The sequence below is a fragment of the Lepisosteus oculatus genome, chromosome 2, assembly GCF_040954835.1.
Source record: "Lepisosteus oculatus isolate fLepOcu1 chromosome 2, fLepOcu1.hap2, whole genome shotgun sequence".
In the NCBI taxonomy this organism is placed as follows: domain Eukaryota; kingdom Metazoa; phylum Chordata; class Actinopteri; order Semionotiformes; family Lepisosteidae; genus Lepisosteus; species Lepisosteus oculatus.
In genome coordinates this window covers 60,069,451-60,141,539 of record NC_090697.1, presented here as the reverse complement: position 1 = coordinate 60,141,539, position 72,089 = coordinate 60,069,451, and the positions used below count along the sequence as shown (strand labels likewise).

At 36.3% G+C, this 72,089-nt stretch overlaps 2 protein-coding genes across 2 annotated transcripts; one reads left to right on the top strand and one right to left on the bottom strand.

Moving 5' to 3' along the window:
• The first annotated feature begins 29,407 nt into the window (after nt 1-29,407).
• LOC102685496 (prepronociceptin) lies at nt 29,408-49,130 on the top strand. The gene is made up of 3 exons (XM_006625696.3): nt 29,408-29,492; nt 43,937-44,073; nt 48,409-49,130. The coding sequence occupies exons 2-3, from the start codon at nt 43,951-43,953 to the stop codon at nt 48,991-48,993; spliced, it is 708 nt and encodes a 235-aa protein (XP_006625759.1). The 5' UTR covers nt 29,408-29,492; nt 43,937-43,950; the 3' UTR covers nt 48,994-49,130.
• Nucleotides 49,131-53,698: 4,568 nt separating this feature from the next.
• On the bottom strand, nt 53,699-70,212 carry LOC102685297 (zinc finger protein 395). The gene is made up of 10 exons (XM_069179931.1): nt 69,983-70,212; nt 66,274-66,563; nt 63,468-63,664; nt 62,790-62,902; nt 61,464-61,678; nt 60,785-60,885; nt 59,617-59,872; nt 59,244-59,333; nt 57,428-57,546; nt 53,699-56,883 (listed from the first exon to the last, which is right to left on the bottom strand). Exons 2-10 carry the CDS (start codon nt 66,523-66,525, stop codon nt 56,772-56,774), a joined length of 1,455 nt encoding a protein of 484 aa, XP_069036032.1. The 5' UTR covers nt 66,526-66,563; nt 69,983-70,212; the 3' UTR covers nt 53,699-56,771.
• Nucleotides 70,213-72,089: the final 1,877 nt, after the last annotated feature.

The window sequence follows — 72,089 nt, the reverse complement described above, 5'->3', positions numbered from 1 at the left end:
ATTGTCCATAATATTGCTATTCTTGAATATTGGATCGTTGTGATATTTTGAGCTCTGGTTTAGTGATAAGTGTCGCAGTATAAATTTTCATAGTTAGAAATTATGAAACGCTCTGTTAAAAGCAAGGGAGTTTTTATGTCCGTTGCAGTAAAAGAAAATGCCTGACAAAGTAGGGCTTGGACAGATTCCAAGTGCTTGTACAAATGTGCTAAAGAAATTAGCAAAAAAAGTCATTCCTTTATCATATTGGCTAGCTAATGTCCTGTCCTCGTTAGATCCACGAAATGCTGTGGTGTTTGTCAAAGAAAAAACTAAAAGTATTTTCGTTTAAAATGACGGTTAGAAAGAATGTGGACCAGCGTAATACTTTGAGTTTACAGCTTTTCCAAAGTCATTCATTATTAATACTATTAGTAATATCTCCGGTAAAGGCTTTGATGCATAAATAATTCTGATAAAGGTAGGTTGTGTACTTTTGTCCAACTGAGCAATCTTACTTTCATAAAATATACCAACTTTTTAATGACTGATGATTAACATGCTGTAATACACAGTTTAAATTTAAAAGCTCAAATGCTGTACAATAGAGGTTAAGCTTTATTCGCTCCTCCTGGCGGTTTTACAAGGTGATTCCTGATACTTTCCGGCATGACGTCAAATGACGCGATATTCCACGTGATACTGCATTTTGATGCGACAAGCCCACCGGGGTATACCGCGAAATACCCCACCCATTTTGAATGGCTGCAGCTGTATACAAATTATTTCTGGAAATGTCAGAGTATTTCCACAGAATACAAAATCTAAGCTATACTTTCAACATCCTCGTTTTTTTAGCTTTTGTTGCTAACCTTAAACCATGCAGTTCCAAACCGATTTCCTTCATTTCTTACATCTTGTAGTGCTTAGAAGGTACAGTATATTTATTCAACTATGAGGATGTTTCTCAATGTTTCAAGCCCAGTATGGAAGAAAATAAACTTTTGTTGTATCTCTCAGGCATACATTGCAACCAGGCACAAACAACCAGCTGTAAATGATTTAAATTGTATCTTATTTTTTGTTGTTTGCAGATTAACTCTAATGGCTGATGAAAATAAAACAAAATAAAGCACCATGCTGTCATCAAATTCTTGGCACTAAAGATCACCGAGCTACAGGTAATTTTACAATCGCACATTGGAAGAGTTCATTAGTGTCAAAATCTTATGGCAGTGTGACAAGATAATCTAGAGTGATGTACTGTAGTTGCTCTGCTCATACAGGATGTCTCAGTCCATTTGCAAACATTTCAAATTTATATAACCTCAAAAGTATGAAAGCTGGAATGACCACTGATCTAGAATTAAATTGAGTACCCTTCAAAGTGTTTTTTCCAGGCAATGATCAGTGAAATTTATAGCTCTGTGTGACTTCCGCTTGTATTAATGACATGTAGAAGGAACACAAGGCAAACCACTTTTTACTGACACATCAGCTATTTTTAACTGCTGGATGGCTTTTTGAGCATGGTTTACGTGACATGGCCTCATCAAAAGCAATAATTTGTGTGTTGCTGACTGTTTTCTTACCTGTAACATTTCCAGTTCCAATAGCTTGATTTATTAACTTTCAGCATGGTGCATAAGAATACTTGATTTCACTATGAAGATGTTAATATGCAGCAAATGCAGATTTGCCCTCAAAACACAGAAGCTTTCATCTCCAAACCTATTGCACTTCTTCTGTTCAACATGTTGTAATGTGATCAGTTGCAGTTGCGTGTCACGATTATAGTTCCCCCTCCTTAAGGGTGCTCCAGCCCTTTCACGTGAGGCTTTATTCTCTGCACCTGTTCCCTATTCCCAGCCCACCTTAAAAGCCAGGCGCTGACGCTCATCCGGGCTCTGCTCTGATTTCCATATCGTGCGAGTCCGGGACCTGGAAGCGCCTGGTCCCGTTAAGGTTTTAACCTCTGTTCCCGTTCCCGTTCCCGTTCCCATTCCCCGTCCGCCGGTTCTGACCCGGCCTTCGTGGTTTTTAATTCTCTGTTCTGATGGATCTCCTGGTTTTGGACTTACCCTTGCGTTTTGGATATTCCCTAAGGACTACTCTCTCGGATTGTTCGCCTCGGCCACACCTCCCCCGTGCACTAGCGCACCTTGGACACGCCCCCTTGTCTTCAGCCCCGTTTTCCTGCATGACGTTTCCCTAGTGTTTCCCCACTCCGTCGGACTGTGTCGTCCGCATAGGGTCCGGAAAGAACTGTTCGTTACATTGCGTGTATCAACTCAGTTAATTTTGAGCCCAAGCTAAGAATAACAGTTTTCTGTTGTTTAAAAATTCTGTTATTTTACCTTTTTGTGTTTAGGACTGTTGTCATGGTTGAAATTAATACTCTTTCATGATCATGGGTGCTATCAACACATTTGTATCTGGAACTACTTTTTTTTTTGCATTTATCTGCTCCTCAATATAACAAGCATTTTCAGATGCATCTTCAGATCTGTGTTGCCAAAAACATATCATATGATTATGGACCCACTTACTGTACATGTTTTGTGAATACTTTTTTCCTCACAAGAATCCGCTTTTGTTAGTATAATTTAATATGTGTCTAAAAGCTCTATCATCATCAAGGACTGTACATTAAAATTATTGTGGTGTGTTCTATTCTGTTAAATATATATGGTAGGGGTATCGTGTATATATATAGTGTAAAGACTATTTGCTGCCATTTAATGAAGAAAAGCAATTTACAGTATCTAACTACTTTATTGGTTCAACTCCATGATGGAGATTAAATCAAAGTATAGAATCTTTATAATATTACTCTCAGAACAACATAGTGATGCAAAGTACACAATTTTAGAAAATAGTAATTAACAGTAAGGAAGGTTTTGTTTTTTAATTTCTTGCTGACATTTTTTGCAGATTATAAATGATTTGATGGCTTTAAATGATTAAAAATAATTAATCAAAAGTATTGTCTGGTACTGCCACTTCCAAAGGGATTAGAGGAGATACTGTGCCTGCCTCTTTAATGGATGACTATGTTAACTGCTTTGTGCTTAAAAGAACCCCCAGAATGATGTTCAACTGTCCATATAATAGACGCAGTGAGTGGGAATGAAATCTTAATCATTAGGTCCCAGTTCTTGAGAAGTGTGTCTCTCGTCACTATAAATAAATGAGCCTTACAAAATACAAAATATTACCATATTCAAATTCTGGGACGTTCTTTCTCCTGAACAAAGGAACTGTGGAAATGACCAATAACATTTACAAGGGTGAGTAACTTGGCAAGGCACTGGTGTACATTAGTATGTTTCAGGAATTATTTCTAGTTAGGAATAAAATGAGAAAAAATCAATTCGAACTGGACAAGAAGTACATGGGCTATTGTTTTTTAAGCCGAAATATAAAGAAAGCAGAAAGAAAGGACACACAAATGTCCTTGTAATTTTGATTCTGCACTATTGTAGCAATTTATGATTGAATACTGAATGATAATGTTAAAAATAAACATTTATTATTAATAAAAATAAATAAAAACTCTAATAACATTTTTGTAAGAGGGCTTTGGTAGTATAACTTAAATCAATGTCACAGACAAGAGTCTAATTTTTTTGATTTTCAAGAAATATAGCTACTGATAAATTATGTTTTAACCAATCTACTCCAGTGATGAAATCTGCTTCCCTCTGTGCAGTCGATTGTGAAGGCTCTCTCCCCTCTGTTTGAGAGGTCTTCTCCAGAGGCTTTAATTTGCCACATTGTACAGTGAGGCAGATGCACAGTTTGAATGCCTTGCACTTCAGCAAGGAAGCGGATATACTCCCTGTGTCATTTTGGAATCCCTCCTGTGTTTTTTCCTTGAAAGCAAAGCTACATCTGATGGTAACATAGGATTTATTAGTACTCTATTGGTACTGTGAGACATTTAAAGCTTTTGAGTGCTTTTCAGACATCACAATGATGGGTATTTTATTAACTTTTTTAATTTAAGGATCCATGCAATTATATCACCCCCTGAAGTTCCTTCATATTACCAATTGGAGAAAGGAGAGGAACTTATGGTTTTTGCATAGAACGTCTGCCCAAAATGTCATACTGTATTTAACAACGGAATAAGAAAGCACCCAGTTTCTGTGTTTTTCAGTCCTAGTCACATTGTATGAGCTGATTTTAATTTTAGTTTGACTCTTGTTTATGTAGGTTAATTGGACATTTTAATTTAACAAAATATTTGACTGGATTTGTTATCTTGGACTATTCATTGGCTGAAGAAATGCCCCACATGAGGCATGAGGGCCTCCAGCAAATACAACCCTGAGCATTCTTATTTTAGTGAATTTAATAAACTGGTTATCCCATATTTTGGGAGGCCAGAGGATCCTCTGTTCAACAAGACACATTAAGATAGGATGGCACATAAAAAAAGGTGAAAATACATTAGCACAGATTACCCTAAAATAAGCTGTCATAGTTATGAATTGGCCCAATTGCCTACTATCTATCCATCTATTTTCTAATTGCATTATCCAATACAGGGTTGCAAGAAGCTGGAAACTACCCTGACAAGCTATGGACACACAACAGTATACACTCTGGACAAAACACCAGCACACACACAGAACACAAAAACACACACAAATTCATACACGTCCAGTTAACCTACCAGTATATCTTTGGACTGTGGGAGGAAACCCATGAGAACATGGGGAGAATATACTAACTCCACACCTACAGCCAGGGCCAAGAGGCAGAAATGCTAATCACTGCACCACCATGAAACCCTGCTTGAGGACTAAACATATCCTAACTGAAACTATGAAAAAAATATTCCTAAAAGAAGGTAGGCCTAAGAAGAATATCTTGGTAGAGTGCTTATCCATATAACTGATTTCTAATCCTACTGTCTGAGAATTCAGTATACAGATTGGAGTCACCAGAGTTAAGCTGGAAGGTACTAGTAGTTCGTATTCTGTCACTGGAACAAATGTATGTCTAAGACCCTTTCCTTTCCAGGAAATTAAATTTAAAGCAGAGTGTGTCAGGAGAGCAATACTTACAAGAAATTAGCTGAGTAAAGAGTCTGAACTTTGACATAAACAGAGCGAAAACTAACTTGACTTTCCCACAGGTAAAGCAAGGAAATATAATTATAGATTTTGTTATAGCCCAACACTAGTTTACCTGCTTTCTTAAATGTGTATGAAATAAAATGGAACATAATAGCTTCCAAAGCTTTTTTCTCCATTGCAAAGTTTATAAGACTTTTTAAATTCTTTCACAAAATAAGAATTGTTCTTTAGGTTTCTACCATTTACATTTGAAAAGAAGAAAAAATGTAAAAGGGAGTGAGAAAAATTTGAAACTTTAATCTTCTTCCAACAGAATACCATTTAAACTGAGACATGATGAGTGTTCCTTACCTGCAGCTGGAGTGGATGCAGCTGATGACAATCAATGAAAATTCTAATATCATGGTTTATCCCAAGGTTTTCCAGTATAAACATGAAATAGGCCTCTCCAATAGCCGTGAAAATGTCTAGGAATCAATGGCCTAGAGCACAGGAGAGGACAATGAACATGAGGCAAAAGCAAGAAAAGGTGCTGATGTAGGCATGGAAGTCCTTTACAGATGAGAAAAACAGACAAGTATGGAAAAATGTAGGCTTTAATTTGAGTCTGGCCATCTACATAGTTTGTACAGTTGATGCAAATTACTTATCAGAAACTAAAATGTAGTACTGTTTGTGTTTTCAACTTAGCCTGGAAATATTCAAAAATATTTTATAATATATGAACAAGTAAAAGGTTTATTCAATGCTGAAAAGAGAAGAAAATAAACTTTTTTACACAGCCTATTTGAACTATTTTATAATATAGTTGAAATTATTTGCACTGTTGCATTTAACTTATTAATTAATGCTTCAGTCAGTGTAGTATTTATTACATAAATTTTATTACTAAATTTACCTAATTTATTACTTTTTAATGTATTACCTAATTTATTTCTATTACTTGAACTTGAACTTGAACTTTATTGCCATATGTAACCGGTACTGGTACAATGGAATTCTTACTTACAGAAAGTCTCTCGATTGTAAAACAAGTGTAAAAAAACAAAACAAAGTGCAAACGGTTTGCACAGTTTGTAATTTAATAATACTAATTTATTAAATTACCTAAATCTATTACTAAGTGATTTCAGTCTAGTTGAAACACTCATTCTGAATAAATTTAACTATACCAGGAATCAGATGCATTCATCCTCATTGAAACAGGTTCTAATTGGATGTTTTTAATATAATTCACTTTGTAAATGGTATTTCTAAAGAGATACTACTCGATGAATATTGATTTTACATTTGAGATAATCATATCTTATGTTTTTCTGGTAACAGTGGCATTTTAAAGAAAAATGCACTACTTTCAACTTGTCAAGATTTAGGAGGCCTTTTTATCATGGTTGAGAAAATTATCAAATTCCATAACGTCTGTGTCATCTATTATATTATAAATCTATTATATTAGAATTCAATTTACATCGTTTCTGTTTTCCGCTTTTAAGCACATGTATAATTTAACACGTGTAGAGTGCAAAATACAGCATTGTCACTAGCAGGCAATGAAGTTTACTGTATTGTATGTTTGCTACATAATGATACAGTGGAACAAGGAAACAAAGCATGTATTTACACAAGGGATTGTGGATGTCTAGAACAAGCTTTCTAACCATATTGTTGAACCCAATAATCTTTCTTCTTTTAAAAAGAACTGAATTAATTGACTTTCAATAAATAACTGAATTAATTGAATCTTGGATTTCTTATTGGGGGGTGCCGTGGCTCTGTAGCTAGCTGTGGTTGGAAGGTTGTCAGTTCGTATCCCGCGGCCGGCAGAGCAATCTTACTTCACTGGGCCCCTGAGCAAGGCCCTTAACCCCAACTGCCCCAGGGGTGCCGTATAAATGGCTGACCCTGCCCTCTGACCCCAACCATCTCTCCCTGTCCGTCTCATAGTGAGCAAGTTGGGTTATGCGAAAAGACAAATTCCTAATACAAAAAATTGTATATGGCCAATAAATTGATCTTATCTTATCTTATTGTCAAATTTCTTCTGTATATTTGTTTACTCAAATTCTCTCATCTCCAACCCAGCCCTTTCCCTGTTAGACCCAATGTTCTTACAAGTAACTGAATACATATGTAGCGGAGCTAGTGCGGTGAAGTCAGCGCCCTCACTGCGCATAGCAGGGACCTCAGCTGCCTGGGCTGAGGGAGGTCTCCTTTAGCTCACGCGGTTGGTTCCGGTTGTGTTACGCCGGAGACCCGGGTTCACGCCTCCAGGTGTGCAGGATGGAACGGGTGGCGGGGGGCACGACCCCCCACTGAACCGCGACGATCACATTGGTGCAGTGACTCGAGTGGGAGTGTGGAAGTGTCCTTCGCCGAGGCGAAGTTCAGCAGGGGAGGTTGTAGCAGAGCTAGTGCGGTGACGTCAGCACCCTCACTGCGCGTAGCAGGGACCTCAGCTGCCTGGGCTGAGGGAGGTCTCCTTTAGCTCACGCGGTTGGTGCCCTGTTCTGTTACGCTGGAGACCCGAGTTCGCGCCCCAGGTGTGGGAACGGAACGGGCGGCAGGGGGCACTACGCGACGATCACACATAGAAGCAAGTGCAGTAATCCTTAGGCCAACCACCGCACTGTGTATGTTTCCAGTCTAATCAAACTTCTGTTACTGTACTCAGCGGTGAAGCAGCTGAGCTCATCGCTGTCGGTCTCCACTGAAACTGTCTGCACTCGCACAAAGAGTCGATCACCTGCTGGGACCATGAGAACTCGCTCAACCTGCTTGTCATAACCGCCTGCCACCACTTAAATGGGTTATAATTCCATAAGTGCAGGATGTAGACCTTTCTGCGGTCTGGTGCTCTGTCATTGAGCTTCCTTCTCAGGGAGTGCTTGTGACACAACCAGCCTGCTTCAAAGAAGGACATCCTGCCTGAATTCAGCCTGAGTATCTTTCCTGTTTTCAAACCTCTCTGCCAATCGGCACTCCATTTGTCAGCCAGCAACAGCCTCCTTGTGCCAAGCCTCCTTCTTTAGCAGTGCAGCCACTCTGCCCTTCCGTGCTCTTAGCTGTGTTTACCTTCAGTTTTAGACCACACCATCGTGCCTTTGCAGCTACTATCCTGTTTGGTTATCTTCACCAGCCTCATACAATCTCTGGGTTCAAGCTCTCTGAATCGTCAGCCTGTCCAGCAGATGTGGCTCTTTCCATCTACTCAACCTTTCGTAACAACTTCATCATCTGTTTAGCTAAAGTGAAACATGAAGATACTCAAACAACCCACAACCCAGGTGGATGCTGCACATTGGTGGTGGTGGAGGGGAGTCCCCATTACCTGTAAAGCGCTTTGAGTGGAGTGTCCAGAAAAGCGCTATATAAGTGTAACCTATTATTATTATTATTATTATTATTATTATTATTATTATTATTATTATAATTATGAAACTTTTTATTGACATTGTGCTTCTGTTTGAGACTTTATTTTATCACTTTCAGGATTGATTGTTAACCTTAAAAAAATCACCTAAATTTAAAACAATGTTCAGTTCAGTATAAAGTGGTTGTAACCGCCTTTTATTCAGTCAACATGATCCAAAGCAATATTAGAGGTTTCTGCTGTAATACAATGAATATTCTTAACATACACAAACGCTTATTGCTACAAAACACCAAGGAAAGATTGGAGCAGACAAAACACATACTGTACTTGATAACTTACACTGTATCCTGCAGTACCATGATAAAGACACAGCATGCACGTGAACGAGTCTCTTAATCTTGTGTGTTCTTCCTTTTTCATTCAGGGGAGGATTTGTGAAATTAAGGGTGTCTCTAATTAAAAGTTTGGGGTGTCAAAGTGATTGGATTGTTTTCTGTCCAGAAAAAATGGAAAGAGGGTTAAAGATGTTTCCATTGATCAGGGTAAGATAACACACTTGCACGCCTGTGTTATGTCTGATAGTATTGATTTGGTGGTGCCTTGTGTAAGCTTAAAGGAGAAATTGCCAGAATCCTAATCCTAATCCTTATTTACAGTATAACATTCCTGCTTTGCTCCCCTGAAAACAAAAAAATTAATGAAAACTAAATATTTTCATTTGGTACAGGTCTTAAGTGAAATCCTCCTATCTCAAAAGTGCTTTAGAGATCCTCTGATTTCATTTTGTTTTTGAAAGAAAATAAGCTTATGTATCAAAACTGTTTATGAGGTTTAGTTATGGTGTTTGTTCCAAGAACACCTACATTTCCATTAATTTTCCATATTACTTATATTAGACAGCTTTAATTATCAGACAATAGGAACAGCTGTATTCTTAAAACACATACTTTGTAGAGCGTATGTGGTGATTCGCTGGTCAAACTAGGGATGTTATAAGATACAGTTCAAAGAATTTAGGCAGAGATCTTTCGTCTATTCTGGTGGCTTGCTGTTGTGAGGACTGAGAGCTCTCTAAAATAAAGTGTTGTAACTACTGGTACAGTACAGCTTTTCTTTGAGATTAAGTGGCATTTTTATTTTCGGTCTATGGCCGAACATCTTTTATGGCCTAATAAATACTGTAAGCCATTACAGACACATAAATACATGTATTTGGAAGTTGCATTTCTGCTACATTTTTGGTAATTTCATGGTCTTTGAATAAACCAACAGAATGTAAGATAATTTTATAGTTTAATTCTCAACAATGAAGAGAAAACTCTTGGTTTAATCATGTAGTTGTTCTTGCTTTTGAATATTGCACAGAAAAAGTAATAAAGTATAGATAGTTACTACGTACAGTATATGAGGTTAACATTTCCAGTGGTTCAATATGCTCTATACTACTATTAATACATTCCACAACCTTTGATTTCTGTAGCAAACTACTCTTGCACATTTGGTCTATCTCTATTAAAGTAGTTAATAGAGATAGAGTTTGCTTAAGCAATCAAATTCATTTTTTTTAATACTAAGGTCAAGATTATCTCCAAAAATAATTAATATAAAAATTCTAAATATATTTTAAAAAGTACAATGTAACTTATGCAAATGGAACAAGTGATAGGTTTATTCCATGCTGAAAAGAGAAGATAGAAAACACAACGTTACGGCTGTGAAGCCTTCTTCAGCCTAAACGTTGTATTTTTTTTCCTCTCTTTTCAGCATGGAATAAACCTATTACTTGTTCCTTTGCAGACTACGCATGCTAATGTGGCTACACACCTGAACCACTGTAATCTATGTCATATTGTTACAAAAAGCAGATGAGATTTTTTAAGAAAATACTTCAGAATTAATTCATGTCCTTTTCCACTGACTTTTTTAAATACTGTATGTAGAATATAATTTGCATTATTTACTTTTCATGTATCGTTCTTGAAAAAATTATAATGACATCAAGTCTTGTTACACTACTATGGAATATAAATGCCCTGTCCCAGGGAAAGGGAGAAACAGTTTCCAGAAAAGATCTGATTTTCTTCTTTCTCATTGATTTAATCTGTCGAAAATCTTTGTGTAAAAATACAAGAAAGGTTACAAACTAGAGCAGCCATTTACCATATCTGGCCTGTTTGATGGTTAGTAGTTTATTCTTCCAAAGATCCCAACCAAGCTGATATTTGTAAGAATCATAACTTATTCCATACTCCCACAACACTTTGGATAAAGAAGTGCCTATTATTCTTGCTTTTTTGTGCCCTCTGGTTCTTATTTGTTCTTGTTTTGTTTTTAAGAAGTCCACTGGGCTGACTTTGACAATACCTCTGAGACCTTTAAATAGATGTAAAAGTATTTTTATACCGATGCTTGTGTTTTATCGTTATTTTGAATACTTCTATCAGTATTCATTATTTATGTATGACATAGAGAATGTGATATGAAATGATTAGTGAATGAGAAAAGCCCATTTTCACCAAAAACCTTTCATAAAATAGACAGAGAAGACCTAAGAATATATTGTCAGAAGAACAGAGCCTGCAGACAGTATGTACTTGGGTCTAATGGAATATTCCAATATACGATTTAATCAAATTTAGAATTTTATGAATAGCACTATCTGAGTCCTTCATTTCGTTTGGTTAATGTTACCAACTATGGTACTGTGGATGTTATAGACAATTTGTTCTGAGGCATGCATCTGCTTAATGAGCATCATTATCACTTTTATTATCATAGACATTAAAAGTGGTAGTTGTGAGGATGTTATTTTTCTAAGAAAATGATTTTTTTATTATTAATCCTCAACATACAGTAGTGTCATTACCATGAAAAGATGATTAGGTATTTTTCATGACATACATACACTTAACAACTTTTTTCTATTAGGTTAATTCAAATATTGTTTTATTGTTTTATTGCATTATATATTATTGAAGAAGCTACTTTTGAAGTACTTAAAAATAACAAACGTCTATCTCTCCATTCATTTTCCAACAGCATCATTCAATTCAAGGTCACAGAGGACACCTAAGCCTTTCCTGGCAAGAAACATGAGCAAAGCACAGTACCCCCTGGATGGGACACCAGTCCATCACAGAACAGACTCAGACAAGAACACAAACAGACACACAGACACTCCATGGCCAATTTTCCTGGAGGCCAATTATGCTACCTGAATGTCTTTGGGTTTGTCCTGTAGAGTACTGGTGGGCAGCCAGTGAGAGTCTGGGTTGAAATCCTCAGGTCTCCACTGCCTTGTATGTCTTTTGACTGTGGGAGAAAGCAGAGCTTCAGTTGAAAACCTACACAAACACAGGAAGAACATACAGTACGCACTCCACACAGATATCACACCAGATCTGGAATTGAACCCAGGCCCCCAGTGCTACAAGGCTACAGTGCCAATGTGCCATCATAAAACAAATGTAAATTCTAAAGTATTTTGTAACATTATTGGTAGTTTGTTGGTTCATTGCAATGACTTGTGTAAGATTCCATTCCAATAATTTGTAAACTTTTAATACTCTAAACTTAAATGTAAGGCTTGAGTATTTGCTGGAGTAATTCTGATTTTTATTCTTTTAATATATACATTCACAATTTGCATTTAGGAAACTTTTAGGAGTGTGTGATTGATATTCCGCCAGTTTTGCCATACTTTCTATATTACTGGATTGTTAATAAAAATAATTTAGTAAATTCAGATTAATCTTATTCAGTTATAAATTTCACCCAAGACAAATAGGTTAGTGTGGACTGAATAGGCCTAACAGTTCAGAAAAGTCTCAAATTAAATAAACCTAGGAGTACTAAGAGACTTCACAGAGTCCCAACACTGGTAAATGTAAGTCTCCTGAGCATAGAAAATAACCCCTGTAATTTTATCTTTAAGCCTGTCAATAGTTTGTTTTATTTATAATTCTAGATTGCTGACAACTTCCTCAAACACAATGCAATATAATATTGCTATATTAATACTCTAGAAACGAAAACTTGGTTATTATTTTATCTTTTCAAGGAATTAAGTAATTATTGCACGTGATTATCCAGACTACTTTTGCTATTCATGGCAAACTGCATAATTGTAATTATTAAACTAATAGAGGTAAGCCAATTTATATGTAAATTAAATCTCAGCTACAGTATATTCCTGTCAAGATGTGACTCAATAATGTTGCAAAACAATATCCATTTTGAAATTCTTTGGACAACTTTAATATTCACCTTGTTCATACAATATTAATTATCTTTACTGATGACACTGACAGGTATTTTCTCTTAAAATTCACAATTTTTCCTTTTCACACTCAGGCTCTAAAGTTACTCAATTTCCGTGTAAGATGAGCTCATGTTTGGTGAGAGAGAGACAGTCGACACAGGGAAACTGCAGGCAGTGTGTGAACAAAGGCAGAATTATGCTACGCGCACACTGGGAGATGAACTGTAGACTGGAGGAATAGGCAGAGCACGGTGTAGACAAAAGGTCAGAAGCAAGCGTACTGTAAGTTAAAGCCGGAGAGACACAGCAGAGGGACGAATGCGGAATCGAAGTTCATCACTGCTTACACAGCAGAACAAACAGGCACGGAAAACATGCATGCCCAAGACACAAATGGACAAATCCGAGACAGGTTTAAGGAGAAGCTAGGGGAAAAACCCAAGTGAGAACACATAAACAAAGCTAGGAAACAAAGTCATAGTTGACCTTTATACCAGAGCCCTGAATACACCAAGAGTTGTCTGTAAATATCCCTGAATCACCTGGAGTGGCAAGATCATAATCGCCTCCAGGTGATCTGGATCTCCTGTCAGTTGGTGTCCATGGCAACTGGTGCTAAGCAGCAGCTTGGGCAAACCTGACCAAATCCACTATGAATAAGATAAGTTCAATAAACATACACAAATATACAATATTATTACCAGATATGTCAAGTGTGATTAACAATAACAAACTATTTATTACATTTATTTGTTACTTTGAAACCAAATGGAAAGGAGCTTGCAGCAGTTTCATGATCCATGAGCATGATACAGGCTGGTTTTATTGAGAGAGAGGTGGACTACCATGTAAGCAGGAACTAGAACAGGGACAAAGGCAAGACTGCATAAAGATGCAGGACTGGACAGGATAATCAGGAGAAAGGACAAGACTGGGAACAGGAACAGGACTGCACTGTTTCAGGTGAGAAGGAACTAGACCAGGGACAGAAGTGGGACTGCACAGAATGGACAGAAAGGAGGACGTGACTGAAACACAGAAGTCACAGATCAGGGCACAGCAAGGCTGAGAGCAGTTCAATAACTGAGCACCGAACAATGGTGCTGTGGTGCTTAAATACCGTGCTCGTGAACATTAATGATCAGACAAATCGTTAGCCAAGGAAAGTCTGTTGAATCTGGTTCATGAAGTACAGGGCATGGTGCGTCTCCAAGGATACCAGGGGCTGAGAGGTCAGACCCACCGAACTGTAACATTAATAAATTATTGGAGATGCAGTGTGCTAATAAATACTGTATACCTGCAATAGTATATACTATATTTAAAAACTTACCCTTTGTTAACATATAAAATATTGTTGGATAAAGTAATTTGTGAGTAGTCATTATACAAATAGATCACATGTGATGAGAATGCGATGAGAATGTTTGGTTACAAGATTAGCTTCTAATTTTGTTATACTTTGGCATGCATACTTTAATTAGCAAAGCAGTTTGAGAGACTTCAGTATGTAATTCATTACATAAATTAATAAACTTTAAATCTTAAACATAAGCTCCTGCACCCTACAGGCCATATAACCTTGGTCGATGATTATTTAAAGTGTATAAAGTATACCTTCTAGCTACAAAATTGAAAAAGGGAAAAAATTAATCATGAAAAATTCAATTAAACAGAAATGATCAAATGTGATGTCACGTTTCTAATTTAATAGATTTTTTTCTTTGATGTGTTTAGTTCCATTAGCCTTAAGATTCTGTAACCCCCTTATAACCAGGCCCTATTCTGAGGTTTATGACTCCATTCAATCATTCATAAGACACTGCAAAATTGCTGTTGAATTTTAGCACTACTGACAGTATATAGTTTCAACTACTAATTGAAATTAGTGTGAAATTAGTGAAAACTGTGAGCACGATTTCCTTAAACATTAAACATAATCTTTTTGAACAGCCTAAAGCAAGACAAATAAATTATTTTGATGTCCTAAGCATTCACAAAGGCAAAATGTTATTCAAAAGCACCAATATTATAATGTAGAACTAGAGCTTAACACATTGTAGTTTGTCCATTACAGTATAACTTTTATATCCATTATAATGATAAAGCACATTTTTTACATTAGTACTCTTACATAACTGGGTTGGTATGCAACTATTCAAATGTTTTTAATTTGTAAATGCAGCTCTTTTACTTCCCACAATATATTGTAACGCACAATATATTGTGGTCCTGCTATCACAGGGAAGGGCGGTGACGTCACCTGCTCTGGTACGCCGGCTCTTACACAGTACCTGTCGGCCGTAAGCGTTACACTCTCCCCCGCTTAAATCGCCGTCCCCGGCGAAGGGCTATCCCACCCCGCTTCTGACACCAATGTAACGCAACGGGGGCTCAGGCGGGCGCCCTTGCCGCATCTGGTCGGCCCCATCCCAACTGGAGGCTCGAACCCGGGACTTCCGCGTCTCTCTCCAGTGACCTAGCCCCGTAAGCTAAAGAGAGATCTCTCTACAGCCCAGTAGCTGTAGTCCTGCTATCACAGGGAAGGGCGGTGACGTCACCTGCTCTGGTACGCCTGCTCTTACACAGTACCTGTCGGCCGTAAGCGTTACAATATTCAAGATCCTTAAATAAAAGATTAATGTAAAGAAATCAAATTGAAAATACTGATGTTAATCAGATGTTGATTAAATTCATATCTGTAAGCGATTTAATATATATACATATCCAGTTATCCAGTTATTAAATATTGTGAAACAATTTTCACTTGTAACATAGAGGCCTATTTCTGAAACCATTTGTGTATTGAAGAGGTTTTAGAATATTAAGCATATTTATTCCTGCTAACTTCTGTTGAATTTCCTTACTGTTTGATGTAGATCAGGTTTTACAGAGGTGTTAAAAACTACTAGATAGTTTATTTCTATATAAAAGAAAGTAATCATGTTATTAAAAATATTTTTGAATAATCAAAAATTAATTTAATTTAAGCATAATTATCTGTGTCTAACACAGATCTATTAGGACCATGTCTTCAAGAAACTTTCTCCCTATATGGTAGACTATATTTGTGTTTTACAGATTGGGACCCTGATTTGATCCCACTATCTTTAATACTGCAGACATTAGGCTAGAATTTATATCTGAAGCTGTAGTGGGCAGTATGATATATGGGTCCTTTGGTCAAAGGTGTCTCAGATAAAGGCTCCTTTTTAAGTCTGTATAACTATTCCAAATTTTATATACTTCTAATCTCAAATTAAGTAATTAGGTCTAAAAATATTATCAATTTTAATCGGGGTACAGGGTCAAGAAGTGGTAGATAAAGACAAGTCTGTGTGCAGGTTGGGCTCTGTGATCACAGTTTTCTGTGCTTGGTCATGCCAGTAGTAGACTGTGACCACCACTTCGGCTAGTGAGGGTAGGGCAGTATCAGAGCACTCACGGCCCTCAGCAACACAGTGGCCCCGTGTCTCCTGGGTACTTGCAGCCATTAACCCGAACCTCTGGTATGAGCCTGTGTTACCTGTAACCCATTGAAGACAATTGGCTCGAAGGTGGGTGGATTGGATGAGTCTGCCTACACTTTCTCCTAATCCAATGTGCTGCCACAGTGTTCATAACTACAAGCCGAGATATATATCAGCTATACCAAATCAGCTGTGCATAACAAAAATACAGTACCATATAAATGTATTTGGACAGCAAAATCAAAGCAGTTTACTTTACAAACAAAGCAAAGTAGCTTTACCATCAAGCAATTTGTACAATACATGTGATCATGACATTATTATGAATGATAAGTGCAATATTATATGCATTTTATTTTTGCATAATTTCATACAAATATTTGACCATATTAAAACAGAAACACTGTGACACATCATACTCTTAACTATGTTGGATGGAGGGATAAACTTAAATGTGAAGTACCTTACTGCTTTGCCAGAACTGCCAGTCGTTCCTAATACTTTGTAGTAGTACCCTGAAGTGCTACTAAAAATACCAACCCCCAACTAACAATGTAAGTCCTTTTATATACCAAACATAAGAATATATAAGAACATTCTATTCATTCCACTAATTACACCCCTTGAGAAAATGTAGACTTCACCACCAATAATTATACTAATTAACTATAACTCTCTGGCCTATTTACAGTTTTTACTCCCCTCAAAACAGCTAACAATGTTAACAACATTAAATCTAATATTATGGAATCTGATATCAGTTAAAAGGGTTTCTAATGGGGGACATATTTAGTATGCAGAATATAAGTATCTAAAGTTTTCTTCTTGTTGTTGTGACTTGATATACTGTGGTACATACAGTATACACACCGAATTAATTAAGCCTCTTAGGCTCAAATACTGTATGTATAGTTTCTGAAGAATGCTATTTGGAGTGAACATTAAAATTTATGTTGTCTTATTGGTAAAGTAGTTCCTTTCTTGTACAGTGATCTGTTGCAAAACAATGGCTGCCACACCACACCCAATTTGATATCTTTAATTACCCATGTATATCTTTTATTATAAATTAATATCAATAATTTTATCAACACGACTACAATGTTCAGTAAATGCAGACTAAATCAGCACTAGGGCCTTGAACAATCATGCTGAAAGCAATCTGCACAGCACATGAGTTTCTCCAGTTTGTACAGCTGTATTATTATAATAAAAAGCTTCAAGTTACAACTTCTGCAATCAGAAAATTGTGCTGTTACAGTAAGTGTCATGCATTGACACACTGTATCAAGAAATAAACACCTAAAAAGAAAGATGAAAAAAATTACAAATAATTTACATTAATTCCCTTTAAACAAAGTATTTTTTACTTATAAAACTGAGGTTTCCAGATACATTTTTTCCTTTCTTTATGAATAAAATTACTATTCTTGTAAAAACAAAAAAATAAGCACGACCCATTGTCCCATGAAATATATTTAAATAAAATGGTTAGAATATGGTAAACACACAGTTTTAGTAATCCTTGAATTTGAATTTCTCTTCAATATACAGTACAGCATGTACTTTGTAGAATGTCATAAATTGTTGTGGCAGGTCAGCAGTAATTAACATGTTAGTTTCATTTGACCTGCCTCTAGACATTGTTTAGGCCTCTATTGTGTTGATACGTTAGATTCACCTGCATTACAATAATTGGATAATTGAAGGGCTATGAGTCATTTTCTCATCTGAGATTAATCTAGACTAATTTGGTATATAAATGGTTTAATGGAACTAAAAGGTGTCACATTTGGTTTTGGGTTGTTATAGTTTTTTTTGTGAGTATCTTGAAGAATTTTACTTAATTAAACCTCTTTTTAACAGTATTTTTCTTTCCATTGTGGCTTGTCCGTGTGCTCAGGCCTCAAGAGCCTCCTGAGGCCCTGATCCAAGCACTGAGGAGAAGTTGGCCTGTCACAATAGAGTTGATGTGGAGGCTTTGTATTAAATAGCTCATTAAAAAACAATTTTACGCACTAGTGTATACATTACATTTGTTCTGCTGTGTAAGCAGTGATGAAATTAGGGTAGGAAAGGCATATTCCGGTGAAAAGAAGATATTATTCAAAGAAACTTGGCTATGGCAAAAGTAAAACAAAATGATAAAGAGAGAATCAGCTTCTGCCCTGAACCTCATTATTTTCTAATTTCACTTAAAAAATTGCAGTATTGTTTCTTCTGTAAAAACCTAGGACATGATCTACTCCTTTAAAAATGGTAGAAAAAAAAATGTCTGTTCAGCCATTGTGCAACTCTATCTCATTTAGGTCCTTGGCACAAGCTTAAATTCTCACTTGAGCCTGTCCATCTTTAACACACAATTACCCAACCAATATTCAGACCGTATGAAATTCTGTACGAGTATCAATAACAGCTCAAAGCCTTTATATGGAGGTTTATAATGCAATTTACTTTCTGCTCTCTGTGGCATAGAGTGGTTTCTGCCCATGAAAGCAGAATGATGTAAACATGGATGTACATGTAAATATACAGCTCTATATATCTCACACTTTTTAACTAGTAATTCTTTCTTTCCTCAACACTTAATTTGTAACACTTACTCAACCTGCACCTCTAGATTGTGCAATCATTTGAACATGATATACAGTACTGTATATGTTTTTCAGCTTTCATTTGGTCTGTTTGGAACAAAAATTAGTAATGGTCCCCTAAGATTCAATGTATTCTATCATCCACATATAAAACTGTAATTTTTATTCTCTTGCTCCACCAAATAATCTAATTTGGAGTCTGCATTGCTTTGTAGTTATTGTCCTATTTAGAATTTACCAATTTAGCTATATTTTTGGAATCTGTTAGTGTAACGGTATTATAATCATTAATGGCTAATGAGCTTTATAATTTATTTCAGTAAGGCTTTAAACTGCTTTATGCATTTGCTGTAAATGATGTTGAGTTGTTTCTTGTTCATTATTGATTTTAATTCGTCTGAATCTTATTGCTGTTTCTGACACCAGTAATTACAATATTGTTTTGCATTGACTGGTGAGTTCTGTATGGAGTTTAGGCTGTGGTTTGAGGTCTCAAAGCATGCTGTATGTGATAGCACTTGTACTACCACATGACAGGATAATGATATTATGGTATTTTTCTCCGTTATACTGATTAATATTAATATTAATTTCAAGTTTAATCCTACAATTCATTTAGCTTTTTTAGTGTTTTCACATTGTCTGCCTGTTATTAGATTGCAGATGCTACAGAATTTTCAATCATTCAGATGTGCAAAAACAGAAGCAATATTTTGTGGCTCTCCAAATCTTTTGTACAAGTTTCTCAGTTTTCATTTGGTCATCGGTGAGGACTTTCATGATGTGTATTCTCTCTACCTATACCAATCATGGTGATACCTGTAAATTCTAATCTCACTGAATGGTTTTATGTTACTGTATATCTTGGTGTAATCTTTTCAGACTTTCTGCTTTAAATCTGTAACCTACAGTATATGCAGTGCCAGGCTACATTGCTAGATCTTGAAACAGTAAAAGTACTTGTGATGCATTGCTAGTTACAAATATTATACAATAATCTTCAATATGAGGTTGTTTCTACAAAGTTCTCATATAAATCAGTTGCCTTTAGGTTTTTTTATTGTACAAGAAACCAATTAATATTTTTAGGTTTGTAACACATTAACTAAGTATATTATATTGTTATAATCATTTCATTATATCATTGTTATTTTAGTATACAATGCAGAAATGCCCTCTGAATGTTTTAACTTGATGTTGAATATACTTAGCATGGACTGTAATTAACTGTAATGTCCTCTGTAGCTAGTGTTCAATATTTGTCTAAGAAGACTCTATCATATTTACCAGATATTTTGTATATTTTGTACTGTAGATGCATATAACATTATATTGATACTGTATGTGAACAAGCAGTTCAACAACCAGTTGTGCACAAATGATCTGTTACAATTAATGAATTGTCTATATTTCTTCCAGAATAATAATCTAAGTAAATGAGAAACCTCTCTGTAGGCTTAGATTTATGATATGAATGTGAGCTATGTGTGTCAAGAAGATAAATGGAACACTAGTGCCCCTAGCAGTGAATATGGATTGAATAGGGATTGTTTGACTTCAAGGTAAATGTGTTGTCTGACTAGTTAAAAATAAAATAATCCAAGCCACAAACATAATGGAATATTATTGACATTGTAGAGAGTTCATTAAAGCCTTGTCCCTTGAGAGTTAAACTGTTGTAACGATTACTCTTGCTGCCAATAAAAGCTTTTAACAAGTGTGTTTACATATAAAACTTCAAACCCACTTTTCTGGATTGCTGCTTTAGCACAACCACAGTCTGACTCACATTTCTTACTTTCAGGAATTGAATCCAAGACCTGTATAGGTTATATATAGTATATTTCATCCTCATGTTGATATTCCGTTTGTGGCTTACTTCAACTCAGTATTCTTCCTTTAGAGCAGGTGTTCTCGTACAGCAGCTGAGGTAACACATGAAATTGGAATCTTGATCGATTGAGGGGACGTTTTTTTGCAGTGCACAAATATTTTACTAATTATTGACCAGATTTGCCCTGTTCACATTTTTATACATGGAAAGTGTAGAGGTCTTTCTAGTAAATAATTATTTTTTTATATTTGTTATTATTTTATCACAGACACAAACTCATGGGAGGCTGTTAAGGGTGTGTCCCGCCTTTATTTGAAGTTCTTATCAGTAAACTAAGCAGGTTGCTTGAGAACAGAATTGAAGATAAAGTTGAGTATTGCTCCATGCCCCAGTAGATAATCGATAGTCATCACTTCATATGAATGCATTCTCTTTTATTTGTTTGCGGGTCTTGGCATCATTATCATATAATCAACTGTGTGCCTTCTTCACATCTGGTCTTAGCAAATTAATAGGTGTAATGAAATGTAATAACACAATAGAAACAAGAACAATGAAATTAAAAAGAAAAGTGAGAAGATGTGCGAGCGACTGAAATTCCTTCCAGAGAGTTAATTACTTGTTTGTTAAGATGGCTTGCAGCCTTTGGCCTCGGCCAGGCTCAGCATGTTGTCTTTAGCATCCTGGTTTTTATAATTTGATTCCCTTTATGGTGGCAGACCTGCTAGGAATAAAATTAAGGGGTGAGAAACATGAACTGTTGATTTATTACTTATTTCTGTATTTGATTGCCTTTACGATGTATTAGCAATGAGCCGTAGAAATGACTTCTAAAAAGTCCTGTGCTGTTAGCCTCTCTATCCCATGTCCTGGAGTTGATCTTGCTAGCTATATGAAAAGCAATACACTTCTCCCAGTGTGAGCTCCTTCAGTGATACCATTACCTTTTCTGCAAACACAACAAGGTAGGCTCATCACAAAATACATCCACAAAATGAGGTCACCCAGATTGCTCAGCTGAGATTTACAATACCACCTCATTTTGCCCCCAGGGACATAGATTTTGAAGAAGATATGGCACATTCAGAGATTTTTATAGCTACAAGAACATTCTTAAAGCTGTTTATGTAGCACTTCTTATGATGATGGTGATGAGATTCCATTCAAAAATAAACATAGCCACTCTGTGACTATAAGCCAAGCTTGATCAATAGGGAACAGATGCGTGTTTAAGTGACAATTTTATATTAAAAGATTACCAAAGACCAAAGTCTTACATACCATATGTGTTCACTATGATGTAGCATTATTATTTTCTTGCCCTCAGAATTAACCTTGTATGAAAGCAATGTAAAATACCCAAAAATCAGCACCTAATTGTTTTGCCATTTGAGAAGGAAACCGAGTAACCATTAAGTTTAGTTAACCAAATAACAATATTTTATATGAAAAAAAAACATTGCAGAAACATGGTAATAATCTTATCTTAATAATTTTCTGCCTTTTATAAATGACCTCCATTGCTACAGATGTAAAAAAAACAGTGAAAGATGCCCAGGAAAAAAGGCTGTAGGACACGTTTAAACTGAAGTGTAGAAATCCATCTAATAAGCAAAAATTGACACTTTCCTGAAAAGGACTGTCAATGCTCAATCTGAACAAATAGAATAGATGAAAAATACATTTTCAAATGAATTTCACATTAATATTGTATTTGCATTCTTCACATCTTTGTTGTAGTAAAATTTTATGCAATAAAATTTAAGTGTAACCAAAGCTGTTGGCAGTACATGGGGCAATTTTACCCCCTGAACTATAGGGGATACACTAACTTCGTTACATCTCTAACATCAAGACTGAATCTCCTCAAGCATTTTGATGCTCAATATGGAAAGTTATAGTGTTTAAAAATATGGTTATATCTCTACCCTCCCTGTAATGGAGCAGGTGAGTCTCTGAGCTGTCTGTGACGGTTTGCCCTTATAGAGTAAAAAAAAATGCAATTGTTTGCAGGAGGAGAGAGTAAAATCTGCTGTGGCTGTGTTCGATCAGTTCTGTCTGTAAAATGGTGCACAACACAGCAGAAAGTGTCTAATCGACCAGTCATGGAATATGAGTATTTTATGGTTATGGTAAGATGAGGGGAAAAAAGGTTAGATTTCTTGTTGAGAGGAAAAGTAAGTTTGTTCTCATTTTAAAAAAGGAAAAACACGGTTCTCTATTCCTTATAGTGAGGCAAAACAGGTTACAGACCAGATCAGGATGGAAAGGTTATTTACATCAGGGTTGGTCCAGCCTCCACCCTGATTCACACTTTCCCCTTGTTTATAGTGACAGGTTTGTTCAGGTGACAGTGAGATGAGTGCATGAGCTATAACACAGGTTTATTAGTGTATGTCCTCCCCCCAAACATAACAAAATTAAGTTTTAAAAGAATTCTTATTTTACTGATAAATAAATGTAGTCTGTCATTGAAAGGTGACGCCATACATTATGTTCCTGTAACAGTCATGTAACTTTTAACATTTACATTCCCACCTTTGAATTTGTTTAAACAACAAATTGATCATAGTGTGCTCTATAAACATCATCTGTGCATTCGTCATAATCTGTTTGTCCTGGCTAGGGTTGCAGGAAGCTGAATCCCTTAAACACAGGGAAGTTCCAAGCCTCCAAGCCTCAGAGCACACAACTTCTGTCTCCCTGGATGGAATGCCAACCCCTTTGCAAGGCCAAGGAGATGAAGGGACAATTTAGGGTAATCGATGAAACATAGCCAGTGCAAACTCTACACGAGAGGCCAGAATCAACCCCAATATCAAGAATCTGTGCAATCACAAGTAATAGCAGAAATTATCTGTTTAAATAAGAGTCCTGCAATGGATAAAGGGGTGTCTTTGTGGCTTTCATATTGATGAGAACTAAACACTTGGTAAAAAAGTACATATTATTTCAATGTTTTTTCTTCCATCAACCTACAGCAATTTAACAGGGAGTGCTTTCACCTGAGAAGAAAGAGTCAAATAGGGACAGGTATTCTATATTTTTCAAATTAGTGACTAAAAAAACTAGTGAATTCATAATAAACCAAATTAAAAAGAGCAATGCATGTAATTAAGAAAATTCAAACAAACGCGTTAAAGTGAAATCAACACAAACTGAAATGATTAAAATAATAATTTGAAGTAAAAATAAATAAAACATTCTTTTTAGGTAATTGCAATACTCATCAATTTGTTTGACCCCCTGCAATATAGACACATAATTACTGTGACTAAGAACAGATGATTTTGAATTGAAGCCATTAGAGAGAAATTATAAAACCCTAATTAGACACCGAAAAAAAAATTCAAGAGGAGCCCATGTGTCAATTTGAATTACTTGTAATGAAAAATTAATTGAATAACAAAGATTAAAAAAGAACCAGATGCGATGCATATGACTTGAAATGATTAAATCTGCAACAAATCTAGCCTAAATATATCATATCTAAAAATTTTCTTTTTATGAATGGGCCGTTTCATTTTTAAAAGCAGGACCCTGTTTATACATCACCTGTTTTTCATTTACCAATTGTAAATAATCTTGTGTTGCAGCTTCCTTTGAACTGGCAGGGGAGAAATGTAGACAGCGTTTGTATCTCCTACAAAATACACACTGCCTCCAGATTCTTGCTCTCTATCTACTGTACATATCCAATGCAATAATAGCAGGCTGATGGAGGGCACTGATACAGCGCAGGGTCATGTCTGACTAGTTACCAACGTAGAAGCTGAGTACAGGCTGTAGAATTCACAAAATTATGGCAAATTTAGTTTGAATGCTCTTAACCACAATCCAGCTTTGTGGACAACTAGCAAGTAAAATCGATTATGAAAGAGCCAATATTCAGAACAGTGATGTGTGCATTTTAGGGCCTACTGTACATCTGAACTGCAGTTCATTTTTCAAAATGGCAGAGCTCTGAATTATATTCAATTTCATATTTTACCAGTTCACCCATCCAGGAGTACCCTAGTGCTAGTTTTCAGATTGAAACTAGATAATTATACTCACTGTTAAATTGTTTCACTTCATCATTTAAGTTACTTGCTTATTATATTTCTAAAATTAATATTATAACCATATTTTTTCCATTATGTTTGCTTAATGAATTGTGCTCCTCATTTTTGTTTTTACCATTAAAACTAATATGACATGACTTTACTTTAAGCTTTTAAACAACAACATTCACAAGCTTTAATTTACAGAGCAAGTTGTATGAAAGCCATTATTCATACTAATTTTTGTAGAATAGCCAGATTGCTGAGTCCTTAGAGGTCTCTGACCAACTGACAACTGTAAAAATTCTGAAAATACTGAAATTCCCAGTGTTTTAAACTGAGCAAGACAACAGCATCTAAAATATAAGGAGTTCATTCTTAATTATAGTTAGAATCTCTTTATTATTTACATTTCTAATCTCTACATATCAACAGTTAGGCATCCAATTCAGCAATTATAAGTTATTATTAATGCAGAACTACATCAATTTTAAAAAGTAGCCTTATTGTATACATTTGGCCAAACAATGGGCTCAAAATGGATATAATATAAACACAACAGCATTAAGTGACTTGTACTTGTGTATTAGTATGGTTTCATTACTGACTCAACTAAGGGTACAACAGCTAAATCAGGCTATTCTGAGATCTACAGTTTTCAGAATGCATTATTTTCAGTTCTTGGACCTTCTTAGATGTATATGGACAGAAATGGTCAAACCAGGGGAGAATGAAAGGCCATTAGAAAACTAAATCCCCTCATTTGTCAAATCCTCCTTTGGAATGGGTCAAAGATTTACTATGTACTGTATGCATAATTATTGAGAGTTACAGGATTGTAACTTATAAAAATCAGAAATATTGTATTACTACAATTTAGTTTTTGTCACAATTGTAAACCCCTCCTCTTAAGGACGCTCTAGCCCTTCCTTGTTTTATTCGTAATCTCCTGCACCTGCCTTCGGTTCCTGGCCCCGTGCTATTAAAGCCAGATGTTCCTGCCAATCTAGGCTCAGCTTTGGACGATGGATGCCCGGAAGCCCGCCTACCAGCGAGTCCAGGAGCTGCTCAACGGCATAGGCTTCAGAACGGCATCCTGACCATCTGGGTCCGGGACTGGGAGCGTCCGGCCCCGTTACCCCCCTTTTATTCCCCCGACCCTTCACAGATCCCGCTCCGGCTTTTAACTCCGTTTGTCTGTGTCAGGATGGATCACCCGGATTTGGACATTGACTTTCCCTGGTTTATCTTACAGACTCCTTTGGATTTGTTTGCCCTGGACACACACACGCCCCTCCCCGAACACCAGCGCACCTTGGACACGCCCCCTGTTCTTCTTCCAGCCCCTAACCTAGTACCTAGTCTTTTTCCCTATGTTTTCTCTCTCCCTTCCGGATTGTGTTGTCTGCATAAGGTCCTGAAAGATGTGGCAGAGTTTGCCTCAATTCATATGGGAACTTGGATTTCTTCTCTTAAATTACATTCTGTTGTTATTTAATATAGCTGGTTGGCAATATTAAGAGTACCAGGGAAAGATCCTTTCCTCATTATTCCATTCTGTATGGAGTATCTCTGCTACAAGAGAAAACTCAGTACAATTTTCCTAGTTCAGTCAAAAAGAAATTCTCTCACTTGTCAGAAAGTCACTTAAAGACATTATTTCTTCTACCTCAAGTACAGTACATTAGTTTTATTCCACTGGTACTCTAAATAAAATAATGAAAGAATTTAAAAACCGTTAACATAGTTTTGAAAGTTGCTCATTCAAAGCCTTATAATGGAGCATTGCCCCTGAAAAATTAATTTGGAGATAACAACGATAAAATATAATGTGTATAATAATTTGAGGAGGTCATGCATATTAGCTTATTTTAAAAGACATGCTAAGAAACTTTGTTTTTTTTCTGTGACTTGTATAGAAAATGAAAAGAATACTGATAAAAGAACAATAAATAATATTTTTTGTTTCAGAATACTAATTATAACTCACAAGGCATTTAAAGGAAATTTGACATAGTTAAGCAAAGCAATATGATTTTTGTACTGACCATTGACATATAGCTTTATTATCCTGAAGGGCTGAATTACTTTGAGCTCTTGAGTGTGGAGGAGTTCATATTTACCAAATATGAGGCAACTCCATTGTTTTTTTCCCTTAGGCTTGAATGATTTCAGATAGATTTTCAATTGCACATATTTTACCTTTCGAACCAAAGGATTTATTGTTTTTTTCTGTTCTCCTAAGAGTAATTATTTTCTAAAAGGTAAGTAGTGAGTTTCTGCTTTATACATTAAAGAAATGTGTGTAGGCGGTACAGTATTTTTATTTTGTCAAAAAGGACAGTGGATTTTCTAGATTTGGGTGGGGAAGGTCACAATTCCATTAATGCATTGTTTGAGGTAGTGTATAATTATTTTATTTTTTATGTGATACATTTTGTGGAGGATTATATTATGGGTTGGGATGCATTGTTTGAAGGTTATTGGTTGAAGAGGAGGAGGTTGCGAAATTACAGCAATTAAGTCAATGAGAGCTCAGATGGAATTAAAACTAGAGGATCTTGTGACCTCAAGGTGTGATATTGAATTACCGGAAGACAAGAAATATTTTACATGAAATAAGTAAATGAGAGACTGACGCAAAATGTACCAGCTAGCTTGTCCAATAGTTTGCTCTCTTAAATCAGTGTTCCATGGAACCACGCTTCCCCTACCCACTGCTATAACTCCCACAGGTCTGTTCCAGTAGCTGAGCCATCAATCAGACTGCACCTCTCCGTGAAATTGCATCTCTCCTAACAAGTGAGGTATTATCATTGCTTTAACTTATATTTCTGGAAGCATCCTTTTAATGAGAAAAAATATTTCTTACTTATTTGTTTGGGATATGTAGGGCTTTTCCGGTTTTGATAGCTGAAAATGTATTTAGAGTCAACTTATTTAATGCTTATATTACAAAAAAAAAACATTCACTATTACATTTTTGAATGAGAATGTAGCAAAATGGTTATGAAATCCAGTCTGGTTCTATTTGTGATTTAATAACTCCAGTTTCATGCAACTATTTAAGTTCAGAATTGAGTTAAAATAAAACCATACCACTTTAAACCTAAGATGCAAAAAACAAAATGACATATTTTCTTTATGCATAAGATACTATAGTGCCTTGTCATTTCCTGGCTATTTATTTTTGGGTGAACAGGAAAGGAATTTGGGATGACATTAGCTTTGGGTGAATGAATAAAACGTGTATCTATGTACAGAATCTTTCATCAAGTCCAGATCCTAAAAAACTTTCCAAGTTCTTAAGCAGACACTGAATTGCAGTGCTCCTGCCAAGTCTGTATGGAGCTGATAAAGAATTTAAAGACAAGCGACTGAACCTGCTTTCTGGCTCACCTGTATCTGAGGTCTTCAACTGATTACTGATGAGTACTGACTGGTTGCCTGATTACTGAGTGCCAGAGCTTGTCCGTAGATTACAGCACTCCTAAAAAAAAGGAAAAGGAACAGAACTGGGTGTAAGCCAAGCAACATTTTCTGTACATAGAATGGCCACAGAATATTTCCTAGACTTTACTGAACTTGAGTACTGATGGTACTCATCCTACCCCACCCCACCCTGTCTGTGTGTGTCTCATGGAGAGCAAGTTCGGGTATGTGAAAAGACAAACTCTTAATACAAGAAATTGTATATGGCCAATAAAGTGATCTAATAAGATCTCTTATCTATCTCAGCAAGCAATGGGCACAAGGCAGGATACACCACTGGACAGAATGCCAGTCCATTTCAGGGCAGACACATACATACAGTATCTAGGCCCAGCTTTCCAAGAAACCAATTAAAATGCTAGTCTTTGGACTGTGGGAGGAAACTGGAGCACCCGGAGGACATCCACATGGACATTAGGATGCAAAATCCATATATTTAGTACTTCAGGATTCCAGTGCTGTGAAATCAGTCTGGCAAATCTGGGATACACTGACGCTGGAGTTGAGCAGGTTCTGTGTACTGGTATGTATAGCAGATTGCACAAGTGTTGCTATTGAATGTTTTCTAAGCATATAAATACATTAATATTCACCCCCTAATTTAATTTATCATTCTTTGCTAAAGTTAGGAATGATGTTGAAGAAACCACATCTGTGTCTCTAATTAACATGAGCTCAGCAAATGAATAAATACATATTGAGGCAGAAATAATTAAAATGAACCCAAAAGATTTTGATGGAAGAGGTAATTTCAAGATTTAAATGTTATTATTTCTGAATTAGATACCTGCAACAAATACAAAGTATATTTAATAATTAAGTCCTTCTGCATCATCTGCACAGAATGTTTTAAAGGAATTGCAGTTGAGACTGGAGGAGTCCCCCAAACCTAACTGGGGAAGAGCCCAGTTACCCATAAGACATGATCCTTTTAAAAAAGACAACTATGCATGAGAGTAGGTTTTGACTTTAGTGTTGAGAGAAACAGAGACCCACAAAGACTGTTACAGAGATGGGGGATGGGTGCGGCAATGCTGGGAATTTATTTTATTTTTTTGCACCTCGTCCATTCCCGGAAATGAGAGGCAAGTGACGCAGGTTGGTAGTATGCTGTCTTTGAGTCACTTAATGTGTCCATCTGTCTGTCTCTCTTGCCTCCTGCGCAGGAAGCTGTCTCTTTCTCTAAGAGAGCAGGAGGGAGGGAGGCTATGAGAGAGGATGGACTAAGGGGAGGGGTGTGTCAATATAAGAGAGCAGCATGACAGGAGCACTCCAGTTACTTCAGGAGCAGAAGACAGGACAGTACTGCCACATCCTGATTCCCAAAGCAAAGGACTCATCAGATTTCAACACAGAGAGGTAGGGATTGGCAGGGTTTTCATCAGCTTCAGCTCTGGGGATTGTTTCTGATTGGGGGTGAGGGCTAGCATCAATTGCTTTTGAAGAGACAGGTTCTCTTTTTTTTCCCCTGGAAGTGATCTCTTGCTCTCTGTGCTTTTCAGTTTGTGGAAGTTTTCTTGTCTTCCATTTAAACATTTGTATCTCTCATTCTCAAAGGGGCATAATTTTATGATTTTTTGGATTTTTGTTTCTTTGCATTTTCCAAGATCAAAAATAGATCTTTTTTTCATGTTTGTGTTCTTTTTCTATTGTCTTGTCGTTCCCTGTCTTGGACTGTAGGTTTTACAGGTCACTTGCTCGTATCATTTCTTAATGTTTCATTTACTCCTTTTCTTTTAAGACATTCCTTATATAATTTGTTTTCTGTTGTTAAATTTAAAAAAGATCTGCATGGCTTAGTTCACGTTCTTTGAAACAGTCCAGTTAAAAGTTTATGTTGTCCAAAATGTTAGTTTCTTCAAAGTGTAGTGTCTTTGCAGCTCTTATTCTTTTTATTTTTTCCCCAAATATAATCTACTTGGAAATTAAATCTACTATAATCTACTATAATCAATTTGGAAATTAAAATGACTGTACTCTACATTCTTCAATTAGTTCATTTTCATTACTCGGTAACTTTTAAATGATTTACACATTCTTTTTTAAAAAAAAATTACAAAAGATTTTCTCTCCTGCACTTAATTAATTTATTATCTTTGATATCTGCTAATATTTTTCTGCATTTCATAGACTAAAGGGGGCTATACTGTATATCCTTAAATTTATCTTCTGAGAGGCAATTTATGCACTGAGTCATTGAAAGTCTAAAAGATAAGTATTAAACTTTTTAAAATTTTCTAGCGTATACAGTATATTGTACTGTATATATTAAATAAAGTTGAATCCATTTAAAGGGTTGAAGTTTTTAACTTTTAGAACTTCAGTCATGGAGATGGAAATATTCAGCCTATCATAGCCTGTCACATTTAAGAGACTATAATAAGAAGTATGATTACCATCATCATATTACAATTATTTTTGGTTTGCAAAATGTATTAATGCAAATTAGCATGAAGAACAGAAATCTCAAATGCCATATGGAAGTCTTTACAAACCTGTTTTAATATACTCCTTTCCTTCATTCACTTCCTTCACTTTTATGCACAAACTGTCAAACATTTTTACATTTGAAATACATTTGTTTTGTGTTCCTTGTTAATATTTTCCAACTCTTAGCTTTATCTAAAACTGTGTACCCACTGACTAAAACTTCATTCTGGTGTATTCCATCTAAAAAATTCCTTTTTTTGGTCTCGGGGTTAATTTGACAAAGAAAATGTACGAACTACATTTTCATTGATGAATTTCTGAGCTCTATATATAACACTATCGTACATGCTTTGTGTCTGTTTCTGTGAGGACCCCCCACATCATTTTTTTGTTAACATATAATCTGATTTGGAAATACTACACCTTTTTCCACATGGAGAATACTCAAGGTAGTACACATAATTCCAAGATACTTCAAATTTTTTACTATCTGCATATATTTTATGGGTTATATATTGATGATAATTGCACCTCTGAAAAATGGGGACTTGTCGAGAAAGGTAGTAAATAAGATAAATAGGTGTCTGGCTTTTGCTATTATTTTTTTCAGTGGATTTATTCTGCCATCACAGATTATCTTCACAGACTTCTGACACCATTAACAATCTCCAGTAATGAAAGGCTCTGGCCTCAGGGAAGGGGAACACTGTTGTGTGCTCTTTTCAAAGAAACAGTCTGTGCCAAGATAATGCAGGCGACTGGGGCAGGGAGATTAATATCTGACTTTGTGCGCGATGTTTCATGCTTTAAAATCCTACTGAGCCCGATCACAACATGAGAATCTCACATTGCTTTTTCAATCTCGCACATTGACTTTTATAGCAATTGTCCTTCGTTAGCAAACAGCTTTTCGGAGAGTCTCTGCCTGATGATTGACAGTTGACACAATGTGTCATCATACTTCCACCCAAAAGTAACTGGTTATAGTCATCATGCTGATTTCTTTTTTTAGAAATGCGCACAAACCACGCTAAACATAAATAAGTGGTTCGTTAATGAGATTTCTTCCAGTAAATGTTCACAGAAACTTCCTAATTCTGCAAAATGTTTGCAAGCTTCAATGTTGAAATTATACTGTCTCATGGACAACCCAGAAAAGACACTTAACCCCCCAAAAATTAAAAATAAATCTAATGGTCTCTTTGCACTGAAAACCAAAATGGGATAATGACAAGGGTTTGCTAGTTAAGTAATTAAGATTAAGGGTCTGGTTATGAGATATTTCAAGTTCATATCCCAAGCTCAGGTTCTGGCTCATTACTGTTACTTGATAAAGTACTGTACATGAACTTACATTACTTAGGATCATTATGTATTGTTCCTTTGGATGAAAGTTAAAACCAAAGTCATATTGTAAAAGCCTCTGCAGCAAGTAATTTGTGACACAAAGCTTGCCTAGCTTCTATAAGCCTCTCCTCTCTGGATATAGGTGTCTGGTAATTCATCAATAAAGAGGTAATTTGGTATATTTAAAAATAATGCATTTAATACCATATTATGACCTTTCAACATGTTATGTTTATCTCTTGCTACTGGGTAGTATGAAATTCTCTCCTGCAAGTCAAAATCAGGGTTCTTGATTTCCTTGAAATCATTGTTTTTGTTAAGGTGTCTCTAGTGAAACAGAGATTAATCTAAATCTTCAACGTTGTAAGCACTAAATAGAAAAGAAAAGGGAGAGGAAAGGGTGTCCTTTAACAGTTTAGTCTGGAATAGTATGTGCTGTGTCAGTGATTAAGGAAAAATAAAAGAAGATTGTGACTATATTCTAATTTCCACCAAATAAAGGAATCAGGGCATAATGGAAAACATTTGCAGGATTTTAAAATAAGTCCCAATATGTACATGTACTTTCCATTGATTTATGTTGTGGTGCTGTTTGAGGGATTTCAATATGACATAGAACTGGATGGTCACATTGCACATCTGAAGATGCACACATGTTGCATACTGTACATTTCTGTTGTGACGTACTGGAGAGATGTGCTGAACCATTGAAAGTTTCAGAAAGATCTGAACATTCAAAGCAGTTCCTTATCACTATGTCTATAAGCGGTGTGCAACCATCCTGACATACATGTAACAGCTCTCCAGCAGGACGACACATTAATTCCTATGATGCTCACCTAACAATGGAATGGCTTTCTTGCGAGTGTGACAGTTGTGCTATGGATGCCCAACTCACTTGACTTGGGTTGGCATGTATCATATGTGGTGCAGAGACCAGTGAAAAGCACTTGGCCAGGACAGAGAGCATCTGCAACCTAGTGCGATGAAACATACAGCTTGTTAGGCTTCCAGTGGTGGCCAAAACTATGCACTTTTTTCACTGGATTAAACCAAACTTTTTCAGGTTTGCTGAAAAATATTCTGTGTTCTTCTGTGTTATCATGCATCTGACAAATAAAAATTATCTTAATCCGATAACAACTAATGACCATCCCAGTCTATTGTGCATTGTTCTGTAAGTTGAGTACTTCTACCAGATTTCATGAGTTCCTCATTTACATTACATACTACAGTAAGAAACTGTTCATGTCATAACCATATTTTGCTTCAATGCCGATGGTAAGAGACTTAATATGATTTAAGATTTTTGTCCTTTTAAAATCACACAGTCTCAGCTTTCCTGCTTTTCTGGTAGGTTTAATTGAATTTGCTTTGGATTAGGTTGTTCATCTAGTCTTTCACTGTGAAATAAATTTACATTTCTGGTATGATTCCTGTATTTCCCATTCTACATGTACAGGTAAAACTTGTTTTCATAGCAGAAATAAGATACAAAAATAATCTTTAATATTAAGATTGCATACTTTGTGGCTGGCTTCCTTCAGGGTCCTTGCTTGGTTAAGGTACGTAACAGCAGAGAATACAGAAGAGAAGCAGGGTGAGGAGAATATACTGTAGCACAACACAGAACAGTGAAAGTCCAAACTTTCACAGAACAGAGAATGTCCAAATGTTCACAGAACAGAAAAAGCACACACATGTCCAAATGTGTGTGCTTTTTGAACTCTGATGCTAAGGAAGGTTGAACCAGTACTGGTCAGTGATGGCATTGAAGACCTTGAAGGAAAACCAGGTTATTAATGATCCCTTCTGCAAACTGAAAAAATGTATATATGTTAGAAAGCAGATTCTTTCTTAGAGTCAGGAAATCAGGTTTTGATTTGCAGTTTATTCTGAAATGGTACATCAAACATAAATGAAGTTACACATTTTATTGATGGAGACCAAAAAGAATTTTGTCAAAGCTACATATGTTTTTTTCTAGAACAAAAATATGCAGTACAAGCCTATACTGTATGAGTTCAAAGTGACAATACACAAACCAGTAAATTAATTTTCTCAACTGCAACAACCTTTTGTTTTATAATATAAAGTATGTTTATCACATTTATCTCATTAAACAGTAAATGTTTAATATTTAAGACGTCATGCCTTTTCATGGTTCAAACAACACCACTCAAATACTGTTGTAAGAAGTCCTCTTTTTCCTGCAATGGTGAAAAACAGTATAAAATAAAGCTGTTTTCTAAAGGTTTGATTTAGTTTTCTTTAGTTCACTGCTGCCTTAAAGACTCAAAGCAAGTATTAGATTGCAGACTGCATGGTCTTTTAATGATTAGATAGAAGCACTCAGCTAAGAAAAATCATTTAGAACTTCAAGGTCATTTTTAAGCCATTTAAAGTTAATAAAAGCAAAGGCATGAGAAAAAGAGGCTCACGGTTGTGACTAAAGTGCCTTAATCAGTATGTCAATTTCCATATGATTACATAAACTAACAGAGGCGTCACACTTAATTTTCCATTACTCATGCTTTTTACTTTTTATTTACTTTTATTCATTTTTTTAAAACTGCTAATATAACATAACTGTGTGCTAATATAATATAACTGTGTCCAGTTTATGAAATATTTTACAGAGTAGTTGTGAAACTATTTTTTCTCCAGAAAATAGCTTTTTTTCCATTTCAATACAATTTCACAATATACAGCAGCAAATGTCTATGATGGAGTATAAGAAGTTAGAAGCAAATCTAGCAGTAAACAATGCACATAGGAAAATTAATGTCTAATAAAAATTCTTCCATAAACCAAATTGATTGGCAAACTTCAATTTAGTATTACGTATATCCATTTCTATACCTGACAACATTTAAGAAAGCATATAACAGTAATGATTTGTTTTAGTGTGGAAAAGATTTTTGAGAAGGATACACAAAGAACTGAACATGAAGATTACAAGTAAGAAGAGATCACCTTGCCCACTGGCTTCTTGTATTACTAGTAGCTAAATGATCTGAGATATCTGAGCAATTGATCTATTCCAACTGTTTCTTAAAAGAAATGATGGTATCCGCTTCAACAACATTAGTGGTTAGCTCATTCATGGTTCCCTAACCCTATCCTCAGTAACGGTGTTGAAATGAGTGGGGGTTTTGGTATTTCTAAATGAACTGTTCTTTATAGTATTGCAATGGAAGTGTATTAAACTTTCCTTATTACTGTACAGTTTACATGAAGCACATTATTTATTGAAAAAAACATAACTTTGGACTCTTGTTTTTTTGTTCTTTTTATCCAGAAGTGCTGCATGTGGTCTTTGTAGCTGAACATGGTGAAGGCATGTCATAGAGGACTTCATGATTTGATACCTAATATGGAATTAGATTTTAGCCATTAATCGTGATTGGTTTTCCTGTAGATATATATACTATGTATTTAACCTTTCTTAGAGTAGAACAATATTTTTTTTATAAGAAAAGTGTTCCACTTGTCAAGCATAATATATTACTTGGAATTTTTGGATTATACAATAATTCTGCTTCATGTTAAATGAAATAATCCAATATAGATACTTAACTGTACAGTATATGAAAATACAGGCCGTCATTACAAAAGATGTGTTGCCCAAAATAATGACACCTGACCACCTATGATAAAATGTTCTATGAAGACTTTAAGTAAAAAAATATGTTTTTTTACTAATCAGTACATTTTGAGACAACATGTAACAACAAGTGATAAATGCAGAGATAGAGATAGACTGAAAAACCTATGCCCTAAATGTAAGCAAGGTGTTGCCAAGAATTCAAACAACAGAGCAGCAGGACAAACTATAGTGCAGATTAATACAAACATTAATACTGATCAGCTGTGATTGTTAACCTGGTCTAATTAAGCATAGAAGCATAGAGAAGCATAGATAATAAAACTTATCTTTCACTGACAAGGGGAGAAATTAATTTGTCCTAATTCTCTAGCTGAGATTAAAATAAATTTATTTGAATTATGTTTTGGTCAGAATCAAACATAAACTATTTTAGAGGAAGACCTACAATTAATTTAATTTCAGATTTTTTTCAGATATTACATTTTTGCTTGCAACATGCACTATTTTTGGACTGCCTACAAAAAGTAACTGGATTCCAGTCTAAAAGGAACATTCTTATTCAAATCACTGATTAGAAGACAAACTGTATATTTTGTCTGTCCTCTAACAGCTTGAATTATTTTTGCATTACAAGAAAATACTGTCCATTTAGCACTGAAACTTGGCATTAGTAAGGTAAAATCAAAACAGCTTAATATATATACAGTATATATTTAATTCGAGATATTTAACATCTCTGACTCCTTCATTTCAAGCCTGATTTACTTATAAATGACAACATGAGTCAAAATATAATAGTGTAACTGTAATGAATGCTGTGCAAAATCATTAGACATCTACATTGATTTTCCAGTAGAGTGAAATTAGATTAAAGATTTAAATAATTTCTAAAGATGCTATTAATTAAATTATCTGTTCATATTGAAGTATTAATAAAAAAACAAATGTTTCTTAATCATTTTAGTTGGGATCTACTAATAAAGCACTAAAAAGTCAGCTTTGCAGTCCTGGGATGGCATTACAGCCACTTCTCATTTCTTCCTGTTGGAAATAAATATTCCACTGTTTAACATGATAATCTGCCTTTATGAAGGTATACTGTGGTATACTTCATGGTACATTAAAGAACTGTAGTAATAATAGCAATGCAATTAAAAAAAACCTTTTAATTCACATTGGCTCTTGTAAGCTCTCAGAAGGGTAGTTACAGTAGTCCATTTCCAATGATCTGTCAGTTCTGAAGCCAGCCTTTTCCTTATTCCTTGTTATGTAAAAGAGTGGCAGAATACATTTTCCTTTGCTCTTACTTGTTTTCTTATAGATTAGGACCAATCAGAAATTCTAAGATTTCTGACAACTTTTTGCAACCACGAATTAGGAAGATGTATTCAATATCTATAAATGACTTCTAAATCTGTTGCCACAAAATTAAACTATTTTTCTTTATCAGGAGATTTCACATTGCTAATATCTAAAACACATTTTCATAATCTGAGACTTTTTCAATGAAACAGTGACTAAAACAATAAACAGAGAGCTATACTTTACTTCTCTCTGTTCAGATATACTTAATATACTACATATATTAGTTGCATATTACTTGCAACTAATTACATATTACTATTACATTGCATATACTTGGCGCAATCTCATCAGAGCAATTTACAAAAAGCTTTGTGAAATAAGTCATGTTAAAGTACAACATGGAGTTATATTCAAATAAAAGGTGCAAACCAGGTTGGACAATACTGTTGTACTCTACTGTAGTTGTTGTCTAGAGACAAATAAGTACTCTAAAATTGCTTAAGGCTTCTCTAAAATGTAGAATGTTTTCACCAGTTCCACAAGATATGTGAACACTATTGCCTGCAATCAAAATTGATACTCAAAAATGATCAGTAATCTCAGGTATGTGTGGGCTGACAGTTTAAAAGCAAAATACACTAACATTTTCTCTGAGTCAAGAAATTATGGAAAACAGTATGGTTTTTATTGTAGGCATTTGCAGATCGATTCACATACAGGTATACAGTAAAAGAGACTTATTTATACTGACAGTGTTTTTTTATGTATTATTAAATCAGTTGAGTAATAAGTGACTGCAATGAATGAAAAGTAATAAAATTATGACTTCCAAATCTTTTTCACACATATTTGTATCCTAGTCCTGTGTAAATTTTGCATATGAAATATACAGTACATAGTTACAGGTGTAGAAGTTTCATATTTACAGCTACACAATTGTATCTCGTCACACTTAGATGGATTTCTTAATGCTGTATTACTGTTTGAAATGTAAAATGTGTTTTTGATGTACTTTTTAAATTCTAAATATATAAATATGAATAGTATAATTAACCACTACTTTACATACATGTAACCACAAAGAAAGAAATTAGGAGACATCTGATTTTAAGATGGAAAATACTGTAATAACCAAACTGACAGAACAATATTCTAATGATTTTGTGCTAGCTAGCTGCTTCACAGTAACTTGCTTGGCAAGTATAAAAACGCAGGTATTAAGCATTTCATGTTTTCTGTCATTATTAAATATAATCTTTATATTATATTATATCAGATATCCTCATAACATCATAAAAAATGATGAAATGTCCACAAAACAATTTTTCGAAATGTATCAAACCAAACTTTTTCCTTTGGGTTGAAAACGTTAAGCAAAAAAATGCTATTGTGAGACCTTCGTTTTATTTAGGTTTTTTTTATTTGTTTTTTTTTTAATTATACCAGCTGTTTTGGTTTGTTCCTTGACAATACGTGTTTGTCAATACTGTTACACTACTCTTGGGATGTAATCTTTGCATAGTTCTCTTCATCAATTAAATTCATGTAGTGGAACATTGCAAATTGCACTACAAAATGTGGTGCATATGTACCCTTGGGACAATCTTTACACAGACGCTTGCGTTATTTTACTTATTACAGAAGTTTCAGCAATGCCAGTTCATGGAGCGGTAGTCATAAAAAATAATCATGTAAAAGAAAGAAGCTGTATTTTAAAGAACATAGCATACTGTATAATGGGAAACTGGTATAAATTAATATATATAATTTATATATATTTATAATTTAAGTATATATGAAGAGGCCATTGTTTCTATCAGTGGATTCTAAAATAAAAGATTGTATGATTAAAACAGGCATATAATGTCTGCCAAACAAATTAAAATTAAATTCTACTATGCACTGTCCCGATACATTTAAGATGGAGGGAGAGGAACAATAGAGATAACACTTTTCAAAAATAAAGGCACATTCATTTTTGTATTGGAGACATGAACTCAAACAATTATAAAATAAGTTCATTTGTTCAAGTCCATTTAACTCTTTACAATTGTTCTTAACTTGTTTACTCGATGGAATGTAAAGAAACGTAAATCTCCATACCAAGATAATGGAAGTATCTCACCAGTGGTAAAGAGAAAATCCCTTTCCCTTGTCAAACCAAACACTCACAAACCATAAGGACGCGCTCTCTGTTAAACCTGTGATATCCCCCATCCCTGATGACAAAGCCAAAAACACTAGGAAAAAAATCATGCTAATAAAAAAATATATAGCCACAAAACCAATAATAATAATAACTACAAGAAAAAATATGAGTACCCATTATAAAATTAAAAACATGACAGTATCCAATATAATACAATGAAATAAAAGCCACAGAATTAAACTGACTCCTGTTACATGTGACAACTTTATTTTCCACAAATGTATTGTATTCATGTTTCCATACTAAACAATCACAATCAGCAAATGACATGACAGAAAAATTGATACAGTATGCAGGGTATTTTATTCTACATGAGAGTACTGAAAGATTTTAACTTTCTGTATTTCAGAATTTATGAAACACTCTTTTTGGATTATGACTGATTTGATCTGAAAACTAAATGTAGAATTAAACTTAAAAGCACAGACCTTCATCAGCCTGTTTTGGACTGGGATACCTCTTTGTTCAAGTGATATCTGGCAGTCTAGAAAAGTTAGAGTGCTGCTGCCTTCCCTTCAATACCTTGGTTACTGTTGTGGAAGAAATGCTATTAGACTGAAAAGAGCTAAGAGATTTCTTGTCTCTTGGCCAGCTGGCTGTCTGTGTTCTTGATATGATATGAAAACAGGTCCTGAACATCTTGGCAGCCCCATTAAATCAATAATTTGATGTAGAACCAGATGCGTCTGGAATCAATTCTTATACTTCAGATTACGTTTCAGAACACAGAACTCTGTGAAACAGCCCCTATTTTCAAAATTGATTTTTTTTCTTCAGACATTTTTCAGGCTTAAGGATGTTATTTATCATATTTATACAGTAATTTTCCTTGAAATTTCTTGGCATGATAAGGTGGTTTATGTAAGACGATTTTTCTTCCCGACTCCACTTCAAGATCAGGTGGTCCTGCAGATACAGTAAATATAAAAAACTGTCTGCTTATCTACAGAGTAGGGATGTCAGACTTATGTCCTGGAAATCCTTCTGGTTTTTCTTTCAACCCCAGAAGTCAATTAAATAATAAGCCTAGTTTATTTCTTAGACTTACAAAGAGTGTTACTTAAAGTAACTTTTCTAATAGTTACTCAAAACATTCACTTCATTCTACAATAGGTATAAACCTACTGTTAATGAAGAAACCAACCTTCTCTCTACCTCATTAACTAAAACTATGAATAAACACCCTTGACTGCTTGCAAACAACCCTGATCACCATGAAAGTCATTTTTACACACAAATGCACCAATAATTAAACAACCTCTAGTGGCAAATGTCCTCTTAATTTGGTCGCCTCTGGTGGTTAGTCTGCTGTCATTGCTTTCTCTCCATCAACTGTGCCAAAATGTTCTTTATTAATTTACTATCAAATCTGCTCAATATCAAATCTGCTGCTTATGTAATCTCCAATACAAAGTGTTTGGTCTTCACTGCTGACCAGCTTTGATACAGTACTAACCCAGATTCATAGCTTCACATGATGTAGAGTTCTGATCCTGGTAACAAAAACCTGGGTCGTAATAGATTTGCTTTCTAAATTATTTTTTCTCTGTTTCATTTTTTGGATTCAAGTTCTGAACGTTTTATATACTCACATTTCAAAATAATATCTATGTTGCACAAGAAAATCTGAGATTCTTTTAGATTTCTTTGAGTTTTTTAATGCAGTACTTACAATTCTAAACAATCTTCATTAACTTTCAGTGTTCTTTCTAGACATTCTTCCTTAAATCTCTCTAATGTGAATTAAGTCTTCAGCTTATGAATATTCCCCAATGTTTTCAAATGAAACTTGTGAAACAAGGTAGAAGAAATACAGTATATGTTACACCCATAACCTCTTCAGTTCCTTGCTAAACTGTATGTGTGGGAGGACGATATAATGAAAGCTTTGTGATACCAAAAATGTCTGTCTTGTCAAGAAGACAGCAAACAATATACTGTGAAATTTAAAGAATAATACATTAATCATCAGAATAGATTCTTTACCAGGTGTGGAACAGAATAAGCATGGAGAGTGAGGATTTCTCTCTTCCTAATTACCTTCAATTACCTCATTAAATGTTAGATGTCACAATGAATTTAAATTAAAACAGGTAACATATTTGTCTTTAATTCTACAAAATAAGGATATCCATTCATGCAGGTGGAAATGCACGTGACAGGGTTGCATTATCAACCACCAATCCAGGCTATGTGTGAGCAATAACAAGAAGGTTTGCTTCTTTTTAATTTCCCAGTCTTCTTAAGTAATTACAAACTCCTATGTACACATACACAAGCACAAAATGTATGATTGTTCTTAAAAGTTTGCTTATTTACAGTAAGAATGTCTGCCCATATGCTGTTAGTCTGGGCAGCTGGAGGTTTTTTGATCCATGTTGGTAGTCAGTCAGTTTCATTGCTTTTTACCAGCATTTTAGACACCATTAAATTCATTGTTGGAATCCAATCATTGTGTCATTGTTTTTTTTTCTCTCATCTGAATGTGCTTATTTTAGCTTTGCAAAGTATTCCAGCTATAGATTGGCGATATCTTTTTTTATGGGGCCAATAATTCAACACATCCTTGACTATTTTGGAAAATAATTTCAGAACAGAACATTCACAATGCCCGTTTAAGATATTTAAGGTGCATGTTTAGGCACATTGTCAACATGACAATGCATTACATAAAATTATAAAAATAGTAACTTAGCTGACTGACAAACCAACAGAAGTGTAAATTTAATTCTCAGTAACGTACCCGAAAAAGGATTTTACACAGTGAAGTTCTGCTGGATGAAATTTGTACAGGCATGTATGTATACATTCATTTTGAAAATTATCAGCTAGAACAGTATAAATTCTCTTAAACAATTTATGGAATATTACCTTATTTAGCTGATGTAAACGACTCATATTACCATTAACCTAAGTGCAATGCAAAGCAGTATATTTACATTCATGGGGTAGTACTGATGAGTTTTCAATTCTACCCAGACAAGGATGAATTTACACACAATAAATGCATGAAAGTAGTATTCTGGAGATTGGACAAAGATGGTTAAATACTGTATAATTATTCTGTGCAACACTAGACTGCTGTATACATTTGGCATGCATGAACTACTTAGTAATGATTATACATCAGAGATTATGTAATTTAAAACATTTTAGTGACTTTAGTGAATTTAGTCAGACCAAGTACAGTACATGTTTGACAAGAAGAACTTACATATAAATAATGTTGTTTTGCAAGGCAGCAAGTGATATTTTTTAAAACTGTACTAATTGAAACAGCAATTTTTGGCTTCTTATTTACGTGTTCATAGTGTTTTAATTAGTGAACTACAGCTTTACGTGTCTTCATTATAAAACTGCAGTATATGTCAGTGACTTAAAACAATTGTTTTACACCAGACGTTAAATATACCTCTGATTTTTTAAGTTCGGATTGACTCTAACATAAGGTGCCAAATGTCATTTTGCTTGAAAGTATATCAATAATTAATTTTGTAATTTGCTCAGTTTGCAAATAAATTATTTTTTTAAAATTATGAGGTCTCCAAGAAATTTCTGTTAAATTAAATTTACCAAAAGAGCAATTAGTACAAACTTTTGATATGTGAAATAAATAATTGAAATGCAACAACACACATTGAAAAGAAAAGAAACCATCAAGTACACAGCCCCAAATCTTCTTTCTCCATGTTTTACTTTAGGAACTCTTGTGACATACTTTTTGACCCCTACTCAGAAAATCATACTTAATGCCAACCTCGTTAAAAAAAATAAAAAAATACTGAGGAAATGTATTACATTCCTTGGCTTAACAGAAAAGCAGCTACAGGAGCTGTTTATATTCTCAATCAGTTTGTACATGAATAGATGAGGAAACCAGTACTATCAAGAAGGCTTAGCTAAGGTTGAGATTTTCTCCAAACTGCCCTAATAACAATAACAAAAAGGACATTTTGTGATAATATAGATCATTCAGACCAACACCAGATGATGTTGTCTATAAGGATTTAATCAAATTATTGAGCTTACACGTGAAAGATCGTGGTGTATTGATATCGAGAACAAAATTTAGCAATTTACTCTGTCCATTAAAAACTGCATTAAAATGTTTTGTTTTTTAGTATCATTAGAGCATAATTTAGTGATATCTTGCAAGTCTGCTTTTTTACTTAAACATTCTGTTTCTTCAGTCTTTTATTTTCTTATATTGGATAACATAATCATTTCAACAAAATGTCTTGTTTTTAAAAACAAATTTGTTTTTGCTACATATTTCCCAAGATCATTTGTGAGGAACTAAATGAGAGATACTGTATCTGGGTACAGCTTTCTTGTTCTTTATTTTATACTTTTACACATGAAAAAGTAAGACCCTTCCATTTTATGGGAAAAGCATTGATTTGAAGAACATGTTCCATTCAAAGAGACATGATATGTGGAACATACTGTACATTCGCTTCCATTTTCTCAGATGCAGGGGATCATGTTATTCTGATGAGATTGGTCAATAACATCTATTAGGGTTTTTGGAAAAAAAACCTTCCCTCCCTTCAGATCACTAAATGTGCCTCACTATCATCTGTTTGGTTGTCTTATAAACATCTGTCATATACAGTACCTATATTGATGGGATAATACAAAATGATTTTGATAAAAGTGATTGAATGGTCTGTTCAAAGAGCATGTGTATTTGGCACATGTTTAACAATAATATGGACTTCTGTTTGGATATGGATATCTTATATTCAGATGGACCTAAGTAAAATGATTTCTTTCAAGCATTACCTAATCCCTAATTATACATCTAGCCCTAATCCTTATTTCTGCAATAATTTTAAAACTAAACCAATGGAACACTAAATACTTCACTGCATACAGTATGTGCCTGTCTTGTTCCCTCAGTGTCACTCTGAGCCATGAAGACCCCATTGCTGACCCTTCTCCTACTGGGCTTGTGTGTACCAGGACGCTGCGACTGCCAGAGAGATTGTCTCTCCTGCAGCCAGCGCCTGTTCCAGCAGGACAGCTTCAACACGCTGGTGAGTTCTCTTTTATTTATATGTGTCTGTTTTTCTGAATTTGTCTGTGAAGTATGTGACAGTTATATAGGAGCTGCCACCCTGAGTGGTCCATCTCAGTTAAGCTATCTGGAAAGAGCCAATAAGATTGATTTAAAGAGAAATAGATGCAGGCATGGGCAGCACAGAGGTGCAGTGATTAATATTGCTGACTCAAAGCTCTGGGGCCCCAGACATCATCTGTGTAGAGTTTGTATATTCAACATGTCTCGTGAAATTTCACTGGGTGCTCAGACTTCTGCTCACTGTTCAAACGCATACAGTACAAGTAAGTTAATTGGCTTCTGGGAAAATTGGCCCCGATGTAAGCGTGTGTGTGTTTGTGTCTGCAATGGGCAGGCATCCCATCCATTGTGTAGCCTGCCTTGCAACTGTTGATTGCAAGGATAGGTTCTGGCTCTGCTGCAACCCTGAATTGGGTGCAGCAGCTAGAAAATGGTTGAATGGATTTGTAGGAATTTGCATACGAGTTTAATGCAGGCATTCACACAAGGGTGTATTATTACTTCATGTCAATGGGGTTTCTCTATAACTGGGGAAAGAACTCAAGTTTGCCAGTTAGAATAGATTAATTCCTTCAGTTTAAGGAATCTGCTGGCTAGATTGTGGTTAAGAGCTGTCTCTCCACTAGTTATATTTATTATCTCAGAGGGGAATTCACATAGATTCAGGCTCGCTCTCCCATGGAATGCGTCATTGTTAGGACTGATCGTACTTTGCCAAAGATTAGAGAGAATGAGTCAGTTGAAGAGAGGTCGAAGGGAAGAAACATGGTTAGCTGTCCCAGTTTATAATGTATGATCAGGAGTGTTAGTATGTTCGCAGGGGTTAGAAGGAATTGGTGGGTTGTATACAATGGTTAAAGAAACGTTAGACCAAGTAGAATAGATTGAGAAGAAAGCAGCAGTAAAAAGAGAAGTTTTAAGATCAGAGGGTGGAACGAAAAAAATGCAAACGCTGAGACCCACTACTCAAATACTGAAGATAATAAATTAAAAGTTTTTGCAGGGGATGAAGAATCCTGCAGTAGGATCTTTAGGGTTGAAATCTGATTTACATTTAGATCAGAAAGCAATTAATTTAGTAAATGATTCATGACACCTTGAATATATTTGTGTGTATGGTAGAATGCATTAACAAAACTGGGATTTTCACAAAATCATTGGGATCAGTGTGATGGAGTGCATAGGGCTCTGGGTTCCTCAGTGGATGGTATTGTGTGAAAATTTGTAGTGTGAATCTGCTATTGTACCCTTGAGTCTGGTATTTAATTTAAATAACTCTAGTTAATATTTTGCTATATAAGCAGATGCAAATGAGGTTTTGTTCTCAATTGACTTGTCTGAGTAAATTAAGAGTTTTAAATTATTCCTTAAATAATAACCAGACATTTCACATTTGGACTTAAGTATTTAAGTGCTTTCACATTCTTACTGTTATCTATATTTTCAAAATTTTGAAAAAATCATTACTTATTAGAATTTGCTTTGATACAAAAAGCTGGACTTTAAACTAGAACAATATTTTCATACAGTATGGGGATTACTGGAAATGGAAACATTTGTACTTGCTTTCATGTTTTCTCTTTCAACTACTAACGTAGAACTAGCACATAATATGCCCAAAGTAAGCTTTTCTACAGGGTTTTGTATAGTGTACAGTATACTGTATACACCCATCAAGTTACTGACTAAGGGTCAATTTTCAACAGTACGACTGGACATGTTTGAAGGCCGAGGACACTAATATAATGTGTGTACAATGGACAAACACAGTCTAAACTGCTAAGCTGGTTACTGTATGTTTTAAATTAAATACTATCTATGTGGCTTTCAAGAACTACATCATCAAAATTGCCAATGAAAGACAATATAGACAGTTTGCTAAGTGATTGACCACCACAGTACCTCCAAGAAAACATTTGGTAAAACAAAATCATAGTAAAGATATGATATTAGTGGTAATGTCACAGTGACCAGTTCAAAAAACATTTAAGAAGCACACCAGTAAAATGACTAAGAACTGGAAGACATTTGTAAGAATAACAATGCAAGACACAGTAACGTTTATACATGAAAAGAAATAATGTAATGTTTTACCTGCATTGGTTTACTTTAAAAAAAGGTTCATGTGTGTTTTTTGAAGATTTTGTAACTTAAAAATCAAATACCAGAACATGGGTACATTAGAAAAAAAACATCATTATGAACCAGCTTACAAATAGGTGATTTCATCTATTGTTTCCGCATTTAGCTTGTCTTGCATTTGTTTCAATTCATATTTCAAATAATGTTTTGCTCTACAAGTCTTGCCACTTCACTGAACAATATAGGAATCAATAAAGCAGAAGGCAGTCTTTGCATAAGGCAGGATAGTCCTGGTCTGCATTTTCCCACTGAGCATTGTGGAATCATATTAATTTACTTAAAGATCAACTCATTCAGGAAGCTGAAATGATTTCATTATCACTGTGTTTAATTAGGCAACTGCACATTATCTGTAGTTCTGCCAACAGGCGCTTTGTTGAAACTGACAGATCACAGAAGGTTACTTTGTGTGTGGTTGGTTCTCCTTTGGGTATTCACTGTTTTGGAATTAAGATGAACAGTCAGGGCACACTTGCTTTTATTGTATTTTCCCCTAAGCCCTGCTTAGTCAGACAACCTCAGGTGGTATCTCCAGTTTGCTTTGCTAATTAATTCACAGAGATAAATCAGCTTTCCTCTCCTTCAAACATTTTTATGAAATCATGCCTTTCATATACTGCCAAGAAATTTAAAGGCCAAAGACTGTTTTAAGTTACAAAGTATAACAAAGCCTTCCAGAGGTACGTTTTACATGAGCCATAACTATTTTTGCAACAGAATTACACAAACCAAGGCAGACATTGCCGTTCATTGTTTTGGAATAGATATGCTTCAATCTACTTGTTCAAAAGTACTGTATGAAAGTAGGTTTAATGTAATAGCATGCAAGTGAGTTACTGTAAATATAACAAGTCAGTTTATGTTGTTGTAAGAAATTGGCTTTAACCAGGCTGGATTGACTCATTGTAAGGGTTAGATTTGTTAGAACTGTAAGGGGACATCTACATTAATTCCAATTTACAATTGCAAATTGCCCAGTGTTCAGAAATTAATCCATTCCTTCATGTGCACAATGTCTTCTGGATTCTATTCCAAATGAACAGTTCAAAATGAACATCTTCCCTTGGTCTTCATCAGTCTGAAGATCTACAAAAAGGCAAATGAAATGCAGAATTCTGGCCTTCACAAATTAGATTTAATCACTCTTAGAGCTACCAGTCTAATATATTGTAACGCTTACAGCCGACAGGTACTGTGTAAACACCAGAGCAGGTGACGTCACTGCCCTTCCCAGTAATAGCAGGACCACAGCCCCTGGAATGTGGAGAGATCTCTCTTTAGCTCACCGGGCTGGGTCCCTGCTGAGTGACGCAGGAGTCCCGGGTTCGAGCCCCCGACGGTGCGGGGCCGACCTAATGCGACAAGTGTGCCCGCCTGAGCCCCCGTTGCGTTACAATATTAATACCAGGACTCTAGTTCAGCTTTTCTGCGTGTAGTTAAAATAACAAAAAAGCACTGTAGTTTATCTGTGCTGTGAGTTTGGTCACAACTAATATAGTGATTCAAAATTTGAATCTGTCACAATTGCAGATGTCATGTTTGACACCTTCTACCTCAAAAACACCACAAACTTACTAAAAATAGAAGACTTTGGGAGCCGGGGATACCTGGTGGTGGACCTTTCGGATACCCAACTGGACCTGACAGCATGTATAAAGAGATAGTGTCCCCCATCTTTTCAGAGATTCTTCTAGAGCTAGTATGTACCACTCATTCATTGCATGGAGAGTTAGGCGTCCACTGGGCCTAGGTTCCCCAGACGTTTATTTTCTCTGACTGGACTTTTTTTTTCCCCCTCCGTCATGCCCACATGGTTAATTGCTGCTCTACAAAATTGTTAACTGTTATCTAAGTCTGATAAGTGCTGTGGGACAAACTGCAGTGAAGGGCACTATAGCAAATTGATTGAATGAGGCAGATACTGTGGTTTTGTCTCATACTCCATCTGGCCTAAATATATTTAATCAAAATGTAAAGTATATTTTAAATGTACTTTATATTTAAAGTATCAAAATACTCATTTAAAATTAATGTATACAAATTTCTAATTTAAGTTTAATTAAAATTTAATTATATAATGATTAGCCTTTGATTTATGCTGCTTGCTTGGAGTTCTGTGGTGTCACTAACAGCTCCCATCTTGTTGTAGGTATGCATCATGGAGTGTGAGGATAAAGTTTCAACATCTGTGACTTGGGATATCTGCCGCAAAGCCACAGGGAAGTCCTCTTCGACTCTGGGGGCTAATGCATTGAAGAGAGGGGAGGAGATAGCCCAGCTTCCCTTGGACCTGGATGAAGCGGGGCTGCTTTACACTGGGGCCCTTAAGCAATTTGCCGATCTTATCCGAGACTTCGATGTCAACAAATTAGAGGAAGAGAATCGGGTTTCCAAAATACGGCGGGCATATCACACTGAGGAAGAGTCAGAAGAGCGCCCCCTAGGGGGTGATAATGTGCCAGGGGAGGAGTACTCACCACCTGAGGGTGCCATTGACCTAACAAAGCGCTTTGGAGGCTTCCTGAAGGGAAAATACGGCTACAGGAAGCTGATGGACCCAGGCAGGTCCTTACAGAAGCGGTATGGAGGTTTCATCGGTGTTCGGAAATCAGCCCGCAAATGGAACAATCAGAAGAGGTTTAGTGAGTTTCTGAAGCAGTACCTGGGCATGTCTACACGTTCCAGCGAGTACGACAGCATCTCCGCCGATATCACTGAGCAGAATGAAATCTAACCCACTGGCCTAGGAACCAAAGTTTTGCCGCAAAGATCATTAAAAAAACACTGAAAAAATTAACAACCTATGGAATGTTGTTCTAGTTTTGTTTTGTAAATGCAAAAGTAAAAATAAAATCACTTTTAAAAAATGTATATATAGAATAGAAGTTACATTTAACAGTGTTAGCCCATGGTGGGCAAAACAAGAAGGAAAGCCTGCAAATGTTTGTTTTGTTTTTCTGTATCAATCCCATATTTTAATAGCAGCTGGTATAAGGAGTCTGTTTTAAAAATGCTTAAATGAGTCAAATATCTCATATATACACCACAAAAGGTGCAGTTTATCTACTTATGTATCTAGAAATGGTGATGTGAGTAAAAGAATCAGCTTCAATGGAAGTGTTTTCACTTGGTCAATCTCCAGAAGTAAAACTGGGCAATTACCACAACTAAATATATAGACCACTTCATATTTTTCCAGCAACTAATGTGCAGTCATTTGAATGGTAATGGTGTACCAGTACATAAAGGCCAGGTTACAAGACAAATCTTCTCCCACTCTTTTACAAGCTGTCTCACTGTAGGCCTCATACATACAAAGGTTATTTTCTTGATAATGCTACCCTCTAGTGTTAGAAATGTATGCAGCAGGCATACATTCTAATCTTGTAGGAATTGGTTGAATGTTTCAATCAACTGTATGTGTATTTTTGTAATTGATAAGAAGTCAGAAGTTTTAATCATATTTCCTTTTGGAACTGGATTACTGGAAATATGTTATATAGCATATTATATCAGTAATATTGTGCTTTGCTTTAAAAAATATTGAATAGCTGAACCTAGATTAAGGTTGACTTAAATCTGGTGGCACATTTTCTTGAAGGTGCAGCATACCTTGTGTTTTTTTAATTACATTTATCGAGAAGAGAAAATTGAGAAATACAATAAAAATAAGACAGGAGTTAGTAGCTCTGGTTTCATCAATTATCACATTACCTCTTCGCCAGCTCTCATCATAGTTACAATACCAATCACCATTCACAGTGTTGTTGCCCAGGCAACATTCTGTATCACCAATGTCTTGTTTTTGAGTGTTTTGTTTTTTCTTTTCTGCTTTAAGTTTTAACTTTGTTCATGAAAAACTGTACATAGATAAACTAAAACAAAAGAATAAATTAGTTCACTCTTTCATGGATTGTCCTGCAGACACTTATGTTCTCAAGAAATTGATCAGGGAACCAGTTCTATGAAAAGTACATTTCAACCTCAAAACAAAAAGGATCAAGACGACCCACGCGTTAGTGGTAGTCCACCATTGTGGGACAAAGCTGGTAGCTACTTCCAGTTCTTGAAAAGCCTAACATAGCATATGTAGTTACAGAAAAGGAGGAAGATAAGGTCGTTTTCAGTTCTGTAGTTTGGTTGCAAACACAATAATATGAAGAGTGAATTAGTTTGCTTTATTATCTTAACTTGCCTGGCTGAGAGAATAATCTGGCCTTGAGGACGGTACTGTTGGAACCCCTACTGCTTATGAGAAACGGGCCAGGGAGATCTTGCAGGGGCGACAATAATAATAATAATAATTGCTTACACTTATATAGCGCTTTTCTGGACATTCCACTCAAAGCGCTTTACAGGTAATGGGGACTCCCTTCCACAACCACCAATGTGCAGCATCCACCTGGATGATGCGACGGCAGCCATAGTGCGCCAGAACGCTCACCACACATCAGCTATCAGTGGGGAGGAGAGCAGAGTAATGTACCCGATTCATAGATGGGGATTATTAGGAGTCCATGATTGGTAAGGGCCAATGGGAGATTTGGCCAGGACGCCGGGGTTACACCCCTACTCTTTTCGAGAAACGCAGTGGTATTTTTAATGACCTCAGAGAGTCAGGACCTCGGGATGGGATGGGATGGGATGGAGGGAGGGATGCAAATCAGAACATACAAATAGGTAAGCAAGAAAGGTGATATTTATAGATTAGGTGGAAGTGGGAGAGATCAGGGTTTGACCTCCTCTACAAACCTTTGTTTAGATCTCCATTCTCACACAGCCAATATACTGTATATACAGTATATCATGAAAATCACACAAGTAAAATAAAAGGTTTTTTCTAAAAAGTTCCAGAACATATTTCCAAAAATGTGTACCTCACTGATAATGTTAAATCAAACATAAAAGTAGTTAGTAACTCATATGGCTTATAATTATTATATATTATATTTTTGTATTCTGTGCAAATTTGCAAAATTGCATACTATTTTAGTTCAGTAGATATATTTAACAACATTCTGACCCTGTTCTAAGCTGCTGCTGCTGCTAATAATGACAAATAAATGAGAAGGCTTATTAAAGCCTTGCAAAGCTGGGCTCTGGGTTCAATTCTGGACCTGGGGTGCTATCTCCATGAGTTTGTATGTTCTCCCCATGTTCTTGGGAGTTTCCTCTCACAGTCTCAGGCCATACTGCTATGTGAATTGGCTTCTGGAAAACTTGGCTTTGGTATGGGTGTGTCTGTGCCTGTTTGGCAGGATAGGCTCTGGCTTCCCTGTGACCCATAAAATGGATATATGGATGTCATCCAACAATTTGCATTAAAAAGGATTACATATTTACATTTGTCATTTTTTAAGCTTATTAGATTTTACAATTCTAATTTTAATATGACATTTTATTATAGCCAAGTTTAACCCATCCTAATCAATTGCTTTTTACACATTTCATCAAATTTGTGCATAATGGAAAATATTGGATCCTTTGGATATTACGCTACAATATAAATCTACACAGTTCTGTGCATTTCCAGAAATTTCTGAAATGTTTAATCCAAGACCAAACACCAATGTTTTTTTTTAAGAACACCATTAAGGGAAATGTTCTCAAATTTAATCAGAGAAAATCTACTGGTATACAAAGAAAATATGATGCATACATTCTGGAATAGGCTTATTAAAGGACTTGCACATTAAATTTTTCCATTAATGAGTTTTACTCTCACTCTTACCTTTAACAGTATTACACAACATTCCACTTGTATCCATTTGTTTCATACATGTAATGCTTTTGTTTAAATGAGTTTAAATTCCTTTTAAAATTTAATATGAATAAAGTGAGAATATTGGTCTGAAAAATAATTTTTCTATAATTATGTGTACCTTTCAGAATACCAAGACTATGTTATGCTTTCCACAAGGTTATAGATTTTGCACACTTCCACCTAATTACAATAGGCAAGAGCACATTGGACATTGGTTCTTGTTATTTGTTTATTAATACTAGCCCACAGCGCTGAGACATCACAGCACGTGTGGGGTTTCTTCAAATAAAAATGAGCTATTAAAATCAATAACCAATTACACATTGATTACCTTAACTTTCAAAAATGAGTTCTCTTGGGGCTCACGGTTTGACTGCAGTAAATGACTCTGGTGGCATGGTGTCACAGTGATTAGCCTTTCTGCCCTGAAGCACTGAGACCCTGAGTTCAATTCCTGGGGTGCCATGTGTGGGGTGTTCGTATGTTCGCCGTGTTTGTGTGGGTTTCATCTAGGTACTCCTGTTTCCTCCCACAGTCCAAAGACAGTAGATTAATTAGCTTCTAGGAAAACTGGCCCTGGTGTGAATATGTGCAAGTTTATGCCTGTGTGTGCCCTGCAACAGACTGGCATCATATCCAGGGTGTACCCTTCATCGTGCCCTTTGCTTGCCGGAATAGGCTGTGGCTCACCCACAACCCTGGACTGGATATAGGTATTAGAAACTAGATGAGTAGATGGACTGTCAGTTTAAATTTGTAAAATTTGTACTAGTAAAAAACACCACTCTTGACTCCTGCCAAGTTTGCTAGCATTTTAGTCATAGTACAGCAGTGTTGCAATCATAATTTACTTTGTACTTCAATCCTGACATACCTCTGTCTTTACAGGACTTCAGGAAAAAACTAGACTCACATAAAAACATTAAAATGGCAAGAGCACTGACTTGCTTATATTCATTTCTTATTTCCATGCCCTATTGTGTGTTGAATCTCTGTTTGCATCTTCTAAGATTATCTGCAATTCCAACATTTATTACTTATGAAAACACTTCTTAGCAGAATGTTGGGAATTTGCAAGGTTAGGAATAATACATGGACCTCAACAAACAATAATTCACCAACAGCAAACTAAACATCCACTGTAAACTGTAGATGTCTCCAGAACTTGGCTGGCTAGCCTTGGTGTTGAAGACAAAAGCTTGTTTTTATTATGCATTTTCATCATTTTCTGAATTCAATCCAACTCTTTTACTGTTTATTATTGTACAGATTTTTTATGACAAAGATTTAAAGTTATGAACTGTTGCAAAGATTTCACTATGAAGACAAGTACATACTGCAGAATGCATTGTCTTAAGACAAGAAAATGCCTAAAACGACTTGTTAAATGTGCAGAATCTCCATAAACAGGGATCTATGTTCTAAGGCCTTTTTAGTCTAGTTTTACCATTAAATTCCAAAGCTCTGCCCATCTGGTTTCGAATAACCTCAACATGTCCTAGAAGGGGTTTAAATGGTGCTACCTCATTGGCTTCAGAATGTATTATTCTTTTGAAAAAAAGTGGTCTGTTGACAGATTACATGTAGAAAAACCAGTTAAACATCACCACCACCACCAAACTTAAACCTTGTGAGCTGTTAGGAATTGGAAATATAGAAAATACAACAACTGAAAGAAAGGGAAAAGCTGTTTTACTAAACCTCAAGCAAGCTTTTTATGGATATGAGTTGGGAGGTATCGAACATCGAAACCTTACTTAGTGCCTTAGTCGAAACCTTAGTGTCATATTCGGCACTAAAGTGAACAATAGCTGGTTGAAATACTAGCGTATAGATTCTATACCTGAAGGTACAGACAAAAAAAGGAAGACATTTTAAGTCTTTCATATAAAACATATTTCAGCCACCAGAGACAAATTACTTTACAGGTAAAGATACAAAAAGTTTTTAAAAAACTTGTATGTAAAAAAATGTAGCTGCATATAGCAGATATATACACACATACACAAATGTGTTTTTTTTTTAAATGGACACTGCATGGCAACCTTTGGAAACTGCTTGAACTGAAGATTCATTAGACAGTTTTTACTAATAGTGTTTCATAAATGTTGTAAAGATAATTACAAACAATTGTAAGCCATTAACACTGATCCAAATTCAGAATCTAAGCCTGCCAAGCAAATGAATCTTCCATCCGCATACGTTCATTAGAACACAGAGGTTATCAACCCAGTAATTTATTGCTTTAGTGTTTCAGCAAAAATGACAATGAGGCACTGATAAACCTCTGAGGTTTCATTAGGAGAAAAAAATGTTGTTTCTTCTCTCTCCGCTTCTTCAGCACATGCATTGCTCAGAAGCTTCATTGGAGCTTCAGTGTGTGTAGCACTTGCATTACCTACAGCATTTTGCATACAGAAGGTTTTTTCAAAACTTAGGACCCTATACTAAACCCCCATAGGAAACGATGGGGAAGTTAAAGCACCTAAGTGTTTTGTGTCTAGCACCAATAATTTTTATGAAAAGCTTAAAATGCAGGCAGATCAATAAAAACTTGGTGCAAAGCAGAAATAAATGCATAACATGTTAGTTTTAGTAGTAAACATGGGGTATTACCTTTCCCAGTACAAATACTTGATTCGATCGTCAAAAGAACCCTAGGAAGTAAATACTTCAAAAATGCCTGGAAGGTGGCATCAGTCTCCAAAGAAAAGTATATTGATATCACTATGAGCTATAGTCTATTATTTAAGAACAGCAAGTGAATTGGAATATGTTGAAGGGGGATTACCCTAGAAATCCAGGTATAAAGTATGAAAAAGGAAAGAAGGTGAAAGTACTGTAAGCCCAAAAAGTTCTTTCAAATCAACAAATATCTACATGCACTAGTACTGAGAAAGTGTATAACCACTTAACTGAATACTTCAAAATCGAGAATAATGGGTGCAGCCTTAATAATGACTGAAATAACATGTTAAATTGAATACCATACCAATAAGCCACACATTTTCAGGCCACTTGGCTGAAACAGGTGCTGGCTCCAATGATAATGTACACAAAAAACTGTACATTACGAAATAGAAAAAAATGGGACTGGGTTGATAACTGGATGGCACAACAAAGAATTAGAGTTTTAGTAATCATCAATGAACATCTATCAGAATACTGAGGCAGTCAAAAGAGATGTACTTGTCTGGTTATAGCCTGGGGCAGACTCAGATTTTAAAGTGTGTGCAACTTACACATGCAGAGGAGAACTACACCGCTGGCAGATGTATCAACTACATTGATATAGCTTTGAAAAGTTCCTGGCAGAAAAAAAACAAAACAAATTAACGTACACAAGGTTAGTCATATTGCACAGTTTCTTTAGAAAAAGAAAATACTCTGCCTACAAATGTAGGGTCCCCATCTCTTAAGACTGCCACAGCACCTCCTTCTTAACCCCATGAAATAAAAATATTTAAAAATGGTCACTAAGACATTCAGAGAGATAACACGCTGTTGCAAAGGCCCTGAAGTGGACATTAGGGCTCTTATAAAAACATTTAGCACTTCACAAAATCTTTAAAGCTGATGTTGGATGCTTATAAAGAGGTTCTTCGGCTTATAAGAAAAAAAAGAAAACATTTAAAGAAAAGCTTTCCTGAAGAAAAAGAAAAGTTAAAGCTTTGATCACAGATAAACCTTTAAGAAGCGTACTTGAAATACTGTAATATGTACTTATATTATTGCAAAGTATTAATAAAAAAAACTGGCAAAACATGATTAGTTTTGTCTGGCAGAGCATAAAATTAGTACAAAACAGCTCATTTATATTTTCACAGGCAACATTAAGCTTTACAAATTCACTGTCAAAAAAGGTAGTAAAAAGTCTACCAAAAAAATTCCCAGACAGTTGCAGTCCTGAGGATTCTGAAGTAAGGGAGAAGAGGGAGCTTTCACTCTGCAATACTTCGGCAATGTCAAAGAGATCTCAATGGAGAGAAGGATGGCCTTGTTGACTGACTGTGGGAGCATGCTCCTCCTCTTTTTCATCATCTTGAGACACAGTGTAATCTATTTCACAGGTCTCAGGAAAATGTACAGAATCTTGTTTTACTGTGCCACTTCATATTGTGTCTTTAGTCAGTCAGTACATCAGAAGGTCAAGTCTCAAAGACAAAGCCTCTTGTGTCTCCCAGCTCAGATTAACAAACCACACACTCCTTAAATCTATGCACACCGACATCAGCCTTTTATTTATGGACGGTATCAATTGGGCTTCACCAATTTGCAGCAGCTGACTGGTTAGCAGAAATATGAGAGGAGTCAGCGATGACGGCTGAATGAGAAAACAAGTCTGCTTCCGACACATCTGTAGACAGGCTGTCAAACTGGTAATACTGCCACACCTTGGGAAACTGACTGCCCCATTGAGACAAATTAGTGCCTGGGAACAGTTTGGAGGAAGACTGATTAATGACAGGCAGCTGGGTCCTCTTCGTTCGAGAATAGGCCGACTTGTTTTTGGAGAAAAAGAGGATGAGACAGAGATCAATGATACAGAGGAAGAGCAGAGTGTGTGGGGGAGGTGCAGTAACAGCCTTGACTAGAATCCCATCTGGAGTTCCCAGGAAGCATACAGTTAAAAAGGTGCAGGTCCAGACTGGGAAGTCAAATGTGCACAAAACGGTTGTACTGAGCTGCACAAGTATCTTAATGCCCCCTTGATCAGTCAGAGTCTCTGTCATCTTCCCTGGAGGGTTTTAGTCAAGAAACCGTTGGCAGGCCTTCTTCCAGCGACAGGCTGTACACCACTGGTCCCGATGCTCAATCCCATAAACCTTGCGGCACTTCTTTGCCTCTCCTCTGGTCTTTCTGTAAAGGATTAATAACAGCAAGTTTACACTCCTGCTGACAACCTTCATCGAAATCAGGATTTCCCTCCCTTCTTCGTTTATTTTCTCTTTCCATAATTCGGGAAAGAGAATTCTAAAACCTGTATTCCATTTGCAAGGACAATTTTTCTACTATTAACTAATTGTGAATGTAAAAATGGAGGTACTGAGATTTCAACCTCTCCCTAAGCATTGAAGTTATACTGTTACCGAGCGTTCCCATACAAAGCAGCTCTTTACGTTTTGGAATGCCACTGAAAGTGCAAAGATGTTGTATAAATTCACAAGTTTGATTGTAACTGTTACTATTTTACCCCCAAAAAAAACACTTGATTTAAGGATGTGTGTACATGACAACCTAAACGTCAGTAAATGGCAAAAGCTACATTATAGTCAAGTGTGAATTGTTCACCTGGCATGTTGCCATCAACTGTTCACTCTCTCCTCATACTACATCCAATGCCACCGAACAGAGGGCTTTTCACAAAAAAACAAAAACATCCAGCCTGTTAAGAGATGCTGACCTGGAACTACTGTGTCCCCGAGGTGGCGAGCTACTGGCAGCGTGCGTCCTGGGAGGAACACTGTGCTGCTGCAGCCACTGTTCCCCCACACTGACCGAACGGCTACGAAAGGATGCCACCTGTGGAGATAAAGAGCACTTTGTCATTAAGCACCAAAAGGTGTCGAAACTTGTCCAATCCATGCATACTTACACTAATGGAAAAGCACAGTAAAGCTGAAACACAAATCTCTTGGTGCATTACAAAGGGCCTTGTTAACATATTCACCCCCTTCCAATGATACCCAATTTTGTGGAATTACAGATATGTATATTTTTTTAGTTCTGCATATTTAAGTTGAGGATTTTTTTTTACAGTTTTTACTGGCATTTATGTTCTGTCACCCATAAAAGCATTAATGTTTTGATTAAATGTATTCATTTAAAAAAATAATATGCATCATTTGTAATTCAATAAAATGAGACATCACTGGAAGGGAGTGAATGGTTCTGCAAGGCACTGTATATAAAAATAGACAAAATTAGTTGCTGAGAAAAGACTAGTGTGGATTTTTTCTTCCCTCTAGGTTGAAAGAAACAGGCAATTACATATAGTGACCATTAGATGGCAATATTGTGTAAAAAAAGAGGACAAACTGGTAAAGATATTTTGTTACAGGTTATATTATATTCCAATTACATTAAAAAAGTAATAAACATAAAATGTACTAAAGACCCATCACTGTTTAGAAATTCAGTTTTCAACAATCTTTCAAAGTGACTACACTGAGTACTGTGTAACAAGATTCAGACAGAAACAATACTTAATGCATATTTTGTGTACACGTATTAGTTTTGGATACTACAATGCCTTTAGCTGGACTGAAAAGGGTTTTAACTGACTAAACCGACTTAACTGACTAGGGTTATAACTGCTGTGTCATCACTCTGCTTTCATGTAGGGCCAAGCTACAAGATTCAGGACAGGCTAAGTATGGTCATGTAAGAGAGCGAGTAAAACAATTATCACAGTACACTGGAACCTCTGATTTTGTAGCTTACACTCATTTACTCTCCATGGCAACATTATGCATTACGATCATGATTTTCTACATTGTATATCATACTTGACAAAGAAACTAAGCAGCATGGTCCAGGATCGCACTGGGATTGGAGACCTCAAATAAAAATCAGTTTGCTGCCTCAAGTAGTGTTGATGGAATAGTAGAAGGGAGGCTCTACCCTTTGAACCAGAGGTTTCAAACCTATGTCCCACTACAGTAACTGTGGCCACTGTGATCTGAAAGGTGGCGCTCTTAGGATGAGGTGTTGATTAAAGGTCCTGAACACTCGGTCATTTAGGACACCTTGGCACTGATCACAAGAGTAGGTGTATTATATCCTGGCTAAATTCTACTTTCTGCTTCAATAATCTGTCTTGCCTAAATTGCTCCAATAATTTGAAATCTCTTTTCACTTTTCCACCTGATCTGCTTCTTCACCAAGTTGGCTGCTGCACTTCAGCAGTGAATAAAGGTGCTCAATTCCTCCATTTATAGCACTTTGGGGTCTAATGGGATAAAAAGGCTAAATAAAATGCCAAAGACTTACCTCTGTTATTTACAATGCTTCATGACACTTTGCTATGCTTTAACCTGGTTTTATTAAAGTAAACTAAGGGAGAAAAGGAAATCTCTGTTTGAGTCATTGTCAGTTTCCCAATCTTAACCCAATAGTTAACTTGGTAATGAGTCGAAAAAACAATTATGCTTTTTTGCAGAGCTTGAAATCTGCCAGGGTGTGGGAGACTCTTGTAAACCCACTCTCTGCCTTCTTACCTGTTGGCTCTGAAGGACTGGAGGAGAGGGTGTCCAGGAGAATGTGCTGGGGGACACGGGAGACAGAGTTACTCGGACGGGAGGGTTGGCCTGTGAAAAAAAAATACAGCTCATCAAAAAAGGCAAGATCTCCATTGGGGGCATACCAGGCCAAATAGAAATGGCCATATAGTAAAACCTGTTATGAAGCACTGATAACAACGACAACAATAACAATGACAACTATAAATATATAAATATTTTTTTAAACCACTCAGATCTACTGAAAAACTACTGCAAGAAATTTCTGAATAAGTAATTGACAGTATAGACACACTGGCATTGCCAGTCTTACAAACAACAGTTGAAGCCAGTCTGTAGTGTATTTTCTTACCTGGTAGGAATGTTCGGAGCGCACCTGCCAGAAGGCACTGGGGGCTGACTGACTGAGGGGACTGGGCTGCTGGGCCCCTGAAGTGGGCTGCTCTGATACGCAAACCCCAGGCCCCATGGGGCCCTGCTGGGTGGGGCGGGGAGGAGAAGCGCAGGAAAGCTGAGGGGAGCAGGGAAGGGCTGCCTCCTGTTCTCTACGGATCTCAGTGTAATAAAAATCCTCCTCTCTCCGGGAGCGCTCCAGGTCACTGCTTTGTCTAAACAGAAAACGAGACCAAATCGCACACTCTATCCATTACGAAGATACTGGCGCACAACAGCTCAGACTAACGTGAAGACAGTAGACATTACTACCTTCAAATCCGTTTTTTGCATCTAATCGGCAGAAAAAAGCTGTTGTCATCAAAAAACATTCTTGAAAACTTTATCATGTGATATCCCTTTAAATTACTTTGGCTTATGTGGATTTCCAGTACAAACCACAAAACTCTCCTGATTACAGAACAAGATGAACTGCATTTCTATATCTCAGCCACTAATTTTACCTTATCAGTCTCTCAAGGAGAGTTTAAAGATTATGCTGATTATTAATACCAAAGACTATTTAACATTCCTTCTGTTTAGCGGTTACTATTTACTAAATGAGAATTTGACATTTTTTCAACAAAAACCCCAAGTACATTTTAAGTAGTTACTGTTAATAAGGACATGGTATTAACATGGTCCAGAGGAGCAATTAATATATTTTTTCTAAATTGGACCTTATGATCTAATGAGATATACAATTATAAAACAAGCACCAAAAATGCTGAACACTATTTGTACATAATTTTACTAACACAAACTTTAGCAAACTTGACAATTTAGGAATTATCTCATTAATAATTTTCCAGATTCCAGATTTCAAGTTCAGAATTCCTAAAAGAAGACAGAAGACTGTCATGTCCAAGGGATTTAAAATGGGAATTAATAACAGGTGGATATTGAAAGACTCTAAAGGAATCCAAACTGTGTGAACCTCCTGGATCAACAGTAACCCTTTATAACTTGAAACCGTCCTTTTTGAATTTTTCTGTCTGAATTGAGAGCTGTGAAGTCAATTACAAACAATAGTTGAATCATGCTATTGGTCAATACATAGTTCAGAGGATAAACAAATTTGTGCTTACCCTAGATGCTGCGTTCGAATGTGCCGTTTGATACCGACCACAGAAGTTAGAATTTTTCCGCAGGTTGGCCAGAGACATTTGTAAGCCACTTTCATGGAGTTCTAGGAAGAAAAGAAAGACTCTATAGATCAACCAACACAAAAAACAGAATACTGGAAAATCATATCAAAGTGACCGGTTCCTAGTTCTAAAGGTTAAAACGCTTAAACTGCAGTTCACTGCTCATACCTAGTTCATGCTATAAAGTGTGACAACATGTCTTCACCACCACTTTAATGACAACTTCAAACTGTCTTCAAACATTCGGCTACATTGTAAGAAGCATTCTGGGATTATACAAACATTCTACCCTAAAGTAACACATTTAAACCCAGAATTCCCACAACTGCCAGAATCAGAATAGCATCTCATCCAACTGGGGGAATGGAGAGGAATTTCAGTAGAGCTGACTGCCCAGTATGGGATCTCCTGTCACACACTGAGGAACTTACAGCAAGCCTGTCTCATAATATATGCAATTATACACGTATGTAAATGTTTACTCATTTGTTTTACTGTAAATGTTGAGTCACACCAACAAAAACTAAAGGTTAATTCAATTCTGAATGATGATGTTTAGATTTTGGAGCCTTATTGATTAGTAGGTCTTTATGCGAGTAAGTTGGAAATAGTTGGCTACCTTTCGTTTCCTTGGAGTGGGCTCATCAAACAGGACATGGTCTAGCTCCATGTCCAGTCCCTCGTCGATGGGTGTGGTCTGAGGGCCGTCCTCAGCCATTGGAGGTGAAGGGGTGGGACTTGTGTTTCCAAGGTCCCAGCTCCAGTACCCACTGCTGCCGCTGTCAGACAGCTCACCACACTCCGTCACCCCAGCAACAGCTATGCCACAGTCCCCTACACAAGACAAAGAGAGCAGACATGACTTAGCACCCATAAAGCACCTTGCTTTAGGAAATAAGTCCTAGAAGACAGAAGAGTACAAGAAAACCTGATTAAAGTATTCTGAATCCTTAAAACCACTGAAAATGTCAACGTGGTAGGCTTGTTCAGAATCGATGGAGAAACACAATACAGAGGCCAAAAGTTGAAACTACATGGAAGATCATTAAAAACTGACAATAGGAGGTATGTCTTAATACAAACTCCTACACCAAGAGATGCAGCAGTATGGAATAAGTTACCCAGCAATGTTACTGAAGCTGATATCCCAATATCTTTTACAAAACAACTGGATGAAATTCTCAGATGAATTAGTTACCAACTACCAAATTGTTTATATGTGCTGAATGGCCTCCTCATGTTTGTAATTTTTCTTATGTTCTTAGGGCAGATTTTATTTGACTTTACCATGAAGTTGGTAATATACTGCTACACAAAAATATTTAATTTCTCAACTCAAAACGTTTAAAAAAAACAATCATTTAAACTAATTATAGATATTTCCACAATTAACAAATACTAATATTTGAGAATATAATATTAACCCATAGAGATGTAAAAAAATACACTGTAATTTACAAATATGTACAATGTTTACAGGAGTCTTGTCACATGTGCAATGTTTAAAACAAAAATGTTAAAAACTTTACAGCTATCCTTGTTCATTTGTAATCAGAAAACATGGTTGACTTTATCATGAAATACTGTAGTTGATTCGGGAAGAGACCAAGACTGTGTGCCAGGTTGCCCTAAAATATTTTGAAGACAAGCAATAAAAGTATACTAAAGTAAGAAGGAAGGCTCATACTGCATATACTATTTTCCATTAACTTCAGGTTTTATACATTCTAGGCTTTCATAAAAAACCCTCCAGAAAAAAAAAATTTAACTCATGTTTTTGCCATTGTAAGAGCTCACATTGACAGGGTTTCAAAAATGATCCAAGGACCAATCCCCAACATGCAAGATGTGTCATGAATACATGAGCATATATAACATACATTGAGTATTCCAACCAGTTTTCTAATGAGAAATAACAGTATTCTAATGAGCAATAGCTACTCACCAGACACAGTTTCTTTCTTAGGAGGACTCTGTACCGCTGGACTGCAGGACAGGCTTGTGAGAACCATGGCAGCCATGATTTCATCCATATCCACAGACTCAGGACTTTTGTAGCTGGATCATGACAAAAAAATAAACCAAAAACTCAAAAATAGCAGCACACTTTCATCTCAATAAAAATGAAACAAAAGTGTCAGACACCTTTTACCAAAAATGTCAGGAATCCACAAATACCTGAATTAAGAAGCCATCTCCAAAATAAATGACCACCAGTCATTTACTGTTAATACTTTCTTGTTAACACATAACGTATACACTTGAATAAGGACAGAAAAGTATGGAATTTATATCTAGTTAAGAACATGCGGCAATATACTTATGAAGGAAATAAGCTGACTACTTAAACTGAATGATATATTATGAGAAATTGTTCAGGCAAGGAGATTTACTTTTAAATTTTGGTGAAGCTATACAATCAAAACTCAAGAAACCTTGTCATACTTAGAAAACATCTTAATATTTTTAAAAAATATAATAGAAATCTTGCCCAATTCAGATTTTTATGAGTCATAGATAGGGAATATTTCAAACTCATTAACTTATCTTTACACTGCTTCCCTGAACAGAGAAAAAAAGCAATGCCTGGCTTGTTTTAGCACATACTGGTTAAATCACTCACCTTCTTGGCACATCGATGCTGGAGGAAACAGGGTGGGGCAGGGGCGTTTCTCCCATGGAGCGCCTTAGCCACACGTCCTCGATCTTGCGGAGGGTATGCTGGTTCAGCTCAGGCAGGAACACAGACACCTCATTGTCCACATGATTGTGCTGTTCCACCACCCCAGCATACTCTTGCCCACAGCAGTTCACAAACACCTACAAACAGTTACACAGGAGGGAGAAGCTCAGCTGGAGAGTTTGCAAACATCACTCCCTACATCATAACTTCCCTTCCACTTTGGGTAATATAGAACTAACAGAACTTACTGTTCTGGAATTAACCACTTATCTTTGTGATTTTATCCCATTGCCCCAATGGTAAGAAATTCCAGTGAACTACGTATCATACTGGTTTGTGACGTAATTACAAATCATAAAAAAAGTAATTGGGATGTTAACATTCATTATAAGAAAGCTGCTATTTCTTAATCGGACTTGCAGCAAGCCGGTATCCTATTCTTTGGTACCTGAAAATAGGAAACAGTTCATTCCCAGATGGGATGTCACTCCATCTCAGGGCTACAATAAAGGCACAATTTAGAATAGTCAATTAAACCTACACGGTATGTCTTTGGCAGGTAAGTGGAAAACTGGATTCACTTAAAATTCCACATACACAGTAGACATATAAAAGGCACACAGACAATGGCAGAATCAAACCCAGGATTCTACTGCTCAGAGGCTTTTCCAATAATGCTAAAAATAATGCTGGGTATGTCACCTCGCATACTCTTTAGGGTTCTTCCAGTGTATACTGCACTGCAGATTACAGTAGGTGAACTTTGGGTAACAAAAACCATCACTCTTTTTCCAGGAAGCTCATTTTAAGTCATTGTAACAAATTAACTAAGAAACACATATGTACAGAATGCTTGGGAAAAAAAGCAGAGGAAGACAATGTGCAAGTCTTGTTGAAGCCCTGTTTCCTTACCTCCATTTTCATTCTCTTTAATAGTTGAGGGCTGGATTTGACCCAAGCTTACAAAGTGGGTTTAAAGCCAAAACTGATGAACAAATATCAGCTTTCACTTATGAAAACAGATACTGTATGCAGACCAGTGTTCACAGAGCGCAGTGTCCAAACAGATTAAGTGCTGCACCTTTTTTAGATCATGTATGTAAAAAAGGAACTTAAATCACCTGTTTTATTTCATGCTTGTGCTTTGGCCACAATAAACTGTATTCACAAAACACTTTCTTGACACAATGTGCTCAATCCAGTTTGAAATCCAAACAGAAATGACATTACCCAGTGCTACAATATCACAAACCTACGCTCACAAAATGTCTCCGAGATCCGATATCTCATTTAAACTACTCTTTCCCGAGATGAAGCTGCTTGAGTCTATGTGTAGACCACAAGTGTCAGACGCCTTTTACCAAAAATGTCAAGAATCCACAAATACCTGAATTAAGAAACCATCTCCAAAATAAATGACCACCATTTACTGTTAATGCTTTCTTGTTAACACATAACGTATACACTTGAATGACATAATGACATAACCCAGTGCTACAATATCACAAACCTACGCTCACAAAATGTCTCCGAGATCCGATATCTAATTTAAACTACTCTTTCTGAGATGAAGCTGCTTGAGTCTATGTGTAGACCACAGATAAGGTCAACAAACTTGATGCTTGTAAGTTAAGGAGTTTGGAGGCGGTCTCTGAATGAGAAATGAAACAGAACTATAACTCAGGGTACTGCGACATTTTTAGGAACTGTGTAAGCACATGTGCTTGCAACACTGATAAATGCCTAAAGCATTTCCTCTCAATGAAGATCTGCGCAGGGTTTTCAGAATACGAAATGCAACAAGAAATGTAATAAATATGGCTGATATATGACCATGCTTTAATGAATTCCCATGAAGCAATTAAGTGAAGGTCAAACTATTATGGTACGGGCTGCTATTTAAGAGTGATTTCTGGCAATGCTGCAAACTAAGAGACACCAGCGCAAATGATATGCTAATTAGAACTACGAAGTGGTTAATCTCAAAGATGATACCCAGAGAACCAGTCAGAAAGAAGAAACAAAACGCACTGACAAGAAATACTCTGGAATTACTATAACATTCCTCCCTTAAATAAAAAAAAAACAGAATCTCCACAAATGCCAGAATGAAAATAGCTTCCCTTATAACTGGGAGGATGGAATGGAAACTCAGTCGAGCTGGAAGCCCAGTATGTGATCTCCTGTCACACTCTGAGGAACAGACAGTAAACCTGTCTCACAATAGATCCAATTATATATGTATGAAAAATGCTTAATAATATGTTTTACTGTGAATATTGTGTTAATTGTATCTGCTTTGTCAACAATGTAAATCGTCGATCATGTCAATAAAACCCTTTGAATTTGATACTTTCATTGAAGGGAAGCTTGGTGAGGCAGTGGTTAGCATTGCTGCCTTGCAGTACTGAAGCCCTGGATTCAATTATTAGCGTCTATCTGTAGGTTCTCCTCGCATTCGTGTGGGTTTCTTTCAGGTGCTCCAGTTTCTCCCCAGAGTACAAAGACATACTGGTATGTTAGTTGGCTTCTGGGAAAACTCGTCCTGGAGTGAATGTGTGAATTTGTGTCTGTGTCAGCGTATGGCCTGCAATGGACTGGTGTCCCTTCCAGGGTGTATCCTGTCTTGTCCTTCCAGGTATAGGCTCCAGGGCACCATGACCCTGAATTGGATAAGCAGCTGTTGAAAGTAATCTGCTGTGATTTGGATTCCCTTAAACTACCTCTGAAGAACCCCGGCCTTTACCTTCTGTCCTGGGTACAGCTTGAAGCGACTGAGGCTTTGGAAACCAGGCCCCACGATGCTATCTTGAGAGTATTCCTGCAGCTGCCCATCTTCCAGGGCTACAGTGCATGACCTCACTGCTCCGCCAGGCTCCGAATGCACAGCTTCAATCTGCCCTGGGACAAGCAGGCCATCTCCAGAGGGACATGGGGCGCACACCAAGGTCCCCAGCAAAGAGCGTTTCCCCAAGCGTTTGGGCACAACCGTCGCCATTGACGAACCACAGCAAAGGTATAACCTACTGTCAGCTCCTACCAGGAGAAAGATGACAACACACAAACATTTGATTTAACTTTTGGGATTCAAACTTTAATTTAACAAGTTCATGTGCACTTGTGCCTTTTTCACCTTTCTGCTTGAAGACTCAAGTCCTTTTATTTTTATTACCTGCTCATTTCGATATAATTTAGAATTTAGATTCTTTTCAAGATACTGCACATCTGATATTTTAAAGCATGCACGTGATTGAAGCAACATCATGTCCATCCTAGGAAACCTTAAGGGATAAGTGTTAATTTTTAATTTCAAAGAAATAAAATAAGAAATGGAAAGCTTAGTTGGATCCAGAACTAAAGTGAATGTTCAAACCACTCAAGAACATCAAATTGCAAATGGCAGGTTTTCTGTACAGTAGAAGCAAGAAGCATCTGAATAACTAACAGCCGCCATCAAATATCAGATTCTTACTGGAGACCAAGAGTTGGGAAAGTTTTCTTTTTATCCAGACTCCTTTTAAATTTGTACCACTGAACTTTTCGCATTACTTTTTGTGAGGTTCTGAGGTTTTTCTGAGATGAAAATCTTTCTTTCACCTCAGAAATACCGCTAGACCATGCCCTATGCTATCACTAACTGCAGCCAAAAACCTGATCAACACATTTTTGTTCTCTCAAATTGACTACTGTAATGCTCTACTCACTCGGGTATCTAAATCTACTTTGAACAAACTGCAGTATGTCCAAAATTCAGCAGCCAGAATCCTGACCAGGTCTAGTGCAAGTGATCACATTACTCCTATCCTGGAGTCTTTGCACTGGCTTCCTGTCAAATTCCATGTGGACTTTAAAATCCTCATGCTCACCTATAAGGCTCTGCATGGCTTGGCACCTCAGTACCTGTCTGAACTATTACTGCCCTACTCCCCACCTTGCAACCTTCACTCTTCTAATTCTGGTCTCCTAACTGTCCCTCAAGCCCGTGAACATTGTATGGGTCCTGTTATGCCCCCAAGCTCTGGAACTTTCTGCTCAAAGATATTAGAGTGTCACCTTCTCTAAACTCCTTCAAATCCAGACTCAGAACCTTCTTCTTTAGAAGAGCCTTTACTTAACTGGTTCCATTCCTCACCCTTCTGCTTTTCTTAGTACCACCATCAACAGTCTCCTCTGTATATTGTAATTGTGTTTTATCTTGTGGATTCTTTTTATTTATTGTTGTTGTCATTCTGTAAAGCAATTTGAGAAGCCACCTTCAAAGACACTATGTAAAATAAAGTTTATTATTATTATTATTTTTTATCTGCCTGAACATATACAGTATGTAGTCTTATCTTAGCTGTGCAGGTCAAGATGGAACAGTGTATCTGGTTTTTCAAGATTCTGATGTTGCTTTAGCTGAGTTAATTAAAAAAATGATAAATGTATTAACAAAAGACAAGATGACTAAGTTACGAAGGGATGTGCACACAACTTGGCAGCTAATCGGGAAATACAGTAAAAAGATTTGCCAAGGGTTAGATGAGAGAAAGCTTTAAAGAACACTAAAGACTATACACCCCCAACATGTGCCAACAAGAGTAAATCAAGTAATCGCTCCCCTTAGGAGACATTTCATGATGCTGTTTCACTGGTATCTATCACTATGAAGTACTAAGTTACAAATGTAAAGTATCATCGTTAGTATATTTCAATTCCCCCTTTTAGCTAGTTTAAAACTATATGGTCAGTTGTGGAAAGCGATACCTGATTTTTGGAATTCGAACCCATGATATTCTCAATTCTTTGGGATCAAAAAAAGCAAAAAGCACTCATTTAACTAAGACTAAGTCATATTTGGCTTTGTTTTCTTTTTCCTTCTTTACGTCAGTATGACTCAAAGTCATGATGCTGGATTAATTGCAACAGAAGGTCTCTGGTTACGTAAATTCTAACTTTGCATGAAGCAAAGTGTGACCACATGGCACGTCTCTCATGGTCTGTTATAATAACGGTTTGTTACGCATTCTAATCTACTGCAACCGAGTGCTGGAAAGTCCAACCACTGAGACCAACTTAAAATGTTCAATGAAAGTAATGAAAACAGGTCTCAGCTCAATCAAGCCCATATTCCCACGCCATACCTGGCAAATATAGTGCAATAAAATTGGGAACACAGCTCATTTGTCATTTCATGGACCCAATTTAATCAGTATAAGCATGCTGTCCACAAATGAATTAAATTGCTATACAACAATCTGAAATGTGTTTCCGAGTTTTGTTGGGGAATGCATCAAAAAAATACTTTGTCATGCTTAATTACTGTTGTCTTTCTTAATAGTTTCCATTAGAGTGTAAAACCATAGAATACTACACTCTGGTGATGGGATACAGTGGAAGTCTCCATATGTGCTGAATCATTAGAAAATGCCATGCTGACCAATGGTAATACTGGTCCTGTTTGTAAAATCCCTATTACATAAAAACAAAACTATCATATTGTCTTTTTACATACCGAAACATTTCCAAGCCACCCCAGAATAACACATGGCAGTTTCGGGCTTCATGAAAAAACACTCATGGTATGCATCAGTGAGCGAATACTTATTTCAGTTCCATGACAGATACAACTGCTGGAAAACGTCTAATTTGACTTTATGCCTCATCTTTAAAGAAACAGAAAAAATATATTACAAACGGCCTTCGCTGGCTGCATAGTTATTAGCCGAAGAACCTGTGAAACACTTCTCAACGCCCCCTACAGACCCTCACCCGCGTAGCCGGGAACATGGTTTTGCACCCGGCATCTTTTCACAAGCTGCTTCCAAATATGAACACGTCCTATTGCCGAATGCACTGAAGCTCAAGCGCACATATTGCAATGCAATTGCAAAACCCATCCCTTTTCTAGCGCTAAAACACTCAGTGGGTGATCCTAACAAAAATTAATTATTTTCTTTTTTTAAAAAAAAACTTTCTCCCCCAGTGTCCACGTAACTGGATCAGAAGTTTGCAAGTTGAGAGGAGGGGGGGCTCCACTGTTTATGGAACAGCTTGTTGATTTTTTTCTTTTTAAAATCAATACAGGGTTTTTTTTACTGTAAGCTTTTTTAACGATGCACAACCGTTCTAAACCAAATCGACCTGCTTCATAAAATCATAGCCGTCTCTGAAAAATAATCATTGAATTGCAAACTTAAAATTAAAAACTATTAGTGAAAAGTAATATATAAATTAAAATTCGGCTATAACAGAATTTCATGTTTTTTAAAAAGAGACTTCCAGTAAAATAGATTCGATTTTCTTCTTTTAAGAACAGCCCTTTATGGAAATTCTACAAAACAACACCAAAAAGGCGATCGACGCAGCACAAATTCGATAAACCTAGTGCAATCCAAACTCGGGATCAAAACATGAAATAACACTTTAAGTGAAAACTTACATTGCAAAATAAGTTTCAATGAAGATTTACATACCTTCTCTTACGCTTCTCTTATACCGCACACACCCCCTCGGTTAAACCTCGACTCTGACCGGCAGCAACTTAAAGTCGATGCTTTCAAAGCCAGCAGAAGGGCTCTTGTACGCTCTAAAGGCAAATATGGACTGGATTTCAGAATGGATTGGATTAGCACCTGAAAAGTCCGCGGTTTTTGAGGCGCAACTGATTATACTGCTCTGTGATAAAAAGCAGTATTATTTTGTGTGTATTTGTATTTACATTGATTCAAATTATTTCTAGATATTTTATTATACTAACCTATATAGCTATCTCTAGTTAATACGAAGATTAGATGCAGTTGCCGCATTTTATAAAAACCCTACTCCCCAGACTCTTTCGCTCTTGTAGTAAACAAGCTAACCATGTGGTAGGGATGTTAGCCTCCATTGGCCTACTCGTGTTTTCCAAGACACACGCCCTACAATCTCAAGTTGTTTATAACACTTTGCTTGAGCTGTGGTCTATTGCTTTGAGCACAAAGGATCAGCAAAAAGCGGGTTACGCATCTGCAATAATTTGAGACACCCAGTTGTTTACTTACTGAAGATAGCTAAGTGAAATGTAAATTATCATTCATAAGCAACTGAAGAAATAAATAATCTATTGATATAAAGCGAGTATTTGGTTTCTATTGTATGCATTTTCACATTTTTAAATAGCGCAGGTTAGCTCATTGTTATTTAAAAAGGATCATTCCTTGCAGCAAATGTTATTTCTATTTCATATGTTAACGTTTTAAAATTCATAACGTGTAAGCATGTGTAGAGCTCAAAACATTTTCTGTAATATTGACGATTCTGCGCTCAGCATTCACAGTGGGTCCACAGCGCTCGAACAGTACCGAAGGGGCTGGATGGTGACTGCTAGCTACGCCATATAGGACTGCACTGGGTCAAACCGGTTGATGGGCTCGTATAGGACAGCATTATTTGTGCTTCAAAGGCGTGGCAAAGCAATTAACAGTGACCTCTCCCTGGCCGATTTGCGCTTGTTCTAGTTGCGGATTGCCTCTGCGTACGTGCCCTGGAACACATGGTCGCCCACTGTGCACACTGTGCTCTGACAGAGGGGAAGAGACGCGTGCAGCACGTCTCTCACAAACACAGCCACGAAGGTAGCTCACGTCACTGAGCTGGCGAAATCAAAATAATTACCCGCGTCATGACCTGCATACTGGCTTTCTTTATTCATTTAATGCAAGAGGTTTGCTTAAAATAAGTTAAAATGAGTTCCAAAAATATGTCAGCCACAACCGCAACGGAAACTGGAAGGATCCTTAAACGTGTGTGTAGGAGTGGGCGGTGCTTCGGGCCAAAAAGTACTATATAAATGCAACGTGTTAATATTAGTAAAACAATTCCACTCTGTAGGGACACACAATTCTAGTTCACAAAGACTGGAACTCTGCACGTTTCATAGGTACATTTCAGTATGAAGCTTATTAAGAACTCGAAAATACGTTATTAAGATTCTTATCCAAATAATTTAAATAAGATAAGAGTGACAAGAAAACCAGTGCAGCCCTTCAGCACTGTATTTGACCATCTATGTTATAAATACAGCAGTGAGTTTCAGGTCAGTCGGACTTTGGGGGTGGGAACATTCAATAACTGAAAAACTAGTTTTTCTTCTTCCTGGTTTAAGTAATGGTTCTTTTATACTCTAGGGTGTTACATAGGTAGCTCTGTAACATAACCAATATGCAGTTACCTGCAAAAATAAAATTAGATTTGAAAAATCACTTCCATTACTAATTTAAAAAAAATGGTCAACAAGTGAAAAAAATGCCGCAGTTATGCTTTTGGTATTTCCTAAACAAGATGCATGCAGTTCTTTAACCCAGTTAGGTGTGGAATAAATATCTTTTATAATTCTGCTTATGTTTTGCCACAGTCAGGAGATCTTGCATTCATTGTGGTTAGCTGAGCTGGATGAGGAATTAGGTATGTGTTAGATGGCAGGCAGCCATCAAGGTTTCCTCTTCTACATTGTGAAATGTCCATTCCTGGGTTCTGAGACAGCTGTGGAAGAAACTAAATACCTTTATGTCTCTTCGTGGCAGCCTTTTCACTTGTTCTGCA

Bases quoted from the DNA above. Each gene is read 5' to 3' on its own strand.
- LOC102685297 (XM_069179931.1), bottom strand. From the start codon at position 66,525: ATGGCGACGGTTGTGCCCAAACGCTTGGGGAAACGCTCTTTGCTGGGG. The intron at 62,903-63,467 runs GTGAGTGATTTA...GTCATGATCCAG, and splicing joins AGCATCGATGTGCCAAGAAG to CTACAAAAGTCCTGAGTCTG. The intron at 56,884-57,427 runs GTCAGCATCTCT...AATCCTTTACAG, and splicing joins CGGGGACACAGTAGTTCCAG to AAAGACCAGAGGAGAGGCAA.
- LOC102685496 (XM_006625696.3), top strand. From the start codon at position 43,951: ATGAAGACCCCATTGCTGACCCTTCTCCTACTGGGCTTGTGTGTACCA. The intron at 44,074-48,408 runs GTGAGTTCTCTT...ATCTTGTTGTAG, and splicing joins AGGACAGCTTCAACACGCTG to GTATGCATCATGGAGTGTGA.